This window comes from Eleutherodactylus coqui, chromosome 11 (genome assembly GCF_035609145.1).
Source record: "Eleutherodactylus coqui strain aEleCoq1 chromosome 11, aEleCoq1.hap1, whole genome shotgun sequence".
Classification (NCBI taxonomy): domain Eukaryota; kingdom Metazoa; phylum Chordata; class Amphibia; order Anura; family Eleutherodactylidae; genus Eleutherodactylus; species Eleutherodactylus coqui.
Window position 1 is genome coordinate 115,508,429 of NC_089847.1, and position 71,493 is coordinate 115,579,921.

Consider the following 71,493-nt stretch of genomic DNA (forward strand, 5'->3'; position numbering starts at 1 on the left):
GAGCTAAGGCAGGAAAAGCAGAGGGAGGGGGAGCGGAAGAAGAAGAAGACCAGAAGACGGGAGACACGTGGAGAGGAAAGAAGTCTGGAGCAGAAAAGAAGCCCACCCACCCTCCCGGAAGGCCTGGGCAAGGGAGGAGAAAGAACAGTGTTAGGAGTTAGTTGAGTACACCTTTTTAATTTTAATTTTTCTTTTTAGTTTTTCTTTCCGGAAGTTGTCACAGCTAGTGGTTGGCCCGGAATTGTCCATGCTGGTTAGGGATGATTGAGGAGGGTTTGCAAGCCAGAGGATCGTGGGCTTACGAACGTCCTCTGGGACGGTTTATGGACTGAAAAAGTAAAACTGCATACAGCATGAATAGGTTTCGTGAAAGTTCAGGATTAACGTTACTAACAGGTTATTTAATAAAGCTGTGGCCTACCCCACATTTGTTCAGCAAGAAGTAGTCGGAGTATGTTATTTACTAGGTAAGTGAGCTGTTAAGAATTAAGTTATTGTCCCTAGTCTCAATTAGCTGAGGCTGTCGAGGAACAGAAAAAGGCCACCTGAATAAACGCAGGTCTGCGAGCAACATTGATAAAAGCAAATAAAAAAGGCCGCATGTGAGCCTATAACCGGATCAAGTAACAATATATAGTACTGTACACTGGCGTACGGTGAGGGGAAGGAGAGAGACGGGAGGCAGCGCCGCAGGTCAGCAAGACCAGAGGGGAGTGCTGTTATACGTGGAGTCGGCAGCCAATTACAGGCTGCAGACTCCCACGGTGCACCGCCCTCCCACTGATAGGCTGCAGCTGTGAGTGGTCACAGCTGCAGTCTATCAGTCTCTGCCGGCCAGCGATTACCGGAGGAGGGGCTAGTGCGGCTCTACTCACCTCCGGAGCAATCCATGCAGAGCCGGTACAAGAGATTGCAGGAGGACCTGTGGCTGCAGATCACATGACTAGGCTAATTATATATGTACAGCTGGTATAACCTGGGTATATACTGTATATAATTATATATGTACAGCTGGTATAACCTGGGTATATACTGTATATAATTATATATGTACAGCTGGTATAGCTTGGGTATATACTGTATATAATTATATATGTACAGTTGGTATGATCTGTGTATATACTGTATATAATTATATATGTACAGCTGGTGTAACATGGGTATATACTGTATATAATTATATATGTACAACTGGTATAGCCTGGGTAATACTGTATATAATTATATATGTACAGCTGGTATAGGTTATACCTCTCCTGTATATAATTATATATGTACAGCTGGTATAACCTGGGTATATACTGTATATAATTATATGTACAGCTGGTGTAACCTGGGTATATACTGTATATTTGAACACTTTACACACAACTGAAAATCACATCAGAAACCTGCATGCAGTTTAAAACCCGCCTGTACTGGTTGAACCCCCGTGCGGTTTATAATTGTGCATGCGGTTTCTGGATGTGATTTTAATTGTGGTTCAAAAATGCAACAAAATCCATGCACAGTGTAAGGCCGGCTGCACACAACTGGGTCGGATTCTGCATGCGTGAGCCCGCAGCGGAATCCCACCCTGTGCCCCGCTGGCATCCGTGCGTACCTGTAATTTCTTTCTTTTTCCTGTACTGCGGATGGTCTACATGGCGAGCCGTCGGACCCGCGCAGTACTGTTTTTTTCCTTTTAATCACTGACTTTCCAGCGCCGTTGCTAGTTGATGACACGGCTGCCCGCGACTTTTCCGCAATGTCAGGACGGTGGGTCGCACGGCTTGCATTGAGTTCAATGGAGGCCGTCCGTGCAGAATCTGCACTAGAATACAGCATGCCGTGATTTTTCCTCCGTGAGCGGAAAACCACAATTGATTTCTGCTCGTGTAAAGGGAAAAACGCTTTTCCATAGCATGCTGCGGGCGGTACATGCTGCGGAATCTGTAGGCGGATGCCAGCGCCATATTCCGCTATGCAAATCCAGCCGTGTGCAGCCGGCCTTAGGCTAATTTCACACGGGTGATTCTGAAACTATGCCCCCTATCACACTCGCCAACGTGTGCTGTGCCCACGGATGTGAGGGGTTGTTGTGTTATATCCAGCTCCCATCACATCATCATATTCTCGTGTGATGCACAGGAAAAAAAACATCGCTCCCGTGTATGATCGCATGCAAAACAATGGGGTCATATTCATGTGCGTCTTGCAACGCACAAATCTCGCACAATTTTGAAAGCGGCCTAAGACATTACCAACAGGTCTTTATGTAGTCAAGGAAAGGAGTCCTGATGAGAAGGCTTACGCCAAGGGGCTGCATCATGTTTGTAAATTAGCACAGTTTACGTATAGATATGGGTACAGATGGAGGGGGGGCCCAGCTGGGCTTTTGCACCCGGGCCCCTTAGCCTTTAGGTACGCCCCTGGAACTGTACACAAGTTCTAGGAACACTTGCACACAGTTTTTGAAGGAACTCAGCAGGGGGGTTGTTTCAAACACCTTGGAGAACTAAGCCCAGATCTGTTGTGGATGAAGGTTTGCGCAAATCCTTCTGTGTCTGGATGTTTGGGGTCATTGTCCTGCAGACACCTGGAGTTTAAAAAAAAAATTCTTGCTTTGCAGCATTTTTCCCACTTCTGCCTAAATCCTTTACAGTTCTGTATAAATCCACATTAACACATTTTTGTGGCTATTTGGCCACTTTCACAGGGCAACAAAATTCCGCGTTTTTCTTGTGATGCGACAGCGCTACAAACCGCATGTATGTGAAGCCCATGCCTTCCAATGGGTTCCTTCACATTAGTGATGTTTTGTAGGCGGCTACATTGCTGAATATTGCCCTGATTTGCGATGTTTTGTGGCCCATGTTTCCCGGAGGAGCCTTCCTTTCTGTCGCTTCGCATCGCACAAAAACGCGGATCACATCGGAGGATCATTTGTAATAACCCTAAATGTTTGTGACATTGTTAGCAAGATATGGATTCCGGCAGCAGTAGACTTATTCATGGTGGCAGAGGAGCCTTCATCTCCAACAGATATCTATGAGGGCCGCCTCACATGTATCATCAGGGTCCATCAGAAGGTCCTCTGATCCGTCAGCACTCCAGTAACGGTAACTACCGGCCCCCATGATGGCCATGTTCTAGCAGGAATCCTCTGACACAAGACTGGTCATAGTAGGAAGATACAGAGATGGATGCTTCATGTTTACTGCTTGTTGTGACATCACACATACGTGTACACGGCTGCATGTGAGGCTTCTATGAGGTCACTATGGTCTTTGGTTCCAATCTGTGATGTCACAGACGCTGCAGGTATATAAAGTGATGTTACAGTGAGATGAGCTCATTCTGTATAGAAAGTGAGAGAGAGAAGAGAAAATGTTTGTGAAAATGATATTAGTGACCCTGCTGCTATTACCATCAGTGCATGCAGTTCGAATCTTCAACGCAAAATATGAAGGTAAGTACATTACTGCACAAGGAGTTAATCCTAGCATGGGCAGGTGATATGAGCGGAGGGATCTAAGAGTTCAGCCTAATAACATATAGATTAGCTATATATACCCTGTTTCCCAAAAAATAAGACAGGGTCTTATATTAATATTTGCTCCAAAATATTTTTCTTTTTTACATGTATGGCTGCCGGGACACTGTTTACATTGACTTTTGTTTTTTAATTAACTGTTTTTAGGGCTAATTTTTGGAGTAGGGCTTATATTTACAGCATCCTCACAAATCCTGAAAAATTATGCTAGGGCTTATTTTCTGGGAAACAGGGTAGTTAATAGCATTCTCTCCGTGCTGCAGACACTCACTACTAGATGTAGAAGAAGGGGGTTCACTAGAGATAGAGGGGTTACCGGCTGCTTCGCATTTTGTCAGTAGAGTTGTTCCTTATTGGATGTGTGTGCGTCGCTTATTATGGGAAGAGATGGCATTGGGAAGTCTATGGGACTCTGGGTGATGTTCTGCTGGGGAGCCTTGGGTTCTGGCATTCAGGCTAATGTTACTTTAAGGGCTTATTCACACGGCCAAGAATCTTGCAGGAGTTTTGTACAATGCAAGACACGCAAATCCCACACAAATGTGAAATCCATGCTTTTGAACGGTCTATTCACATGAGAGATTTTTCACTCACAGCGATACTGAGGGGAACTAAGATCGCAGCATGTCCTATTATTGGATGTTCCCGCAGAAGGAATCCCCCATTGTTTCCTATGGAAGCACAAAAAAAAATTGCATGCAATTAATTTCCATTGCAGCCCATGGGAAGCTCCTGGGATCTTTTCTCAGATGTGAAAATCACAATCTCACAGAAGTGATGGAATCTTTAAGCAAAAACTCATCGGCTCGTCGTGAAAGTGGCAAGTTGCCAAGTTTGATATTAGGCGGAGTCTCTTGGCCTGATATGGGGCACCCGTGTGAATGTAGCCTCACACATACCGCTGTTGGTGCGCCTACACATTGTCTGCATACATTGCAGGTGGGAACTATTATCCATATCCCCAATGTATCAGCCGAACACATTGTAAATATTCCCTTGTACTGAATAGCTTTCACTAAAACTGGCCTAGATGGTCGCTGGCAATGTGTAAGAGGCTGGCATGGCACCTGTATAAGTTAGTGGCCCCTGTGAGCCCCTGGACTGTGGCAGGGCAAGATGTGGTGCCCAACGGGGGGCTGCAGGCGGCTGAGGAGGGCGTCAATAATGTGCTGAATAAACTGCTCATTGGGGGTGGGGGTTATAGGAATTCCTGGTGCCTTATTGTACATGCCGGGGTACAAGGATCGGTAGGAGCCGCCCATCCTTACATCCCAAATAACAACTCATTTTGGAATCCGCAGTTGTAATACTAACGACCTAATGAATAAAAGGCAGATTATTAATAACTTCTATTGTTTCTTCTTTTCTAGATGTACCAAGAAAGAATATAGAAGAGAAGCCCACCATTATAGATCGAATAGAATATAACATCAGGTTCATTCTACCAGCTCTGGCCCCCTACATCTTGGTACTCGTATATGGGGTGGGCAAGTGTCTCTACGAAAGACACAAGTAAGTATTGTGAATAATACTTTTATCAGCTACACTGCAGTCTACATAGGAAATAGCGCATCCTCACATTATCACATGACATATTAACCCCTTAGCGCTCCAGTATGTACTGTTATGTCACGGAAGTTCAGGGATTGTATGGAAAGGGGTCCGGGGAAGAAACAGACGGCACCCGTCCACAACAGCTCCAATGAGCAACGCCGCTGAACAGAGCTGTTAATACTTTAATTGCCACGGTTTATGTTTAGGAGTCCCGAATAGTTCCCTGTGATGAGATATGAGAGTGCCGTGTATTTGCCATGGCAGCCGGGAGCCTGTGGTGTGGCTTGATAGATTTCCTGTCAGATTGCAATATAATGTAATACTATGGTATTACATCATACTGCAGGAGCGATCAAACCATCGCAAGTTCTTGTTCCCCATGGGGAGGAAAAAAATGTAAAAATCAGTTTTGAAAAAGTTGTATTATTTTAATAAAAAAATAAAACGTAATAAAAGTAAAAATAAAACATTTTCCCATATTTAGAATAAAAGAATCTAAATTGAAAAAAAAAAATTTCGCTGTAGATTATAAACCGTAGACACAAAAACCCCAAATATGGCAGAATTTCTTTTTTTTTTTCATGGCACTCCATTTTTTTAAAGTGGAGAAAAAATTCTAAAAATACAAAAAAAAACAGAGCACGTCAAGAAGGGGTTAACGGGTATATTTTATTGTGCTGTACATTTCTTGTGGCTTGTTTTACTGCTCGGACTCACAAGGTGACTTCTAATTTTACTACTTTAAAGGAAAAAGAGGACGGATGAAGCCCCAGATGACATCGAGAGTGGAGGATCATCCAATTCCACAGAGAATAGCGACGAATCCGATGGTAAATGCAACATAAATAATCTAATCTATCTATCCATCCATCCATCCATCCATCCATCCATCCATCCATCCATCCATCCATCCATCCATCCATCTATCTATCTATCCATCCATCCATCCATCCATCCATCCATCTATCTATCTATCTATCTATCTATCTATCTATCTATCTATCTATCTATCTATCTATCTATCTATCTATCTATCTATCTATCTATCTATCTATCTATCCTAATGGATAGAAAATTATGGCATAACCGCAGGATAAATGTCTGATAGATGTGATTCTCACCTCGGGGACCCACATGGATTTCTAAACTTCAGGGTAATACAGCTGATGGCTGATGCATCCAGGCAGAGAATGAATGGAGAGAAGACCACCCATGAGCAAGAGTCTGTCCATTCACTTCTATGGGAGTCACAGAGCTAAAAACAGTCAGTCCCATAGAGGTGAATGGAGAGCGCCGCGCACATCCATGACCTCTCTTCTATTCCCTCTCTGCATGTATACGGTAGTCATCAATTACTTTACCGGGTGCGAGACCCCAATCAGGAGATAGGCGAGGGTCCCAGAGTTAGGACGCACATCTCTCAGACATGGTAAAAAGTTTGCTTATAGCTTGATGAAAAGATTGATCCCCACCGTGAGATTTTAACGGTACCAAACTTTCTCATTTTCCCCAATATACATTGTTGGGATAAAATGAGCAGCTGCCGTTTTACTAATATATTAGGGAATTGTGCTTTATGTCATTATCTAGTATTTTATGGGGTCTCCAACTCCAGGCCGGCAGTGGAGGGGATCAATGTGCATTATATGAACATCTAATCTTATAGGCCGTGTCTATTTTACAGGACAAAATGGACAACAGGAGAAAACATCAGATACATTTACTGTTGAGAATGAAGTCATAAGACCAGAGGAAGAGTAAGTTCTTGTAGTTCTTGTTGAGGTAGCAGTCACTACCGGGCCCTGAAGTCTAATAAAAAAAATACCAATTTTATTAGCGCCGCTTGTGCCGGTCACACACACTGATGTCAGTGTGCGCACCTGGGATCATACTTCCCTGACCTCTTCTCATTGTTTCCTTAGGAGGAGGGGAGAAGAAAAGAACCTCCATCAGCTCGAGCGACCTGCAGCAGCGCCGAGAAGACTAAGAGTGTTCATAAGACTACAAAGAGGAGGTAAGTATATGGGTCTCAGGGGGGAAGGGCTACTACTACTGGGGCTATTGTGGGGTTAATATTATTACTGAGACCAATATAGTGGACACTATTAGTAATATATTGGCCCCAGTAATAATAGTAGTACTACCGAGGCCACTGTGGGGGTCACTATTACTACTGGGACAACTGTAGGGGTCACTGTTACTACCTGGGCCAATAAAGGGGACATTATTACTACTGAGGCCACTGTGAGGGACAATTTTACTACTAAGGCCACTGGGGGGGTCACATATACTATCGGGGCTACTCTGCACATGGCAGAATACCTAAAGCTGACTTAGGGTATGTTTACACTTGGTAGAAATGCTGTGGAATGTCCGTTGCTAAAATTTACGTGGCATATCCACAGCTGATTTCATAGTATGCGGTGTGTCCCCGCATGCCAAGGCTTCCCACTGTCAGCACTTCCTGGCTTTCTGTTCCCAGCGGCCTGTTCAGATGTGGTTCACTGTTCAGGTGGGAAAGCCTACAAAGGAGGTGAGGGGGAGCGCCGCAAAGTATAAAATCAGCTGCAGATATGCGGCCCTGTCCTTTTTATAATGACGGAGGTAAAATCATACGTGGTGATAAGCCCCGCCCCCTGGTGTGTTGGCACTTTGTGATAAATAAGTGGGTTTTGGGTTGCACTTTGGGCACTCGGTCTCTAAAAGGTTCGCCATCACTAGTATCGACTGATCTGGAGTCTACAATGGGCGTTTATACTAGTGGTGTAATATTATCTAGAGCCCCCAAATGGATGCATGAACTTCCCCGACTGTCCTGCTCGGTATAATCTGTCTCCATGTACATATACGAGTCCTCCTCCCTGATGGCACCAACTTCACACGATAACAAGATCTTTGGGAATTATTCTTACACTGGATTTTGTAATTTTTCAGGTCTGAAAACCAACAGGACAAGAAGGAAGAGGAGACGGAGATAGTCTCAGGGACCGGCAATAAGACCGCAATAAGACCGCGACGAGGTAACATATAGCGCTAATGATGTGTCTTACAGCAGCTACACTACTCGCACAACTTTGTATCGCTCTTTTGCCGGCATTTTCGGGGCAGCTTGAAACAAAAGTTGTACTCCTAAAATAGGCCCTAGCTGCATTTAAAAACAAACAATACATTACCTAACAGGCGCTCTCCTCCCCATACTCCAGCACACTTGTTTGCAGTCTTCAGGGGGGTCATAAATCCCACCTACAGGAAGCGCTCGCTCTGATTGGTTCTTAAAAGCCACAGCTCAGCCAATCAATGCAGAGCTCAATGAACCAATTACAGCCATTGGTTTACATCCTTTATAGTAGTATCTCCACCCTTCCCTTCTTTTGGATTTTATAATAGGTGGCACTGCCAAAGTATTGTAACATCTCCCGTTTGTATATTGAGGTATATAGTCACATTACAAACAGAAAACTCTCCCAGTGTGAACATCCACATGAGCTGACCGGCTTTCTAATAACAGGCGATGTCTGATTTGAAACACCTGAGATCATGGCATCTAATGCTAGACAGTATAACAATGGGCGACCCATCACAGTCATTATATATAGTGGCATCTTGGGGTTATTGAGTTTGGGGGTTGTCGCACTTCAGTAGCCCATGTCCAGCCAATTTTGGGCTTACTGGTCCTTTAAATCTCTGCAACTCCATCAGCAGACTTTATCACATACAGTATTCCATCTTCAGCCATACTGGCTCTATACTGCTATATATCATGTGCATCAGTGGAAATCAACACTTGTCCACTCATCACTGGACTTCCAGACGCTCAGGACACCTCAGCAGGGCTGTACAGCATTTTCCTTATCCGCATCCTCCCTGCCATACCCACACAAGGGTTTTCTGTAATTTACTAGCAGAATGACTGCTCTACTGCCCTCTGCAGGCCATCTATGCTACCACACTGCCTATTCCTTAAAAGAAGGTTTAACTAAATTGTCTTTATGTTTTCTTTCTGCAGGAAGTGACATTCCCCATAACATCAGGGGAGATGTCAAACAGCAGCAAATGCCATCTGTTGCCATCAACCAACATCAAAAACCACCTGCTGCCAAGAACAGCTAATACCACCTGCAGCCACCAACCAACAACAGATACCACCTGCTGCCAAAAACACCTAATACCAGCTGCAGCCACCAACCAACAATAGATACCACCTGCTGCCAAGAACACCTAATACCACCTGCAGCCACCAATCAACAATAGATACCACCTGCTGCCAAGAATACCTAATACCACCTGCAGCCACCAATCAACAATAGATACCACCTGCTGCCAAGAACACCCAATACCAGCTGCAGCCACCGACCTACAATAGATACCATCTGCTGCCATGAACACCTAATACCAGCTGCAGCCACCAACCAACAATAGATACCACCTGCTGCCAAGAACACCTAATACCAGCTGCAGCCACCAACCAGCAATAGATACTACTTGCTGCCAAGTACACCTAATACCAGCTGCAGCCACCAACCAACAATAGATACTACTTGCTGCCAAGTACACCTAATACATTCTGCAGCCACCAACCAACAATAGATACCACCTGCTGGCACCAACCAACAATAGATACCACCTGCTGCTAAGAACACCTAATACCAGCTGCAGCCACCAACCAACAGTAGATACCACCTGCTGCTAAGAACACCTAATACCAGCTGCAGCCACCAACCAACAATAGATACCACCTGCTGCCAAGAACACCTAATACCAGCTGCACCCACCAACCAACAATAGATACCACCTGCTGCCAAGAACATCTAATACCAGCTGCTGCTAAGAACACTTAATACCATCTGGTGCTAAGAACACTTATTACCATCTGGTGCTAAGAACACCTAATACCATCTGCTGCTAAGAACACTTATTACCATCTGGTGCCAAGAACACCTAATACCATCTGGTGCTAAGAACACCTAATACCATCTGGTGCTAAGAACACCTAATACCATCTGGTGCTAAGAACACCTAATACCATCTGGTGCTAAGAACACCTAATACCATCTGGTGCTAAGAACACCTAATACCATCTGGTGCTAAGAACACCTAATACCATCTGGTGCTAAGAACACCTAATACCATCTGGTGCCAGCAACCAACATTGTTGTTTTTTAAAATTAATTTTTTGATTTGTATATATTTTTATATTTATAATCCAACATCCTAAATTAAAGATATATTCTTTAAGTCCTGGAGTGGCTTCATTTTAATATTATTCCTTTATAGTGCTTATTTGTAGCAAGAGATTAATGTGGATGGACCCCGCACCTCAATAAAATGAAAGAAAGGAAGTAAGGGGGAGGAAGAAGGGCACTCTTCTTGGTTTCGCATTATAAGGGCCCATTCACACGGGAGCATTTACCATCTGGCTGCTCTTCGTGCATTTTACGGGCATCACACAGACCCATTATAGCCAATTTGGCTATGAACACAAACATTTTTTCACAAGGACTGATTTTCTTTTAGTGTAATCACTTAACTTAGCTGATACTAGAAAGGTATTTCAGGCTTATCAATCAGGTATGCCTAATTATCATTTGATGCATTGGAGAAGAAAACAATGAGACATACTTAAGTGATGTTTCCAAGCTCTTCTGTGTTTATTGTTCCAATGTGAGAGGTTATATAGTGTGGCAACCCCCACGAGGTTAACAATTCAGAGTCTACAGCATGTGTTATACTGCTCTCTTAGTAAAACATTACAAAGGTTAATTATAACAAAGCTGCATGCTCAGTATATGATACCCTGTTAGTAAAATTTCACTACAATGTGTGTCCTTTGCACTTGTACATCTTGCCATGCACACAGCACAAATATTATGCACACAACACTGCTTCATGAAATATAATTCAATAATTTCACAAGCACATGTGAAAAATTGCAGCATGTCTTATTTTGGTCTATATCACAGGCCAGAGTTGGACATGCAATGTCCTCTACCTGTGGGGCTCTGACAGTTCACAGATGTGTGTCTGTGTGCTCTCTGGTGCATTTTGTACCTGAGAATCTCAGGCACAGTTAACATACAACCATCGCCAGGAGTGGTGTAGTGGCCAGAGTTAATAGGGCCTCTCTATATTATTCTATGCTTATCTCATGTCAATGTCTTGCTTGTGGAATGCATTTGATTTATGTGTATTGGATGGCTGCAGGACTGAGAGGGTTAATGTCTGGTATGTTCTGTCCTATCTGAGAAATGTAACGTTTTGTGTGTGTCACGTGGTGTTGGTTTATATATGTGTTGGTAAGGAGACAAGGAGAGTGCCAGTAAAAGTGAGAAGAATGAGGTCCGACCGTAAGTGAGCAACACAGACATCAGACATCGGGCTGAGTGTGCAGAGAATGGAGGAAGTCGAGTGATGGCCTGATGCTCAGCCTGGGCTTCTCCTAGCCAGGAATCCTTGGCGTTTCTGATGAGCGCTGCGAGTGAAACCAACCGCTCCTTAGAGAGAAGATGAAGATACAGCAGAGTGAGTGTTAACCGGTTGAGAGAGAGAGAGAGAGTTTGCCGGGAGTGGGAATCATACAGATAACTTGGACTGTGGATTGCCCGAATGCCCTGAGAATTCTTCCTGCTTCACCACTTTGGCTTGTTGTATCTGTACCAGGACTGTTTGTTGGAATTTAAGTTTGAGAGTTTGCAGTAAACGGATGGAGCCGACCGTTCAGAAAATTACCCTGTGTGTGGACTATTTTATTACATCTGGAAGATCCACTGCAGAGGATGGAACAATGACATCACGAGTGACAATTGGACTTGGTTACTTTTCACTTGATCGCCCCCAGCAGCGCTTTGGTTGGGTCCCGAGCTACCCCCAGGGGAAGAGATGGTAGAGCCCCGTGACAAGGACTTTCTCTACCCCCCTGTCTTCTTGGCTATGTGCCCGCTCCTCGAACACTGCAGGGCAGAGCTTTAGCGTCACGAACAGGATGATTCCTCTGCGCCTTTGCAGTGGCAAAAACTGAAATGAGGCCAGGGTTGCACCAGCAGGTGGGGATTTTAAATCCTCGGCTACTGATAGCTGAGATCTACAGAGCCGGGGACAGCCAGGAGAAAACGCGGCTGAGCCCGGCAGCCGAAGGGAGGTGAGTATGTATTTTTGGGGGGTTTTTTTAACACTTTTCTTTGTTTTTCAGAGAAGGGCTTATATTTAAAGCCCTCTCCTGAAAAACATTTCAGGGGTGTCGGCAGCAGGATCCTCCACTGCAGCTGTCATGTGTGACAGCTGCAATAGGGAATCCTTTATTCCCCGCACGGATTTAGAAGTCCTCTGCTGCATCTGTCACAGATGTGACAGGTGCAGCAGGGAATTATTTTTCCTTGCGGGGAAGCAGGAAACATGTGCTACATGCGGCAGATGTGTTCTGAATCCCCGTGGGACATGACAGCGGCGGAGAGGTACACTTTTTTTGCCTTTTTTGTTTTATACTAAAATGTTTCTTTTTCACGGAAGGGCTTATATGTAAAGCCCTTCCCTGAAAAGGAATGCAGGGTTGCCGGCAGAGCATTATTTTTAATGGAGCCGCCGGCAGCAGCCGCGACCCAATTGACAACAAGCACGCAGCTGTGTTCACGCGTGTTTTTGCTCGTACCTAGGTGCGCGCGTATGTACGCACCTAAGTACGCACAAAAACACGCTCGTGTGAACCCACCCTAAGGGCCTATTTACACAGCTATGGGCGTTTTATGTGCACCCGCTGGCGCCGTAAAGACGCCTGCACGGCAAACGGGACAGTGCATATACACTGAGGCTGCAATGCCATGGGGCCTGGGAAGACAGTCCCCCTTCCCTTCTCCTCACCAGCTCACCTCCTCTCTCCTCCCTTCCGGCCATTTGCAATAAGAGGGGGCCAGGGCGGGGCAGAGCTTAGCTCCACCCCTCTCATTGCAAACATCAGAAAGCCGAGCATGAAAACCTGTCCGATATACGCCCGTGTAAATAAGCCCTAAATTTGGTTTGTTCTCATCTAATTAAAGGTGACATGCTTGGTAGGGACATATACCTGGGGCGTTAACATACGGTAATCATAGAGTCATTACATGCTAAGCCAATCATGAGCTGTACCGTTATGATGTGAATAAAGCAGAAGTGTACTGGAGAATGACCAACATGGAGTCAGACTCAGATACATTTGCATGCATGCAACTTCTCATTATAACCAATTTGGAGCAGGCAGTGAAGTACATGGAATATGATATTTATTCCTACAACATACTGGAACCAAAGACCAAGGCCCGGTAACATGAAGATGGGGACAATCAAAAGTGAATTTCATATACTGAATAGTGATTAATGGATTAATTGAAGCAATGGAAGGTATTTATCATCTCATTATAGTAAACTCATTGATTTATCTTTGATTTCTCTAGTCTCACCTGAGTTCTTCAGGTCTGTCTTTACCGCTGACGACCAATCTAATGTCTCACGGTGATTGTAGCGGCACCTTCACAAGGCACATACATGTTGTGTGAAGAGCTGGAAGCATTGGATGACCAACTGTCTGTAAATAGAGACTTGAACAGTTTATAAGCAAGTGAATAAAGGTGATTTTCATCCTGTGCATTGAATGGTTTGCAGTGTAATTTACACTTATTTCACCTATTCTTCTGTGAATATCACTGATGGATATGAAGATCTTCAGTTAAAACAGAACACAACCCTCAACCCTTCCCGCTGCAGACCCTTTTTTCTACTTTTTTAAATTTTCATTTTTCTTCCCCACTTTAAAAAAAAATCATAACTTTTCCATATTCTGGAGTAGAGAGAGAAAGCATAGGGGCACATGGGGGCACCTTCAGCCCTCATGGGTTGAAGATGGAAGAGGGGGAGAGGTTTCCCGAGTGCAAGAGTCCACATAAATTGTAAGTGAGCCCTCAAGAGAAAGAGTGAGCAACCAGTGAGTAAGACTTTCTCAAGGCCCAGTGCAGAGGTACTCCTTCTTCTTCTTCTTCTTCTTCAACTGTTCACACGCAAGCGTCTGAAGTCTGCAAGCAAATTAACTGTTGACTCACCTTAGAATCGAGGTTACAATACCTTCAGGTGACAAGTGGACAACCTGTAGCACATCTGCAGAGCTGCTGACTAGACTGGGGGGACTTAACACTTACTTTAGCTCCCCAACTAAATAAAGAATAAGTACAACATCTGCTGGCTTGTTGTGGGTAGGCCACAGCCTTTATTTAACCATATAAACTTTATTTCAAAACGTAAATTAACTTTCTCTTTACCTTCCATGCCAATTAAATGTCCATTTTTATTGAAACTTGTTGCGGCGTAAGAAGGCCCTTACCGGCCTGTAAAGCCCTACCCTTCCTAGCTGGCATGGAAGTCCTAACTACCGCCAACCGGCTGTGACAACTTCCTATCTACTTTAACATTAATCCACTGTTTTTCTTCACCCCCCCCCCCCCCCCTTAGCTCAAAGGGCGGGCGGGCGGGCGGGCGTCTTCACTCTTCTTTCTCCTGGTCCCGACTGAAATCCTTTACTTCCTTCTTCTTTACTCCCAGTTAACCCCTCCCTTTCCTGTGGTCGCTTCCTCTCTCTCTCTCTCCTCCCCCTCTCCCCCCCCCCCCAGTCATCAGCATCTTCCCTATACGTTTGCTGCTATCTAGACTGGGGGGACTTAACACTTACTTTAGCTCCCCAACTAAATAAAGAATAAGTACAACATCTGCTGGCTTGTTGTGGGTAGGCCACAGCCTTTATTTAACCATATAAACTTTATTTCAAAACGTAAATGAACTTTCTCTTTACCTTCCATGCCAATTAAATGTCCATTTTCATTGAAACTTGTGGCGGCGTAAGAAGGCCCTTACCGGCCTGTAAAGCCCTACCCTTCCTAGCTGGCATGGAAGTCCTAACTACCGCCACGAAGGATGCAGCATATTTCTATGCTGCACTCCGCCCCCCACATGCCAGCAATAACGCCGACTCCACCCCATCCTGCAATCTAGACAGGAAAATATCTAGCCCTATCTCGCTGAGATGAACCCCGTCACCCCGCATCATCCCGCGCTCTCTTCTCTCCAGCTCCCAGTGACGGATGGCTATTCCGCCCAAAGCTTGCACGTGCTTCGATATCCTGAAGTTAACCGTTCTCCGTACTCGCTCGATTGCCTCGTTATCTCGCGCTTCCCTCCAGATTCTTCTGGCCACTATGTCTGACCAGACAATTACCATCCGCTTAAAGAACAGTTTAAAACGATAAATGTCCTCTTTCATTAAGGAAATGAGCTCCGCTACTTTTATTTTTCCGAGGTCATTTCCACCTGCATGAATGACTAGTATCACTTTATCATTCTCCCAACTGCTGATTCTCATTACCTCCTGGAGCAGCCTGGGCCATTGCAAACCTCTAATCCCTCTCCAATGTACTGGAACATTGAGGCCTAAATTGCCTCCGATAGGCCTACTTCTGGCTCTCCTCTCGGCCCAGTATATATATGAGTGGCCTATCACCCATACCGACCAATCCGTAACTGTAAATAAATAAAGAAAACATACACCGAAAAGAACATCACAACCAACGTATAAATCATATGAAAACTCTAAGGTCCGGTCGCACATAAGACCTGTAAGCATCCGATCTCCAGCGACCCACTCTTTTAATACCCTCGATACCCATGCCGCACGAAAAAGCGGACGTCGCAGCTCCTATCCTAAATGAGTGTGATCCGAAATCCTTTGGGTTGAGTCCCAATTTATTTAGGCTACCGCGCATGACTGCTGTGAACTGGTATTTGGTTAAAGGGAGGCCCGACGCATGCTTCAAAAACGGGCCCGTTCCGCAGTGGCGTTCCAAAAAACCCGTTATCAAAATTACCGGACACCATTTTGTTCCCAATTTGCCTATCCTGAGCCATTCTCCAACCCCGTAAACGTCTGTTTTTGATCTCCGAACGCCAATTTTAATGCAGTCTTCGTCAACTAATACGTCTCCGTACATCAGTCCCCCAGGTCTACTTTTACTTGCTGACACTAATTCCCCAATCCGCATTGCTGCGAAAAAGGCAATTGCAAAGGCCACTCGGAAAAGCTCCGCCTCGGAGCCCTCCTCGCAAACCTCTCCCAGCACTTCTAATATAGCATTTAGTAACTCAAACGTGATCGGTCTCCTTCCATCCTTTATCACCTTGTCCTTCTTCCACCCTTTAATAATTTGTCCGAAAACGAAATCTTTAGTCACATCCCTCGACCCGTGTAACCGAATTAAAAAGGCCACCGCCGTCAAATGTTTCTTGGCCGCGTCCGCCGACGCCCCCTTTTTACGCATTGCCGCTAATGTGTCTAAAGTTACCGCCTTCACTCTTTCTTCCGAAGGAAACCGTCCACCCGCTGCCGCTATCCACTCTTTCCATACGTTATTATACCGTCTCCATGTGGTACTTGAAACTGACATCTTTACGAGAGCTAACAGCTCTCTTCTATCATTTCCCACAAGAAAGCAGGGCAACATACCCCCTCGACCTCCGCCGTCGGGTGCAGCTCCCTGAATGTTGACATCTGAAAGCGAGAAAGAGCATCAGCAGTAGCATTCAAATAACCCGGTACATATCGAGCTTTAAATCTTACGTTGTGCTGTAAACACCGTAGAACCAAATGGCGTAATGCCGCCAGCACCAACGTTGATGATGACGATTGTCTGTTTACCACCTGTACCACCGACTGGTTATCGGACCAGAAACAGATATTTTTATTGGCCAACCTCTGGCCCCAAATCTCCATTGCCACCATTAACGGGAATATCTCCAAAAGTGCCACATTTTTTACCCATTGCTTCTGCTTCCAAGAACTTGGCCAAGCAGCGCAACACCACCGGTTACCATATAGAACTCCAAAACCATGTGATCCAGCTGCATCCGACACCAAACCGATCTCCTCGTTTTGACTCTCATCCTCCGGGCATATGACCTGGCCGTTGAAAGAACCGAGGAACACTCTCCATACGTGCAAGTCCAATTTCATTCCTTTCGACACTCTAATAAAATGATGGGGCTCTCTTGCCCCTCTTGTTGCCAATGACAACCGCCGAGCGAAAGCTCGCCCCATCGGAATGACCTTGCACGCGAAATTAAGTAAGCCTACCAAAACTTGTAGCTGGTGAAGTGTAACCTTCCTCGAACTACACACCAAATCTACCGCTTGTCGCAAACGCGCCACTTTATCGTCGGGCAAGCGGAAAATCATCTCCGCTGTGTCAATTTCGATACCCAAAAAACTCAACCTTGACACTGGACCCACTGTTTTCTCGACCGACAAAGGCACGCCTGCCTTACGCATTAAAGAACGAAAAGACGAAAGTAAAAACTCGCAAACCGTCGAGTTAGCTTGTCCAACAAAAAGGAAATCGTCTAGATAGTGCAATACCGATGCGCTGCCCGTCTCAACCTTTAACATCCACTCTAAAAAGGAGCTGAAAACCTCGAAATAATAACAAGAGATCGAGCAGCCCATTGGCAGGCACATATCGACAAAAAACTGATCCTCAATTCTGCACCCCAGTAGATGGAAACACTGCGGGTGCACCGGCAAGAGGCGGAAAGCCGATTCTATATCGGCTTTCGCTAACCATGCACCTCTGCCCGCTTTTCTAACCAACTCAACTGCCCCGTCAAATGACGCATATGACACCGCCGCTTGCTCCTTTGCTATCCCGTCGTTAACGGATTCCCCGGACGGGTATGATAAATGGTGTATGAGTCTGAACTTGCCTGTTTCTTTCTTTGGTACTAAACCCAAAGGAGAAACCCGCAAGTTGCCGAAAGGCGGCTCCAAAAATGGCCCCGCCATTTGTCCCAACTCTACTTCCTTTAACAACTTTTCAAGTACTAACTCTTCGTTGTCGCGAGCTGATTTTAAATTTTGGCAAAAGGACGCTGCAGACACGTTAGAATGTGGGATGAAGAAACCTTCAGCAAAACCCGCCCTAAGCAGGCTTGCTTCCGGTCTCCGTGGGTACCGGTCGAGCCACGGCTCCAGGTACTGAACGCTCACCGGCGTTCGCCCCTGTGCCGGGAACTCCCGCCGCTCGTTGACGCCGGAAACATCGCATCGCTGTATGCGACCCGCCGCAAATAGAGCATTCGTGTCTAAATTTGCACGACGCCTGGAAACGGCAGTGGCCCTCGTTGAAGGCCCAGCATGATCCAGATGGCTTAGGGGCCACAGGAGTCTGCTGTCCGCCGGCGCCTGTGGCCGTTCCATGAAAGCTAGGTCTCGTCGGTTTCTGGGCCAGTATCAGCTGGATCCACATGTCTGTCGCCTTCGTTGCCCAGCTGATACTGTCAGAGCCCGCTATCCTGCGACGAAAATCTTCGTCGTATCTCCACCAAGCCGACCCCCCGTGCAACTTATATGCACTGTGGATCGTGTTGATGTAGACAAGCATCTCGGGTCCTTTCTGAGGGTACTGACGACACACGACGTGCGCCAGCATCAAAAAGGCCTGTAGCCAGTTCCCAAAAGTTTTAGCCACCTTGGGTTTTTTTGCACTTCCACGCTCTGAAAAACGTTCCTTGTCGACTGATACATGTTCAGCCGACAACAGTGACCAAATGTCCACGTAACCACCATTTATTATTTTACTCACCACTTCGTCCTCCAGCCCGGCATCCAGCGGGGCTACACCACAAAACAGCGAATCCGCTAATTTAAAACCATCACTCACTCCTGCCCCCGTAGGCAGACTCTTCCGTCCTTGTACAGGACCACCAACCTCGGGCAAGGCCGACCTCCCCGGTTGCTTATGGGACACTGGTAGTCCCTTCTCCTTCTCGTAATTATCACACAGAGCTCTCAAAGCTGACATAAACTCATCCTTCCGGCCTGCGCCGGGCACATTATCCCAAACTCTATTTAAATGTACCGACTCACCCGCCTCGTTGTCCTCCGGCATCGCCAAGGGAAAGCTGGGTGCGGGCAGTGATGATAGGCTGTAGGGTCGGTGCGCCGTGTGTCGTTCTCCGCTGGTAACACCCCGGCCACTCGGAGTCCTTATTTTTGCAGCCCCGTAGGCCGAAACTCCATCCCCCGATCTGCTCAATCTCTCTCCTTCACCACTACCTGCGGAAAAAGCCGGTGAGCGTAAGAAAGGGTATTGTGCAATTTGTGCGGCCGCCCCTCGGCCGCCATGTCTTACTTTCTGCGACACCGCTTCTGAGCGACTGAACTGCGCCACCGCCTGCGTGACTCTGCTCCTCCTCCTCCTCGTTCCTGCTACCGGTGATGACGCGCTGCTAAACTCCTCCATCTCACTCGCTGATTGACTCTCATCCGTTGCATCCTGCTGCCTGCTATGCTCCTGCCTCCTGCCAGGAGCGAAGCGCTCGCGCTGACCGATGGCATGCGCTGTGGACCTGTGTCTGGCCGCCGGCTCATAACTACTGCCGGCAGCCTGCATGCGCCTATCGCGCCTATGATATGGGGCTACTTGGTGGCCTATGGCTTCTGGGGTTCCGGAGCGGTCATTTGCCGCCCCGTAATGGCCGCTGCTGGGCCCCCCCCTCCCCCTCCCGCACCCCGAGCATGTGGCGCTGTGATTTCAGCCCCCCCCCTGCTCCCCAACTGTGCAGCGCTCGCCCCCTCCCTCCCCCTGCTCTCCCCCCCGCTGCTGCTTGAACGTGATGAGGGAGATGCACTTACCCGCATCTCCCCCCTAACGGCTGCCGCCGTTCCGCGGCCGGGACTACATCTCCCCGGCGTATCCCTACGCGCGCCTGCCGCGCCACGTGGGGAGCGCTCCGATGTCGCCATCCTTGCTCTGCCGACAGCCGCGGGAACACCTCCTCCCGCGCCGGACTTACCCGATCCTGGCCTCGCCGACACACCGAAGGTAGGTCCATCTCTCCCTTCAACCTCACCGTCGCTGACCCGGATGCGTCCTATTGGCTCTGCTTCCTCCATGCCGCGCTGCGACCGCGCGGTACCGCTCCTCCTCGCTCCTTCTGTTCTGGGGCTCCTCACCGGCACAGCTCTCTTCACCACCGGGCTGGGGCTCAAACGGGCGGGTGGATTCCTCCTCCGGACGGGTCTTCCCCTGGGCTCATCGCTGCTGGGCACCACTGGATTGCTTCGGGCATGTCTTCCCCTGGGCTCCTCGCTGCTGGGCAGAACGGGTCGTCTTCGGGCATGTCTTCCCCTGGGCTCCTCGCTGCTGGGCAAAACGAGTTGATTGCTGCTTTCCCCGGCCTCCGCTGCAGTCGGTCTCGATAATTCTTCGGCCATCTTCACGAGCCAGCTAGTGCCCTGCCTGGCCACCACATCTTTAATCCGCTCCATTAGGTCCTCCATGCTGCAGCTCGTCTGGGTCCACGTCTTCACTCTTCTTTCTCCTGGTCCCGACTGAAATCCTTTACTTCCTTCTTCTTTACTCCCAGTTAACCCCTCCCTTTCCTGTGGTTGCTTCCTCTCTCTCTCTCTCCTCCCCCTCTCCCCCCCCCCCCAGTCATCAGCATCTTCCCTATACGTTTGCTGCTATCTAGGAACTGCATCAGAATCTTATGCATGAAGGAGACTGGGGGCATCAACCTGACTGACGCTCCCTTAACTAATAACAAAAACTTACCCGGAGACTTCTTGTGTGTAAATGTGGGGTAGGCCACAGCTTTTATTAAATATTTAACCTCTACTATTTTAATTTAACTATTTTAACTCCATAAACCCTTCCCATGCTACAACCCGCTTAATTTAAACTGATTTTAGCTTTAACTATTCCACAGGACGTTTGTAAGCCCGCTTTCCTTGGGCTTGTAAACCCTCCTCTTCTCCAGCATGGAAAGTTCAAGGCCAACCACAGCTGTGACAACTTCCGAACGTATAAAAGTCCCATAAAGTCTTTCCTCACCCATCTCACGGGCGGGTAGGTGGGCGTCTTCCTCGGCTCCGTCCTCTTTCCTCCACGCTTCTTCTCTCTTGGTCTTCTTCCTGTCTTCTCCTTCTTCTTCCGTACCTAGCTCCTCCCCCCTATCTAGCTCGCTATTCCCTTTAAGCTCCGCCCCCAGTCCCATGCAGCCTCGTTATTCACTGTGCTGCATAAGAGACAATTCTGCACCTGTAGCATGAACATTTTTTTCTAAATCCCCTGCTAGTTTCGGTATATAATCGTATCTTGACGCCACTGTAAGCTAGGGGTTTGACATGGCTCCCATGGAGGAATGCCCCTGTCACACCCCTAGCTCCAGATTGGCTGAATAGCTGCAGGTCCTGGAAGGTGCTTGGTAGGATGTGATTTCCAATCCTGGCTTGTTTCACTGAGCCCTTTCTGGGACGCTTGCCTTGGCCTTGGTCCCCTGGCTGCTGTCCTGCTGTGAGTAGTGTGCTACTACTTCCACACCCCACCTGCCTGTGCTCACCTACAGCCCAGCGGCTGTTCTCCCTTTTGCCCCGCTCCGTCACTCATGGGATCCACTGCCCTCGCCTGATCCGCCGCCTCTGCTGGCGGTGCCATTTCCGCTGGTTGCCAGCGCCTCTGCTGCTGGTGCCGCTCCTGCTGTTTGCCCATGCCTCTACTGGCGATGCGGCTCCCACTGGTTGCCGGCGCCTCTGTCGGCGGTGCTACTCCTGCTGCTTGTCGGCACCCCAGGTGGCGGTGCTGCTCCTGCTCTTTGGTCGGTCCTGCTGCCATTTCCTAAAAGCAATTGGGGGATTGTAGAGGGCAGCACTGTAAGGCTCGCCACTGTCCTTCGGCACCTGTGCTTCTGGCGCTGCCGCTCCCGCGGTGTGGCTGCCTAGCTGCCGACCACACTCTGTGCTTTAGCACAGAGTGGGGTGCCACCTTCTGGGGCGCCGGCAGGGGAAGCCCCTTGCACCTGTGGCTGCAGCGGGGGGCCGCTGTCTGCTATTAAAATCTATTGAGCTGGAGGCTAACCTTAATGGGCTGCCAGGACCTACAGCCCAGCCTGCTCTCCAGCCAATCACATACAGTTGGCGTCACCCCCTTGTCAGTTTTGACTCCACCAGTACTTCCCGGTGGTGTCAAGATACAATAATACCGCTAGTTTCACTGTCTGTTATTATAATTGCTTCTCAAATTTGTTGTCTGAACATGCTTTTACTCTGCAGGTACGTTACCATTACAAATACCATACTTTTTTTCACTTCTACTACAACCGCACTTGCCCGCAGCCAGCAATGGGAGGGGGCAGAGCGGGGTGAAATTAGCTCCGTCCTGCCCCCTCCCATTGCAAACAGCCAAAGGGGAGGAGAGAGGAAGAGAAAAGGGGAAGGGAGTTTAGCAATCATGCTGCTAAACTCCCTCCTACCTCCCTTCTCCGGCCGCTGTCATTGGCTCCCATAGGAGCTCATGCAGCGGCCAACCTATTCCGAGCACAAAGATAGTTCCAGGCGCTATTATGGCCGGCTGGGCGCTTTTACACCATGGGAATATGCCTGTGTGATTTGATGCACTGGAATTCAATGCATCAGATAAAAGCGTATATCGGCTGGCTGTGAAAACGGTGGCTGATATACGCTCTTGTGAATAAGCTCTTACACTGAAGGGTGGTCGTTTAAAAATTAGCGGCCAACCTATTCCGAGCACAAAGCTATTTCAGCACTGCTACATACTTCAGATATTGGCAAGATATTAGAGAGCAGACAGAATCTGCTGTATACTGTCCGCTGCACTTTTCACCTGAGAATCTCAGGCACGGCTCCCCTACAACCATCTGAATGGGCCCTAAAACCAGCTGATGGAGTCCAGTGGTGAACACCTATATATGTGCCATCACCGGCTGCTGGTGGGCATGATGGGCACAACCCCATGTGAGGCAGAAGATAAATGTGATGCCACTAAACTGAAGCCGATCAGCTGCCAGCTAAATGGTCGACACAACAACCCTCTACAAGGTTCATCTTATGCTGCGAACCGTGGTAGGGAAACAGCATGGGACTAGGGACAGGCAGGGTAAGGGTTAAGTGTAGCGAACGCAGCAGGGGGTGGGGGGAGGAGCTAAGGCAGGAAAAGCAGAGGGAGGGGGAGCGGAAGAAGAAGAAGACCAGAAGACGGGAGACACGTGGAGAGGAAAGAAGTCTGGAGCAGAAAAGAAGAACGAAAGCAGGAAAAGGAGCCATAGAGAGTGGAAAGAAGAAGAACAAGAGCAGCAGAAGTGACAGCAGCACAGCAAGTCCAAGCGGTGTACAGAAGAGTCGGTTGAAGAGAGAAGCCCCAAGAAAGATGGAGGACTTACAGCGGCAGATACGGCAAGCGATCCAGCTCGATGGCGCGGAGTGGCTGCAGGACTTCATCGTCGGCTGCAGGTCAGAATCCGAATCCGGGAGGCCGGCGGAGGAGCCATCACGAAGACAGGAGCAGCGGAAGAAGCGGCACAGGAGGGGGATGCCGGGCGAGGACGTCCGAAGCGCAGGAAGAATCCACCGGCGAGACTCAGCCCGAGTCCAGCAACAAAGCGAGGCGGCCAGAAGTCCAGTCGTGGCGCCGAGAAGAGGTCGGGAGCGGGGCGCACAGCCACAAATTTGGCGCCAAATTTAAACCGCGCGGCGGGAAGAGCGCCCGCGGAAGAGACCCGGGCATCACCAGCTGGCAGTCCGCCAGCAAAGAGGGGGCAAGCGGCAGCGTTGAGGGCACGCTCCGGTGCGAAGGACCAGCGCGCGACAGGGCGCACGGAAGCCGAACCTGCCAGGAGAGAAGAGCCACGCAGAAGGTTGGAGGCGCGCGGAGGCGCGAGACAACGGCACAGGCTACAACAAGATGGCGGCGCAGGCGAAGAGCACGCACAGGTAGGCTCTGCAGGGCCAGGCAATAGAGCGCGAGCTAGGCGGGGGGAGGCAGGCCGTGGGGGCGCAGAGCAGACCCATACCAGGGGGGGGAGAGGGGGAGGGAGAGAAACAGCCCAGCAGTTAGTTTAGCGAGCAGCACAGATAGCAGGAGGGGAAGCAGGCAGAGCAGCGGGGACAGGGCTACTTCTACAAGGGGGAGCACGAGCCCGTTGTCGGGCAGCTCGTTTGAAAGGCCCCTTCCAAGTTACTACCCGGATCAAGCCCCCATAAGGGGTCAGGGCACTCGAGCCCGGCAACCACCACCACCTTCTCGTGCATACAGACACGATACCCGCGAGCACTACTTACGCGGTGCACGCAGTAGATCACCCGCTCAGCAGCAATTGTACGCGCCCCCAGCTCCGCGCAGGCTCTGCTACGTTAATCCACGCTTCGTGGGTCCCCCTTCCTCGGGGGGTGGCGAGTCTTCCTATAGTTACGCTAGTCGCGCCAGTAACAACAGACAAGGCAAGGGCGCTAAGCAAAGGCAGAGGGAGAAGGCTAGGAGAGAGCGTTACCAGCGCAAGCGTGACAGAGAGCACGCTAGGCTAGCGGCAGAGGCAGATAGAGAGCCAAGGAGTGCCAGTGTAGGGAACGTGGGCGACAACGCCAGTGGCACGGAGCATCGGCACCAAAAGGAAAGTTACCGCCATGCGACCGCATCAACAACAGCAGCGGCATACAAGGACTATTTACGCCATGGGAGGCGGGATGTCTCGGAAGAGCGGCCGGAGCGGGGCCACCTTGGAGCAGAACACGAAAGGCGGGCACTAGAGGCTCCGCAAACAAGTACGCGGCAGCAGTCGCCCAGCTGGGGCAGAAGCCCAGGAGGAAGACCGGTAAGGACCACGACCTTGGCAGAGCCGGAGGACGGTCAAGCCGGTGAGTTGGCGTGTTTAAATGCTTGGAAAAAAGTGATGGATCCTGCCGCGGGGGCGGACAAAAATGATTTGGTTGTGGTTTTAAAGTCACTGTTGAGCAAGGTTGATCAAGGTGATGTTTTTTCGGTGTCCGGTGGACCCCCAAGGGGTGTAGTACCACTTGTGGGGCAGGAGGTTGGAAGCTCAACAGTCGGTGGTGACCCTATGGAAGGGTTGCGATACGCTGACTCGTTATTTTGTGGTGTTGCCCCGCTAGGGGTCGGTTTGTCAGATGAGGTGGTTGAGAAGATTCGTAAAGGTATATATGTGGATATATGGTCCTTGCTGTCGGCGGACCACGTAATTGTGGATAAAGAGCGAGTGTCGGAGCGCGGCGCGGATAGGAAGCCGAAAGTCGCTAAGACTTTTGGCAATTGGCTGCAAGCGTATATGGTACTGGCATATATTGCATGCCAGCACCAGCCCAAAAAGGGTCTTGAGCTCATGGTTTACCTTAATACGATTTATAGCGCTTATAAATTGCATGGCGGCGCCGCGTGGTGGCGATATGATGAGGACTTCCGACGACGGGTCTCGGGTATTAGTCACATCAGCTGGGCGTCAAAGGCAACCGACGTCTGGTTACAACTTATTTTAGCACAGCGCCCACAAAAACCGACATTTCAGGGGGGAGCCGTGGGGGGGCGGGCAACAGCCCCCTGCGGCCTCCCCAAGACCGAATGGATCCTGCTGGCTCTACAACGAGGGCCATTGCAGGTTTTATTCAACCTGCAAGTTCAGACATGAGTGCTCTGTCTGCGGGGGTCAACACGCGGCGGTTCGTTGCTTTAGGAAGCAGCGAGCTACAGCCGGGGGGGGCGGTGCCAGTGGAGCACCAAACCCCAGTGAAAAGCCGATACCTCTTCCTGTGGCTCGACAAGTACCACAGGAGGGAGGAAGCAAAAATACTTAGAGTAGGTTTTACCGTCGGTTTCGTTATTCCGTTTACTTTTCAGCCCGCTTTCATGTCTTGTCCAAACCTAAAGTCAGCGACGGACAACATAGAGTTAGTTAAAGAAAAAGTTCAAAAGGAGGTTGCAGCGGGCCGCATGGCGGGCCCGTTTGATGAACCACCGTTCGCCAATCTGCGAGTTTCCCCGTTGGGGTTAGTCCCCAAAAAGGAGGCTGGCAAGTTCCGCCTTATACATCATTTATCATTTCCAAAAGGGGAATCAGTAAATGACGGTATTTCTAAGGAGCAAGCTTCGGTGGTTTACGCTTCGTTTGATCAGGCAGTGTCTCTAGTCAGAGCGGCGGGAAAACGCGCGCAATTAGCGAAGACTGATATTGAGTCAGCTTTCCGGCTGTTGCCAATACACCCGGAGTGCTTCCACCTTCTTGGTTGCAAGGTGGACAATCAATTCTATTATGACATGTGTTTGCCTATGGGTTGCTCCATTTCATGTTACTATTTTGAGCTTTTCAGCTCCTTCCTGGAGTGGATGGTAAAATATGAGACGGGCATCGCATCAGTAACGCATTATCTAGACGATTTTCTGTTCATTGGAACGGAAGCATCGGGCGCGTGCGGGGTTTTGCTAAATACATTTTGGAATCTTATGCGGCTGGCGGGGGTTCCGTTGGCAGAGGACAAGACGTTGGGTCCGGTTAGTAGGCTGGTTTTCCTTGGAATCGAAATCGATACTGAGGAAATGGTCTTCAGGTTGCCAATAGATAAGATAGCCCGCCTGCGGCAGACGGTAAAAGAAATTGCGAGCGGTAAAAAGGCCACGCTGCACCAGGTGCAGGTCCTGTCGGGTTTATTGAACTTTGCCTGCAAAGTTATACCCATGGGCCGTGTTTTTGCCAGAAGGCTGTCGCTCGCGACAGTGGGAGTAAAAGAGCCTCACCACTTTATAAGGATCACACAAGGTATCAAAAGTGATTTACATGTGTGGAGAATTTTCTTGGAGACTTTCAACGGGCAAGTGGTATGCCCTAAGGAAGAGTGGGCAGGACCCGAGCTCAGCTTGTTTGCTGATGCAGCCGGGTCGGCCGGCTTTGGTGTGATTTTCCGGAACCACTGGTGCAGAGAAAACTGGCCAGTATCCTGGATGGAAAGAAGGTGGAATAAGGACATAACGCTTCTGGAATTTTTCCCGCTGGTGGTAGCATTGGAGCTATGGGGCGATGAGCTCCGGGACCATAAGTTATGTTTCTGGTCCGACAATGTGTCGGTGGTTCAGATCATTAACAGACAGTCTTCGGCTTCATTGCCGGTGTTGGCACTGCTGAGGCACACGGTTTTACGATGTCTGCAACTGAATATATACTTGCGTGCAAAGCATGTGCCGGGTTATAAGAACTTAGCAGCTGATGCACTCTCTCGTTCGCAGATGGAGCGTTTCAGGGAGCGGCACCCGCTGGCGGACGCCGAGGGGGTCCGCTGTCCGATTTTCTTGTGGAGTCTGGTCGAGCGGAGCTGCTGAAGCTGGTCGAGACATCAGTAGCGGTCGGGACATGGAACAGTTATAAAGCGGTCTGGCAGACGTGGTTGAGTTTCGCCGGAGGTTGTGTGGCAGGGGGCGATAGGGCCCGCTCGGCAACTCTGGACATGCTTGTTTTTTTGCGTAAAAAAGGGTCTTCGGCTGATGCGGTTAAAAAACATCTGGCGGGAGTTGCGTTTTTATTAAAGTTACACGGGTTAGTCGATGTCACAAAACAGTTCGTTTTCCGGCAGATCGTGCGGGGCTGGAGGAAGGACAAAGTTCGGACGGACACGCGTCATCCCATAACGTATTTTGTGTTGTGTAAGTTGTTAGAGGCCTTGGAAGTTTCCTGCAAAAATGGGTCGGAAGTATTGTTGTTTAGGGCGGCTTTTTCAATCGCGTTTTTCGCCGCGTTGAGGATTGGTGAGCTGGTTCCTGCAAGTAAGTGTAAGGCGGGCGGGCTACAATGGAACGATGTTATTATAGTCGATACGTCGTTGCGCGTCAGGATCAGGAAGTCCAAGACCGATGTGTACGGCAGAGGTGAGTGGGTGACTATCAGTCGTCTCGGATCACGATGGTGCCCAGTTGACACTGTGATACAATACATGGACGTCAGGACATCGGGAGAGCAATTTTTCGTACATTCGTCGGGCCTCCCTCTCACGCGTTTCCAATTTTCGGCAGTTTTGCGTTCGGCTTTAAAAGTAGCGGGGTTCAACTCAGCGGAGTTTGGAACGCATTCTTTTAGAATCGGCGCGGCCACATCGGCAGATGCGGGTGGTATGAATGAGGACGGTTTAATGAAGCTAGGCAGATGGAAGTCGCAGGCATATAAATCTTATGTCAGACCGGATTTGGCGGTGGGCGACTTTAGCAAAACGGCGGCAGTATAGAGGAGTTTTTGTGTTTGGTGGAGTTAAATAGCCTTGGTTCCTGTATTTTCTTTTCTTTGTTTTCTTTTGTTCTCAACAACAGAGAAATGGAAGGCGTGCATTGTGGGACATTCTTACGTCTATTGGGCCCAGAGGAGGGCAGCAGTGCGGCCATTGGGATCGGACCTCGGCTTACCCGGAACACCCGTAACCTGGCACGGAGTCCGGGGGCTAAGATGGCCCGACATGCTAAAACTGATCACGGACATAAGCAGGTCCAACCCTCGGAGAGTGATTTTGGTAATTCACGCTGGAGGAAACGACCTCGGTAAAATGAAGACAAGGGACCTTTTGGCTATCATGAAGCAGGACATTTTACGGTTTCGCTCAGGTTTTCAAGAAGTGATAATCGTCTGGTCCGATATAGTCGCACGAAGGTATTGGAGAGGTGCAAGAAACGTGGAGGCGATAGAGAAAGTGCGAAAATTAGTGAACATGAAAATGTCGCAGTTCGTGCAGTCCATTGGAGGGGTGGCGGTTCGCCACTGGGAGCTGGAAGGTAAAGAGAGGGGGTCATTGAGGGAGGACGGGGTCCACCTCAATGATCTGGGACTTGACACATTTTTATCTGGCTTGCAGGATGGTGTAGAGGCAGCTCTAGCCAGGGTAGGTGGGGTGGGACGGAATGCAGCGCAGTAATACGGCACATCCCGTGTGGCCCGGAATTATCCATGCTGGTTAGGGATGATTGAGGAGGGTTTGCAAGCCAGAGGATCGTGGGCTTACGAACGTCCTCTGGGACGGTTTATGGACTGAAAAAGTAAAACTGCATACAGCATGGATAGGTTTCGTGAAAGTTCAGGATTAACGTTACTAACAGGTTATTTAATAAAGCTGTGGCCTACCCCACATTTGTTCAGCAAGAAGTAGTCGGAGTATGTTATTTACTAGGTAAGTGAGCTGTTAAGAATTAAGTTATTGTCCCTAGTCTCAATTAGCTGAGGCTGTCGAGGAACAGAAAAAGGCCACCTGAATAAACGCAGGTCTGCGAGCAACATTGATAAAAGCAAATAAAAAAGGCCGCATGTGAGCCTATAACCGGATCAAGTAACAATATATAGTACTGTACACTGGCGTACGGTGAGGGGAAGGAGAGAGACGGGAGGCAGCGCCGCAGGTCAGCAAGACCAGAGGGGAGTGCTGTTATACGTGGAGTCGGCAGCCAATTACAGGCTGCAGACTCCCACGGTGCACCGCCCTCCCACTGATAGGCTGCAGCTGTGAGTGGTCACAGCTGCAGTCTATCAGTCTCTGCCGGCCAGCGATTACCGGAGGAGGGGCTAGTGCGGCTCTACTCACCTCCGGAGCAATCCATGCAGAGCCGGTACAAGAGATTGCAGGAGGACCTGTGGCTGCAGATCACATGACTAGGCTAATTATATATGTACAGCTGGTATAACCTGGGTATATACTGTATATAATTATATATGTACAGCTGGTATAACCTGGGTATATACTGTATATAATTATATATGTACAGCTGGTATAGCTTGGGTATATACTGTATATAATTATATATGTACAGTTGGTATGATCTGTGTATATACTGTATATAATTATATATGTACAGCTGGTGTAACATGGGTATATACTGTATATAATTATATATGTACAACTGGTATAGCCTGGGTAATACTGTATATAATTATATATGTACAGCTGGTATAGGTTATACCTCTCCTGTATATAATTATATATGTACAGCTGGTATAACCTGGGTATATACTGTATATAATTATATGTACAGCTGGTGTAACCTGGGTATATACTGTATATTTGAACACTTTACACACAACTGAAAATCACATCAGAAACCTGCATGCAGTTTAAAACCCGCCTGTACTGGTTGAACCCCCGTGCGGTTTATAATTGTGCATGCGGTTTCTGGATGTGATTTTAATTGTGGTTCAAAAATGCAACAAAATCCATGCACAGTGTAAGGCCGGCTGCACACAACTGGGTCGGATTCTGCATGCGTGAGCCCGCAGCGGAATCCCACCCTGTGCCCCGCTGGCATCCGTGCGTACCTGTAATTTCTTTCTTTTTCCTGTACTGCGGATGGTCTACATGGCGAGCCGTCGGACCCGCGCAGTACTGTTTTTTTCCTTTTAATCACTGACTTTCCAGCGCCGTTGCTAGTTGATGACACGGCTGCCCGCGACTTTTCCGCAATGTCAGGACGGTGGGTCGCACGGCTTGCATTGAGTTCAATGGAGGCCGTCCGTGCAGAATCTGCACTAGAATACAGCATGCCGTGATTTTTCCTCCGTGAGCGGAAAACCACAATTGATTTCTGCTCGTGTAAAGGGAAAAACGCTTTTCCATAGCATGCTGCGGGCGGTACATGCTGCGGAATCTGTAGGCGGATGCCAGCGCCATATTCCGCTATGCAAATCCAGCCGTGTGCAGCCGGCCTTAGGCTAATTTCACACGGGTGATTCTGAAACTATGCCCCCTATCACACTCGCCAACGTGTGCTGTGCCCACGGATGTGAGGGGTTGTTGTGTTATATCCAGCTCCCATCACATCATCATATTCTCGTGTGATGCACAGGAAAAAAAACATCGCTCCCGTGTATGATCGCATGCAAAACAATGGGGTCATATTCATGTGCGTCTTGCAACGCACAAATCTCGCACAATTTTGAAAGCGGCCTAAGACATTACCAACAGGTCTTTATGTAGTCAAGGAAAGGAGTCCTGATGAGAAGGCTTACGCCAAGGGGCTGCATCATGTTTGTAAATTAGCACAGTTTAGGTATAGATATGGGTACAGATGGAGGGGGGCCCAGCTGGACTTTTGCACCCGGGCCCCTTAGCCTTTAGGTACGCCCCTGGAACTGTACACAAGTTCTAGGAACACTTGCACACAGTTTTTGAAGGAACTCAGCAGGGGTTGTTTCAAACACCTTGGAGAACTAAGCCCAGATCTGTTGTGGATGAAGGTTTGCGCAAATCCTTCTGTGTCTGGATGTTTGGGGTCATTGTCCTGCAGACACCTGGAGTTTAAAAAAAAAATTCTTGCTTTGCAGCATTTTTCCCACTTCTGCCTAAATCCTTTACAGTTCTGTATAAATCCACATTAACACATTTTTGTGGCTATTTGGCCACTTTCACAGGGCAACAAAATTCCGCGTTTTTCTTGTGATGCGACAGCACTACAAACCGCATGTATGTGAAGCCCATGCCTTCCAATGGGTTCCTTCACATTAGTGATGTTTTGTAGGCGGCTACATTGCTGAATATTGCCCTGATTTGCGATGTTTTGTGGCCCATGTTTCCCGGAGGAGCCTTCCTTTCTGTCGCTTCGCATCGCACAAAAACGCGGATCACATCGGAGGATCATTTGTAATAACCCTAAATGTTTGTGACATTGTTAGCAAGATATGGATTCCGGCAGCAGTAGACTTATTCATGGTGGCAGAGGAGCCTTCATCTCCAACAGATATCTATGAGGGCCGCCTCACATGTATCATCAGGGTCCATCAGAAGGTCCTCTGATCCGTCAGCACTCCAGTAACGGTAACTACCGGCCCCCATGATGGCCATGTTCTAGCAGGAATCCTCTGACACAAGACTGGTCATAGTAGGAAGATACAGAGATGGATGCTTCATGTTTACTGCTTGTTGTGACATCACACATACGTGTACACGGCTGCATGTGAGGCTTCTATGAGGTCACTATGGTCTTTGGTTCCAATCTGTGATGTCACAGACGCTGCAGGTATATAAAGTGATGTTACAGTGAGATGAGCTCATTCTGTATAGAAAGTGAGAGAGAGAAGAGAGAATGTTTGTGAAAATGATATTAGTGACCCTGCTGCTATTACCATCAGTGCATGCAGTTCGAATCTTCAACGCAAAATATGAAGGTAAGTACATTACTGCACAAGGAGTTAATCCTAGCATGGGCAGGTGATATGAGCGGAGGGATCTAAGAGTTCAGCCTAATAACATATAGATTAGCTATATATACCCTGTTTCCCAAAAAATAAGACAGGGTCTTATATTAATATTTGCTCCAAAATATTTTTCTTTTTTACATGTATGGCTGCCGGGACACTGTTTACATTGACTTTTGTTTTTTAATTAACTGTTTTTAGGGCTAATTTTTGGAGTAGGGCTTATATTTACAGCATCCTCACAAATCCTGAAAAATTATGCTAGGGCTTATTTTCTGGGAAACAGGGTAGTTAATAGCATTCTCTCCGTACTGCAGACACTCACTACTAGATGTAGAAGGGGGTTCACTAGAGATAGAGGGGTTACCGGCTGCTTCTCATTTTGTCAGTAGAGTTGTTCCTTATTGGATGTGTGTGCGTCGCTTATTATGGGAAGAGATGGCATTGGGAAGTCTATGGGACTCTGGGTGATGTTCTGCTGGGGAGCCTTGGGTTCTGGCATTCAGGCTAATGTTACTTTAAGGGCTTATTCACACGGCCAAGAATCTTGCAGGAGTTTTGTACAATGCAAGACACGCAAATCCCACACAAATGTGAAATCCATTCTTTTGAACGGTCTATTCACATGAGAGATTTTTCACTCACAGCGATACTGAGGGGAACTAAGATCGCAGCATGTCCTATTATTGGATGTTCCCGCAGAAGGAATCCCCCATTGTTTCCTATGGAAGCACAAAAAAAAATTGCATGCAATTAATTTCCATTGCAGCCCATGGGAAGCTCCTGGGATCTTTTCTCAGATGTGAAAATCACAATCTCACAGAAGTGATGGAATCTTTAAGCAAAAACTCATCGGCTCGTCGTGAAAGTGGCAAGTTGCCAAGTTTGATATTAGGCGGAGTCTCTTGGCCTGATATGGGGCACCCGTGTGAATGTAGCCTCACACATACCGCTGTTGGTGCGCCTACACATTGTCTGCATACATTGCAGGTGGGAACTATTATCCATATCCCCAATGTATCAGCCGAACACATTGTAAATATTCCCTTGTACTGAATAGCTTTCACTAAAACTGGCCTAGATGGTCGCTGGCAATGTGTAAGAGGCTGGCATGGCACCTGTATAAGTTAGTGGCCCCTGTGAGCCCCTGGACTGTGGCAGGGCAAGATGTGGTGCCCAACGGGGGGCTGCAGGCGGCTGAGGAGGGCGTCAATAATGTGCTGAATAAACTGCTCATTGGGGGTGGGGGTTATAGGAATTCCTGGTGCCTTATTGTACATGCCGGGGTACAAGGATCGGTAGGAGCCGCCCATCCTTACATCCCAAATAACAACTCATTTTGGAATCCGCAGTTGTAATACTAACGACCTAATGAATAAAAGGCAGATTATTAATAACTTCTATTGTTTCTTCTTTTCTAGATGTACCAAGAAAGAATATAGAAGAGAAGCCCACCATTATAGATCGAATAGAATATAACATCAGGTTCATTCTACCAGCTCTGGCCCCCTACATCTTGGTACTCGTATATGGGGTGGGCAAGTGTCTCTACGAAAGACACAAGTAAGTATTGTGAATAATACTTTTATCAGCTACACTGCAGTCTACATAGGAAATAGCGCATCCTCACATTATCACATGACATATTAACCCCTTAGCGCTCCAGTATGTACTGTTATGTCACGGAAGTTCAGGGATTGTATGGAAAGGGGTCCGGGGAAGAAACAGACGGCACCCGTCCACAACAGCTCCAATGAGCAACGCCGCTGAACAGAGCTGTTAATACTTTAATTGCCACGGTTTATGTTTAGGAGTCCCGAATAGTTCCCTGTGATGAGATATGAGAGTGCCGTGTATTTGCCATGGCAGCCGGGAGCCTGTGGTGTGGCTTGATAGATTTCCTGTCAGATTGCAATATAATGTAATACTATGGTATTACATCATACTGCAGGAGCGATCAAACCATCGCAAGTTCTTGTTCCCCATGGGGAGGAAAAAAATGTAAAAATCAGTTTTGAAAAAGTTGTATTATTTTAATAAAAAAATAAAACGTAATAAAAGTAAAAATAAAACATTTTCCCATATTTAGAATAAAAGAATCTAAATTGAAAAAAAAAAATTTCGCTGTAGATTATAAACCGTAGACACAAAAACCCCAAATATGGCAGAATTTCTTTTTTTTTTTCATGGCACTCCATTTTTTTAAAGTGGAGAAAAAATTCTAAAAATACAAAAAAAAACAGAGCACGTCAAGAAGGGGTTAACGGGTATATTTTATTGTGCTGTACATTTCTTGTGGCTTGTTTTACTGCTCGGACTCACAAGGTGACTTCTAATTTTACTACTTTAAAGGAAAAAGAGGACGGATGAAGCCCCAGATGACATCGAGAGTGGAGGATCATCCAATTCCACAGAGAATAGCGACGAATCCGATGGTAAATGCAACATAAATAATCTAATCTATCTATCTATCCATCCATCCATCCATCCATCCATCCATCTATCTATCTATCTATCTATCTATCTATCTATCTATCTATCTATCTATCTATCTATCTATCTATCTATCTATCTATCCTAATGGATAGAAAATTATGGCATAACCGCAGGATAAATGTCTGATAGATGTGATTCTCACCTCGGGGACCCACATGGATTTCTAAACTTCAGGGTAATACAGCTGATGGCTGATGCATCCAGGCAGAGAATGAATGGAGAGAAGACCACCCATGAGCAAGAGTCTGTCCATTCACTTCTATGGGAGTCACAGAGCTAAAAACAGTCAGTCCCATAGAGGTGAATGGAGAGCGCCGCGCACATCCATGACCTCTCTTCTATTCCCTCTCTGCATGTATACGGTAGTCATCAATTACTTTACCGGGTGCGAGACCCCAATCAGGAGATAGGCGAGGGTCCCAGAGTTAGGACGCACATCTCTCAGACATGGTAAAAAGTTTGCTTATAGCTTGATGAAAAGATTGATCCCCACCGTGAGATTTTAACGGTACCAAACTTTCTCATTTTCCCCAATATACATTGTTGGGATAAAATGAGCAGCTGCCGTTTTACTAATATATTAGGGAATTGTGCTTTATGTCATTATCTAGTATTTTATGGGGTCTCCAACTCCAGGCCGGCAGTGGAGGGGATCAATGTGCATTATATGAACATCTAATCTTATAGGCCGTGTCTATTTTACAGGACAAAATGGACAACAGGAGAAAACATCAGATACATTTACTGTTGAGAATGAAGTCATAAGACCAGAGGAAGAGTAAGTTCTTGTAGTTCTTGTTGAGGTAGCAGTCACTACCGGGCCCTGAAGTCTAATAAAAAAAATACCAATTTTATTAGCGCCGCTTGTGCCGGTCACACACACTGATGTCAGTGTGCGCACCTGGGATCATACTTCCCTGACCTCTTCTCATTGTTTCCTTAGGAGGAGGGGAGAAGAAAAGAACCTCCATCAGCTCGAGCGACCTGCAGCAGCGCCGAGAAGACTAAGAGTGTTCATAAGACTACAAAGAGGAGGTAAGTATATGGGTCTCAGGGGGGAAGGGCTACTACTACTGGGGCTATTGTGGGGTTAATATTATTACTGAGACCAATATAGTGGACACTATTAGTAATATATTGGCCCCAGTAATAATAGTAGTACTACCGAGGCCACTGTGGGGGTCACTATTACTACTGGGACAACTGTAGGGGTCACTGTTACTACCTGGGCCAATAAAGGGGACATTATTACTACTGAGGCCACTGTGAGGGACAATTTTACTACTAAGGCCACTGGGGGGGTCACATATACTATCGGGGCTACTCTGCACATGGCAGAATACCTAAAGCTGACTTAGGGTATGTTTACACTTGGTAGAAATGCTGTGGAATGTCCGTTGCTAAAATTTACGTGGCATATCCACAGCTGATTTCATAGTATGCGGTGTGTCCCCGCATGCCAAGGCTTCCCACTGTCAGCACTTCCTGGCTTTCTGTTCCCAGCGGCCTGTTCAGATGTGGTTCACTGTTCAGGTGGGAAAGCCTACAAAGGAGGTGAGGGGGAGCGCCGCAAAGTATAAAATCAGCTGCAGATATGCGGCCCTGTCCTTTTTATAATGACGGAGGTAAAATCATACGTGGTGATAAGCCCCGCCCCCTGGTGTGTTGGCACTTTGTGATAAATAAGTGGGTTTTGGGTTGCACTTTGGGCACTCGGTCTCTAAAAGGTTCGCCATCACTAGTATCGACTGATCTGGAGTCTACAATGGGCGTTTATACTAGTGGTGTAATATTATCTAGAGCCCCCAAATGGATGCATGAACTTCCCCGACTGTCCTGCTCGGTATAATCTGTCTCCATGTACATATACGAGTCCTCCTCCCTGATGGCACCAACTTCACACGATAACAAGATCTTTGGGAATTATTCTTACACTGGATTTTGTAATTTTTCAGGTCTGAAAACCAACAGGACAAGAAGGAAGAGGAGACGGAGATAGTCTCAGGGACCGGCAATAAGACCGCAATAAGACCGCGACGAGGTAACATATAGCGCTAATGATGTGTCTTACAGCAGCTACACTACTCGCACAACTTTGTATCGCTCTTTTGCCGGCATTTTCGGGGCAGCTTGAAACAAAAGTTGTACTCCTAAAATAGGCCCTAGCTGCATTTAAAAACAAACAATACATTACCTAACAGGCGCTCTCCTCCCCATACTCCAGCACACTTGTTTGCAGTCTTCAGGGGGGTCATAAATCCCACCTACAGGAAGCGCTCGCTCTGATTGGTTCTTAAAAGCCACAGCTCAGCCAATCAATGCAGAGCTCAATGAACCAATTACAGCCATTGGTTTACATCCTTTATAGTAGTATCTCCACCCTTCCCTTCTTTTGGATTTTATAATAGGTGGCACTGCCAAAGTATTGTAACATCTCCCGTTTGTATATTGAGGTATATAGTCACATTACAAACAGAAACCTCTCCCAGTGTGAACATCCACATGAGCTGACCGGCTTTCTAATAACAGGCGATGTCTGATTTGAAACACCTGAGATCATGGCATCTAATGCTAGACAGTATAACAATGGGCGACCCATCACAGTCATTATATATAGTGGCATCTTGGGGTTATTGAGTTTGGGGGTTGTCGCACTTCAGTAGCCCATGTCCAGCCAATTTTGGGCTTACTGGTCCTTTAAATCTCTGCAACTCCATCAGCAGACTTTATCACATACAGTATTCCATCTTCAGCCATACTGGCTCTATACTGCTATATATCATGTGCATCAGTGGAAATCAACACTTGTCCACTCATCACTGGACTTCCAGACGCTCAGGACACCTCAGCAGGGCTGTACAGCATTTTCCTTATCCGCATCCTCCCTGCCATACCCACACAAGGGTTTTCTGTAATTTACTAGCAGAATGACTGCTCTACTGCCCTCTGCAGGCCATCTATGCTACCACACTGCCTATTCCTTAAAAGAAGGTTTAACTAAATTGTCTTTATGTTTTCTTTCTGCAGGAAGTGACATTCCCCATAACATCAGGGGAGATGTCAAACAGCAGCAAATGCCATCTGTTGCCATCAACCAACATCAAAAACCACCTGCTGCCAAGAACAGCTAATACCACCTGCAGCCACCAACCAACAACAGATACCACCTGCTGCCAAAAACACCTAATACCAGCTGCAGCCACCAACCAACAATAGATACCACCTGCTGCCAAGAACACCTAATACCACCTGCAGCCACCAATCAACAATAGATACCACCTGCTGCCAAGAATACCTAATACCACCTGCAGCCACCAATCAACAATAGATACCACCTGCTGCCAAGAACACCCAATACCAGCTGCAGCCACCGACCTACAATAGATACCATCTGCTGCCATGAACACCTAATACCAGCTGCAGCCACCAACCAACAATAGATACCACCTGCTGCCAAGAACACCTAATACCAGCTGCAGCCACCAACCAGCAATAGATACTACTTGCTGCCAAGTACACCTAATACCAGCTGCAGCCACCAACCAACAATAGATACTACTTGCTGCCAAGTACACCTAATACATTCTGCAGCCACCAACCAACAATAGATACCACCTGCTGGCACCAACCAACAATAGATACCACCTGCTGCTAAGAACACCTAATACCAGCTGCAGCCACCAACCAACAGTAGATACCACCTGCTGCTAAGAACACCTAATACCAGCTGCAGCCACCAACCAACAATAGATACCACCTGCTGCCAAGAACACCTAATACCAGCTGCACCCACCAACCAACAATAGATACCACCTGCTGCCAAGAACATCTAATACCAGCTGCTGCTAAGAACACTTAATACCATCTGGTGCTAAGAACACTTATTACCATCTGGTGCTAAGAACACCTAATACCATCTGCTGCTAAGAACACTTATTACCATCTGGTGCCAAGAACACCTAATACCATCTGGTGCTAAGAACACCTAATACCATCTGGTGCTAAGAACACCTAATACCATCTGGTGCTAAGAACACCTAATACCATCTGGTGCTAAGAACACCTAATACCATCTGGTGCTAAGAACACCTAATACCATCTGGTGCTAAGAACACCTAATACCATCTGGTGCTAAGAACACCTAATACCATCTGGTGCCAGCAACCAACATTGTTGTTTTTTAAAATTAATTTTTTGATTTGTATATATTTTTATATTTATAATCCAACATCCTAAATTAAAGATATATTCTTTAAGTCCTGGAGTGGCTTCATTTTAATATTATTCCTTTATAGTGCTTATTTGTAGCAAGAGATTAATGTGGATGGACCCCGCACCTCAATAAAATGAAAGAAAGGAAGTAAGGGGGAGGAAGAAGGGCACTCTTCTTGGTTTCGCATTATAAGGGCCCATTCACACGGGAGCATTTACCATCTGGCTGCTCTTCGTGCATTTTACGGGCATCACACAGACCCATTATAGCCAATTTGGCTATGAACACAAACATTTTTTCACAAGGACTGATTTTCTTTTAGTGTAATCACTTAACTTAGCTGATACTAGAAAGGTATTTCAGGCTTATCAATCAGGTATGCCTAATTATCATTTGATGCATTGGAGAAGAAAACAATGAGACATACTTAAGTGATGTTTCCAAGCTCTTCTGTGTTTATTGTTCCAATGTGAGAGGTTATATAGTGTGGCAACCCCCACGAGGTTAACAATTCAGAGTCTACAGCATGTGTTATACTGCTCTCTTAGTAAAACATTACAAAGGTTAATTATAACAAAGCTGCATGCTCAGTATATGATACCCTGTTAGTAAAATTTCACTACAATGTGTGTCCTTTGCACTTGTACATCTTGCCATGCACACAGCACAAATATTATGCACACAACACTGCTTCATGAAATATAATTCAATAATTTCACAAGCACATGTGAAAAATTGCAGCATGTCTTATTTTGGTCTATATCACAGGCCAGAGTTGGACATGCAATGTCCTCTACCTGTGGGGCTCTGACAGTTCACAGATGTGTGTCTGTGTGCTCTCTGGTGCATTTTGTACCTGAGAATCTCAGGCACAGTTAACATACAACCATCGCCAGGAGTGGTGTAGTGGCCAGAGTTAATAGGGCCTCTCTATATTATTCTATGCTTATCTCATGTCAATGTCTTGCTTGTGGAATGCATTTGATTTATGTGTATTGGATGGCTGCAGGACTGAGAGGGTTAATGTCTGGTATGTTCTGTCCTATCTGAGAAATGTAACGTTTTGTGTGTGTCACGTGGTGTTGGTTTATATATGTGTTGGTAAGGAGACAAGGAGAGTGCCAGTAAAAGTGAGAAGAATGAGGTCCGACCGTAAGTGAGCAACACAGACATCAGACATCGGGCTGAGTGTGCAGAGAATGGAGGAAGTCGAGTGATGGCCTGATGCTCAGCCTGGGCTTCTCCTAGCCAGGAATCCTTGGCGTTTCTGATGAGCGCTGCGAGTGAAACCAACCGCTCCTTAGAGAGAAGATGAAGATACAGCAGAGTGAGTGTTAACCGGTTGAGAGAGAGAGAGAGAGTTTGCCGGGAGTGGGAATCATACAGATAACTTGGACTGTGGATTGCCCGAATGCCCTGAGAATTCTTCCTGCTTCACCACTTTGGCTTGTTGTATCTGTACCAGGACTGTTTGTTGGAATTTAAGTTTGAGAGTTTGCAGTAAACGGATGGAGCCGACCGTTCAGAAAATTACCCTGTGTGTGGACTATTTTATTACATCTGGAAGATCCACTGCAGAGGATGGAACAATGACATCACGAGTGACAATTGGACTTGGTTACTTTTCACTTGATCGCCCCCAGCAGCGCTTTGGTTGGGTCCCGAGCTACCCCCAGGGGAAGAGATGGTAGAGCCCCGTGACAAGGACTTTCTCTACCCCCCTGTCTTCTTGGCTATGTGCCCGCTCCTCGAACACTGCAGGGCAGAGCTTTAGCGTCACGAACAGGATGATTCCTCTGCGCCTTTGCAGTGGCAAAAACTGAAATGAGGCCAGGGTTGCACCAGCAGGTGGGGATTTTAAATCCTCGGCTACTGATAGCTGAGATCTACAGAGCCGGGGACAGCCAGGAGAAAACGCGGCTGAGCCCGGCAGCCGAAGGGAGGTGAGTATGTATTTTTGGGGGGTTTTTTTAACACTTTTCTTTGTTTTTCAGAGAAGGGCTTATATTTAAAGCCCTCTCCTGAAAAACATTTCAGGGGTGTCGGCAGCAGGATCCTCCACTGCAGCTGTCATGTGTGACAGCTGCAATAGGGAATCCTTTATTCCCCGCACGGATTTAGAAGTCCTCTGCTGCATCTGTCACAGATGTGACAGGTGCAGCAGGGAATTATTTTTCCTTGCGGGGAAGCAGGAAACATGTGCTACATGCGGCAGATGTGTTCTGCATCCCCGTGGGACATGACAGCGGCGGAGAGGTACACTTTTTTTGCCTTTTTTGTTTTATACTAAAATGTTTCTTTTTCACGGAAGGGCTTATATGTAAAGCCCTTCCCTGAAAAGGAATGCAGGGTTGCCGGCAGAGCATTATTTTTAATGGAGCCGCCGGCAGCAGCCGCGACCCAATTGACAACAAGCACGCAGCTGTGTTCACGCGTGTTTTTGCTCGTACCTAGGTGCGCGCGTATGTACGCACCTAAGTACGCACAAAAACACGCTCGTGTGAACCCACCCTAAGGGCCTATTTACACAGCTATGGGCGTTTTATGTGCACCCGCTGGCGCCGTAAAGACGCCTGCACGGCAAACGGGACAGTGCATATACACTGAGGCTGCAATGCCATGGGGCCTGGGAAGACAGTCCCCCTTCCCTTCTCCTCACCAGCTCACCTCCTCTCTCCTCCCTTCCGGCCATTTGCAATAAGAGGGGGCCAGGGCGGGGCAGAGCTTAGCTCCACCCCTCTCATTGCAAACATCAGAAAGCCGAGCATGAAAACCTGTCCGATATACGCCCGTGTAAATAAGCCCTAAATTTGGTTTGTTCTCATCTAATTAAAGGTGACATGCTTGGTAGGGACATATACCTGGGGCGTTAACATACGGTAATCATAGAGTCATTACATGCTAAGCCAATCATGAGCTGTACCGTTATGATGTGAATAAAGCAGAAGTGTACTGGAGAATGACCAACATGGAGTCAGACTCAGATACATTTGCATGCATGCAACTTCTCATTATAACCAATTTGGAGCAGGCAGTGAAGTACATGGAATATGATATTTATTCCTACAACATACTGGAACCAAAGACCAAGGCCCGGTAACATGAAGATGGGGACAATCAAAAGTGAATTTCATATACTGAATAGTGATTAATGGATTAATTGAAGCAATGGAAGGTATTTATCATCTCATTATAGTAAACTCATTGATTTATCTTTGATTTCTCTAGTCTCACCTGAGTTCTTCAGGTCTGTCTTTACCGCTGACGACCAATCTAATGTCTCACGGTGATTGTAGCGGCACCTTCACAAGGCACATACATGTTGTGTGAAGAGCTGGAAGCATTGGATGACCAACTGTCTGTAAATAGAGACTTGAACAGTTTATAAGCAAGTGAATAAAGGTGATTTTCATCCTGTGCATTGAATGGTTTGCAGTGTAATTTACACTTATTTCACCTATTCTTCTGTGAATATCACTGATGGATATGAAGATCTTCAGTTAAAACAGAACACAACCCTCAACCCTTCCCGCTGCAGACCCTTTTTTCTACTTTTTTAAATTTTCATTTTTCTTCCCCACTTTAAAAAAAAATCATAACTTTTCCATATTCTGGAGTAGAGAGAGAAAGCATAGGGGCACATGGGGGCACCTTCAGCCCTCATGGGTTGAAGATGGAAGAGGGGGAGAGGTTTCCCGAGTGCAAGAGTCCACATAAATTGTAAGTGAGCCCTCAAGAGAAAGAGTGAGCAACCAGTGAGTAAGACTTTCTCAAGGCCCAGTGCAGAGGTACTCCTTCTTCTTCTTCTTCTTCTTCAACTGTTCACACGCAAGCGTCTGAAGTCTGCAAGCAAATTAACTGTTGACTCACCTTAGAATCGAGGTTACAATACCTTCAGGTGACAAGTGGACAACCTGTAGCACATCTGCAGAGCTGCTGACTAGACTGGGGGGACTTAACACTTACTTTAGCTCCCCAACTAAATAAAGAATAAGTACAACATCTGCTGGCTTGTTGTGGGTAGGCCACAGCCTTTATTTAACCATATAAACTTTATTTCAAAACGTAAATTAACTTTCTCTTTACCTTCCATGCCAATTAAATGTCCATTTTTATTGAAACTTGTTGCGGCGTAAGAAGGCCCTTACCGGCCTGTAAAGCCCTACCCTTCCTAGCTGGCATGGAAGTCCTAACTACCGCCAACCGGCTGTGACAACTTCCTATCTACTTTAACATTAATCCACTGTTTTTCTTCACCCCCCCCCCCCCCCCTTAGCTCAAAGGGCGGGCGGGCGGGCGGGCGTCTTCACTCTTCTTTCTCCTGGTCCCGACTGAAATCCTTTACTTCCTTCTTCTTTACTCCCAGTTAACCCCTCCCTTTCCTGTGGTCGCTTCCTCTCTCTCTCTCTCCTCCCCCTCTCCCCCCCCCCCCAGTCATCAGCATCTTCCCTATACGTTTGCTGCTATCTAGACTGGGGGGACTTAACACTTACTTTAGCTCCCCAACTAAATAAAGAATAAGTACAACATCTGCTGGCTTGTTGTGGGTAGGCCACAGCCTTTATTTAACCATATAAACTTTATTTCAAAACGTAAATGAACTTTCTCTTTACCTTCCATGCCAATTAAATGTCCATTTTCATTGAAACTTGTGGCGGCGTAAGAAGGCCCTTACCGGCCTGTAAAGCCCTACCCTTCCTAGCTGGCATGGAAGTCCTAACTACCGCCACGAAGGATGCAGCATATTTCTATGCTGCACTCCGCCCCCCACATGCCAGCAATAACGCCGACTCCACCCCATCCTGCAATCTAGACAGGAAAATATCTAGCCCTATCTCGCTGAGATGAACCCCGTCACCCCGCATCATCCCGCGCTCTCTTCTCTCCAGCTCCCAGTGACGGATGGCTATTCCGCCCAAAGCTTGCACGTGCTTCGATATCCTGAAGTTAACCGTTCTCCGTACTCGCTCGATTGCCTCGTTATCTCGCGCTTCCCTCCAGATTCTTCTGGCCACTATGTCTGACCAGACAATTACCATCCGCTTAAAGAACAGTTTAAAACGATAAATGTCCTCTTTCATTAAGGAAATGAGCTCCGCTACTTTTATTTTTCCGAGGTCATTTCCACCTGCATGAATGACTAGTATCACTTTATCATTCTCCCAACTGCTGATTCTCATTACCTCCTGGAGCAGCCTGGGCCATTGCAAACCTCTAATCCCTCTCCAATGTACTGGAACATTGAGGCCTAAATTGCCTCCGATAGGCCTACTTCTGGCTCTCCTCTCGGCCCAGTATATATATGAGTGGCCTATCACCCATACCGACCAATCCGTAACTGTAAATAAATAAAGAAAACATACACCGAAAAGAACATCACAACCAACGTATAAATCATATGAAAACTCTAAGGTCCGGTCGCACATAAGACCTGTAAGCATCCGATCTCCAGCGACCCACTCTTTTAATACCCTCGATACCCATGCCGCACGAAAAAGCGGACGTCGCAGCTCCTATCCTAAATGAGTGTGATCCGAAATCCTTTGGGTTGAGTCCCAATTTATTTAGGCTACCGCGCATGACTGCTGTGAACTGGTATTTGGTTAAAGGGAGGCCCGACGCATGCTTCAAAAACGGGCCCGTTCCGCAGTGGCGTTCCAAAAAACCCGTTATCAAAATTACCGGACACCATTTTGTTCCCAATTTGCCTATCCTGAGCCATTCTCCAACCCCGTAAACGTCTGTTTTTGATCTCCGAACGCCAATTTTAATGCAGTCTTCGTCAACTAATACGTCTCCGTACATCAGTCCCCCAGGTCTACTTTTACTTGCTGACACTAATTCCCCAATCCGCATTGCTGCGAAAAAGGCAATTGCAAAGGCCACTCGGAAAAGCTCCGCCTCGGAGCCCTCCTCGCAAACCTCTCCCAGCACTTCTAATATAGCATTTAGTAACTCAAACGTGATCGGTCTCCTTCCATCCTTTATCACCTTGTCCTTCTTCCACCCTTTAATAATTTGTCCGAAAACGAAATCTTTAGTCACATCCCTCGACCCGTGTAACCGAATTAAAAAGGCCACCGCCGTCAAATGTTTCTTGGCCGCGTCCGCCGACGCCCCCTTTTTACGCATTGCCGCTAATGTGTCTAAAGTTACCGCCTTCACTCTTTCTTCCGAAGGAAACCGTCCACCCGCTGCCGCTATCCACTCTTTCCATACGTTATTATACCGTCTCCATGTGGTACTTGAAACTGACATCTTTACGAGAGCTAACAGCTCTCTTCTATCATTTCCCACAAGAAAGCAGGGCAACATACCCCCTCGACCTCCGCCGTCGGGTGCAGCTCCCTGAATGTTGACATCTGAAAGCGAGAAAGAGCATCAGCAGTAGCATTCAAATAACCCGGTACATATCGAGCTTTAAATCTTACGTTGTGCTGTAAACACCGTAGAACCAAATGGCGTAATGCCGCCAGCACCAACGTTGATGATGACGATTGTCTGTTTACCACCTGTACCACCGACTGGTTATCGGACCAGAAACAGATATTTTTATTGGCCAACCTCTGGCCCCAAATCTCCATTGCCACCATTAACGGGAATATCTCCAAAAGTGCCACATTTTTTACCCATTGCTTCTGCTTCCAAGAACTTGGCCAAGCAGCGCAACACCACCGGTTACCATATAGAACTCCAAAACCATGTGATCCAGCTGCATCCGACACCAAACCGATCTCCTCGTTTTGACTCTCATCCTCCGGGCATATGACCTGGCCGTTGAAAGAACCGAGGAACACTCTCCATACGTGCAAGTCCAATTTCATTCCTTTCGACACTCTAATAAAATGATGGGGCTCTCTTGCCCCTCTTGTTGCCAATGACAACCGCCGAGCGAAAGCTCGCCCCATCGGAATGACCTTGCACGCGAAATTAAGTAAGCCTACCAAAACTTGTAGCTGGTGAAGTGTAACCTTCCTCGAACTACACACCAAATCTACCGCTTGTCGCAAACGCGCCACTTTATCGTCGGGCAAGCGGAAAATCATCTCCGCTGTGTCAATTTCGATACCCAAAAAACTCAACCTTGACACTGGACCCACTGTTTTCTCGACCGACAAAGGCACGCCTGCCTTACGCATTAAAGAACGAAAAGACGAAAGTAAAAACTCGCAAACCGTCGAGTTAGCTTGTCCAACAAAAAGGAAATCGTCTAGATAGTGCAATACCGATGCGCTGCCCGTCTCAACCTTTAACATCCACTCTAAAAAGGAGCTGAAAACCTCGAAATAATAACAAGAGATCGAGCAGCCCATTGGCAGGCACATATCGACAAAAAACTGATCCTCAATTCTGCACCCCAGTAGATGGAAACACTGCGGGTGCACCGGCAAGAGGCGGAAAGCCGATTCTATATCGGCTTTCGCTAACCATGCACCTCTGCCCGCTTTTCTAACCAACTCAACTGCCCCGTCAAATGACGCATATGACACCGCCGCTTGCTCCTTTGCTATCCCGTCGTTAACGGATTCCCCGGACGGGTATGATAAATGGTGTATGAGTCTGAACTTGCCTGTTTCTTTCTTTGGTACTAAACCCAAAGGAGAAACCCGCAAGTTGCCGAAAGGCGGCTCCAAAAATGGCCCCGCCATTTGTCCCAACTCTACTTCCTTTAACAACTTTTCAAGTACTAACTCTTCGTTGTCGCGAGCTGATTTTAAATTTTGGCAAAAGGACGCTGCAGACACGTTAGAATGTGGGATGAAGAAACCTTCAGCAAAACCCGCCCTAAGCAGGCTTGCTTCCGGTCTCCGTGGGTACCGGTCGAGCCACGGCTCCAGGTACTGAACGCTCACCGGCGTTCGCCCCTGTGCCGGGAACTCCCGCCGCTCGTTGACGCCGGAAACATCGCATCGCTGTATGCGACCCGCCGCAAATAGAGCATTCGTGTCTAAATTTGCACGACGCCTGGAAACGGCAGTGGCCCTCGTTGAAGGCCCAGCATGATCCAGATGGCTTAGGGGCCACAGGAGTCTGCTGTCCGCCGGCGCCTGTGGCCGTTCCATGAAAGCTAGGTCTCGTCGGTTTCTGGGCCAGTATCAGCTGGATCCACATGTCTGTCGCCTTCGTTGCCCAGCTGATACTGTCAGAGCCCGCTATCCTGCGACGAAAATCTTCGTCGTATCTCCACCAAGCCGACCCCCCGTGCAACTTATATGCACTGTGGATCGTGTTGATGTAGACAAGCATCTCGGGTCCTTTCTGAGGGTACTGACGACACACGACGTGCGCCAGCATCAAAAAGGCCTGTAGCCAGTTCCCAAAAGTTTTAGCCACCTTGGGTTTTTTTGCACTTCCACGCTCTGAAAAACGTTCCTTGTCGACTGATACATGTTCAGCCGACAACAGTGACCAAATGTCCACGTAACCACCATTTATTATTTTACTCACCACTTCGTCCTCCAGCCCGGCATCCAGCGGGGCTACACCACAAAACAGCGAATCCGCTAATTTAAAACCATCACTCACTCCTGCCCCCGTAGGCAGACTCTTCCGTCCTTGTACAGGACCACCAACCTCGGGCAAGGCCGACCTCCCCGGTTGCTTATGGGACACTGGTAGTCCCTTCTCCTTCTCGTAATTATCACACAGAGCTCTCAAAGCTGACATAAACTCATCCTTCCGGCCTGCGCCGGGCACATTATCCCAAACTCTATTTAAATGTACCGACTCACCCGCCTCGTTGTCCTCCGGCATCGCCAAGGGAAAGCTGGGTGCGGGCAGTGATGATAGGCTGTAGGGTCGGTGCGCCGTGTGTCGTTCTCCGCTGGTAACACCCCGGCCACTCGGAGTCCTTATTTTTGCAGCCCCGTAGGCCGAAACTCCATCCCCCGATCTGCTCAATCTCTCTCCTTCACCACTACCTGCGGAAAAAGCCGGTGAGCGTAAGAAAGGGTATTGTGCAATTTGTGCGGCCGCCCCTCGGCCGCCATGTCTTACTTTCTGCGACACCGCTTCTGAGCGACTGAACTGCGCCACCGCCTGCGTGACTCTGCTCCTCCTCCTCCTCGTTCCTGCTACCGGTGATGACGCGCTGCTAAACTCCTCCATCTCACTCGCTGATTGACTCTCATCCGTTGCATCCTGCTGCCTGCTATGCTCCTGCCTCCTGCCAGGAGCGAAGCGCTCGCGCTGACCGATGGCATGCGCTGTGGACCTGTGTCTGGCCGCCGGCTCATAACTACTGCCGGCAGCCTGCATGCGCCTATCGCGCCTATGATATGGGGCTACTTGGTGGCCTATGGCTTCTGGGGTTCCGGAGCGGTCATTTGCCGCCCCGTAATGGCCGCTGCTGGGCCCCCCCCTCCCCCTCCCGCACCCCGAGCATGTGGCGCTGTGATTTCAGCCCCCCCCCTGCTCCCCAACTGTGCAGCGCTCGCCCCCTCCCTCCCCCTGCTCTCCCCCCCGCTGCTGCTTGAACGTGATGAGGGAGATGCACTTACCCGCATCTCCCCCCTAACGGCTGCCGCCGTTCCGCGGCCGGGACTACATCTCCCCGGCGTATCCCTACGCGCGCCTGCCGCGCCACGTGGGGAGCGCTCCGATGTCGCCATCCTTGCTCTGCCGACAGCCGCGGGAACACCTCCTCCCGCGCCGGACTTACCCGATCCTGGCCTCGCCGACACACCGAAGGTAGGTCCATCTCTCCCTTCAACCTCACCGTCGCTGACCCGGATGCGTCCTATTGGCTCTGCTTCCTCCATGCCGCGCTGCGACCGCGCGGTACCGCTCCTCCTCGCTCCTTCTGTTCTGGGGCTCCTCACCGGCACAGCTCTCTTCACCACCGGGCTGGGGCTCAAACGGGCGGGTGGATTCCTCCTCCGGACGGGTCTTCCCCTGGGCTCATCGCTGCTGGGCACCACTGGATTGCTTCGGGCATGTCTTCCCCTGGGCTCCTCGCTGCTGGGCAGAACGGGTCGTCTTCGGGCATGTCTTCCCCTGGGCTCCTCGCTGCTGGGCAAAACGAGTTGATTGCTGCTTTCCCCGGCCTCCGCTGCAGTCGGTCTCGATAATTCTTCGGCCATCTTCACGAGCCAGCTAGTGCCCTGCCTGGCCACCACATCTTTAATCCGCTCCATTAGGTCCTCCATGCTGCAGCTCGTCTGGGTCCACGTCTTCACTCTTCTTTCTCCTGGTCCCGACTGAAATCCTTTACTTCCTTCTTCTTTACTCCCAGTTAACCCCTCCCTTTCCTGTGGTTGCTTCCTCTCTCTCTCTCTCCTCCCCCTCTCCCCCCCCCCCCAGTCATCAGCATCTTCCCTATACGTTTGCTGCTATCTAGGAACTGCATCAGAATCTTATGCATGAAGGAGACTGGGGGCATCAACCTGACTGACGCTCCCTTAACTAATAACAAAAACTTACCCGGAGACTTCTTGTGTGTAAATGTGGGGTAGGCCACAGCTTTTATTAAATATTTAACCTCTACTATTTTAATTTAACTATTTTAACTCCATAAACCCTTCCCATGCTACAACCCGCTTAATTTAAACTGATTTTAGCTTTAACTATTCCACAGGACGTTTGTAAGCCCGCTTTCCTTGGGCTTGTAAACCCTCCTCTTCTCCAGCATGGAAAGTTCAAGGCCAACCACAGCTGTGACAACTTCCGAACGTATAAAAGTCCCATAAAGTCTTTCCTCACCCATCTCACGGGCGGGTAGGTGGGCGTCTTCCTCGGCTCCGTCCTCTTTCCTCCACGCTTCTTCTCTCTTGGTCTTCTTCCTGTCTTCTCCTTCTTCTTCCGTACCTAGCTCCTCCCCCCTATCTAGCTCGCTATTCCCTTTAAGCTCCGCCCCCAGTCCCATGCAGCCTCGTTATTCACTGTGCTGCATAAGAGACAATTCTGCACCTGTAGCATGAACATTTTTTTCTAAATCCCCTGCTAGTTTCGGTATATAATCGTATCTTGACGCCACTGTAAGCTAGGGGTTTGACATGGCTCCCATGGAGGAATGCCCCTGTCACACCCCTAGCTCCAGATTGGCTGAATAGCTGCAGGTCCTGGAAGGTGCTTGGTAGGATGTGATTTCCAATCCTGGCTTGTTTCACTGAGCCCTTTCTGGGACGCTTGCCTTGGCCTTGGTCCCCTGGCTGCTGTCCTGCTGTGAGTAGTGTGCTACTACTTCCACACCCCACCTGCCTGTGCTCACCTACAGCCCAGCGGCTGTTCTCCCTTTTGCCCCGCTCCGTCACTCATGGGATCCACTGCCCTCGCCTGATCCGCCGCCTCTGCTGGCGGTGCCATTTCCGCTGGTTGCCAGCGCCTCTGCTGCTGGTGCCGCTCCTGCTGTTTGCCCATGCCTCTACTGGCGATGCGGCTCCCACTGGTTGCCGGCGCCTCTGTCGGCGGTGCTACTCCTGCTGCTTGTCGGCACCCCAGGTGGCGGTGCTGCTCCTGCTCTTTGGTCGGTCCTGCTGCCATTTCCTAAAAGCAATTGGGGGATTGTAGAGGGCAGCACTGTAAGGCTCGCCACTGTCCTTCGGCACCTGTGCTTCTGGCGCTGCCGCTCCCGCGGTGTGGCTGCCTAGCTGCCGACCACACTCTGTGCTTTAGCACAGAGTGGGGTGCCACCTTCTGGGGCGCCGGCAGGGGAAGCCCCTTGCACCTGTGGCTGCAGCGGGGGGCCGCTGTCTGCTATTAAAATCTATTGAGCTGGAGGCTAACCTTAATGGGCTGCCAGGACCTACAGCCCAGCCTGCTCTCCAGCCAATCACATACAGTTGGCGTCACCCCCTTGTCAGTTTTGACTCCACCAGTACTTCCCGGTGGTGTCAAGATACAATAATACCGCTAGTTTCACTGTCTGTTATTATAATTGCTTCTCAAATTTGTTGTCTGAACATGCTTTTACTCTGCAGGTACGTTACCATTACAAATACCATACTTTTTTTCACTTCTACTACAACCGCACTTGCCCGCAGCCAGCAATGGGAGGGGGCAGAGCGGGGTGAAATTAGCTCCGTCCTGCCCCCTCCCATTGCAAACAGCCAAAGGGGAGGAGAGAGGAAGAGAAAAGGGGAAGGGAGTTTAGCAATCATGCTGCTAAACTCCCTCCTACCTCCCTTCTCCGGCCGCTGTCATTGGCTCCCATAGGAGCTCATGCAGCGGCCAACCTATTCCGAGCACAAAGATAGTTCCAGGCGCTATTATGGCCGGCTGGGCGCTTTTACACCATGGGAATATGCCTGTGTGATTTGATGCACTGGAATTCAATGCATCAGATAAAAGCGTATATCGGCTGGCTGTGAAAACGGTGGCTGATATACGCTCTTGTGAATAAGCTCTTACACTGAAGGGTGGTCGTTTAAAAATTAGCGGCCAACCTATTCCGAGCACAAAGCTATTTCAGCACTGCTACATACTTCAGATATTGGCAAGATATTAGAGAGCAGACAGAATCTGCTGTATACTGTCCGCTGCACTTTTCACCTGAGAATCTCAGGCACGGCTCCCCTACAACCATCTGAATGGGCCCTAAAACCAGCTGATGGAGTCCAGTGGTGAACACCTATATATGTGCCATCACCGGCTGCTGGTGGGCATGATGGGCACAACCCCATGTGAGGCAGAAGATAAATGTGATGCCACTAAACTGAAGCCGATCAGCTGCCAGCTAAATGGTCGACACAACAACCCTCTACAAGGTTCATCTTATGCTGCGAACCGTGGTAGGGAAACAGCATGGGACTAGGGACAGGCAGGGTAAGGGTTAAGTGTAGCGAACGCAGCAGGGGGTGGGGGGAGGAGCTAAGGCAGGAAAAGCAGAGGGAGGGGGAGCGGAAGAAGAAGAAGACCAGAAGACGGGAGACACGTGGAGAGGAAAGAAGTCTGGAGCAGAAAAGAAGAACGAAAGCAGGAAAAGGAGCCATAGAGAGTGGAAAGAAGAAGAACAAGAGCAGCAGAAGTGACAGCAGCACAGCAAGTCCAAGCGGTGTACAGAAGAGTCGGTTGAAGAGAGAAGCCCCAAGAAAGATGGAGGACTTACAGCGGCAGATACGGCAAGCGATCCAGCTCGATGGCGCGGAGTGGCTGCAGGACTTCATCGTCGGCTGCAGGTCAGAATCCGAATCCGGGAGGCCGGCGGAGGAGCCATCACGAAGACAGGAGCAGCGGAAGAAGCGGCACAGGAGGGGGATGCCGGGCGAGGACGTCCGAAGCGCAGGAAGAATCCACCGGCGAGACTCAGCCCGAGTCCAGCAACAAAGCGAGGCGGCCAGAAGTCCAGTCGTGGCGCCGAGAAGAGGTCGGGAGCGGGGCGCACAGCCACAAATTTGGCGCCAAATTTAAACCGCGCGGCGGGAAGAGCGCCCGCGGAAGAGACCCGGGCATCACCAGCTGGCAGTCCGCCAGCAAAGAGGGGGCAAGCGGCAGCGTTGAGGGCACGCTCCGGTGCGAAGGACCAGCGCGCGACAGGGCGCACGGAAGCCGAACCTGCCAGGAGAGAAGAGCCACGCAGAAGGTTGGAGGCGCGCGGAGGCGCGAGACAACGGCACAGGCTACAACAAGATGGCGGCGCAGGCGAAGAGCACGCACAGGTAGGCTCTGCAGGGCCAGGCAATAGAGCGCGAGCTAGGCGGGGGGAGGCAGGCCGTGGGGGCGCAGAGCAGACCCATACCAGGGGGGGGAGAGGGGGAGGGAGAGAAACAGCCCAGCAGTTAGTTTAGCGAGCAGCACAGATAGCAGGAGGGGAAGCAGGCAGAGCAGCGGGGACAGGGCTACTTCTACAAGGGGGAGCACGAGCCCGTTGTCGGGCAGCTCGTTTGAAAGGCCCCTTCCAAGTTACTACCCGGATCAAGCCCCCATAAGGGGTCAGGGCACTCGAGCCCGGCAACCACCACCACCTTCTCGTGCATACAGACACGATACCCGCGAGCACTACTTACGCGGTGCACGCAGTAGATCACCCGCTCAGCAGCAATTGTACGCGCCCCCAGCTCCGCGCAGGCTCTGCTACGTTAATCCACGCTTCGTGGGTCCCCCTTCCTCGGGGGGTGGCGAGTCTTCCTATAGTTACGCTAGTCGCGCCAGTAACAACAGACAAGGCAAGGGCGCTAAGCAAAGGCAGAGGGAGAAGGCTAGGAGAGAGCGTTACCAGCGCAAGCGTGACAGAGAGCACGCTAGGCTAGCGGCAGAGGCAGATAGAGAGCCAAGGAGTGCCAGTGTAGGGAACGTGGGCGACAACGCCAGTGGCACGGAGCATCGGCACCAAAAGGAAAGTTACCGCCATGCGACCGCATCAACAACAGCAGCGGCATACAAGGACTATTTACGCCATGGGAGGCGGGATGTCTCGGAAGAGCGGCCGGAGCGGGGCCACCTTGGAGCAGAACACGAAAGGCGGGCACTAGAGGCTCCGCAAACAAGTACGCGGCAGCAGTCGCCCAGCTGGGGCAGAAGCCCAGGAGGAAGACCGGTAAGGACCACGACCTTGGCAGAGCCGGAGGACGGTCAAGCCGGTGAGTTGGCGTGTTTAAATGCTTGGAAAAAAGTGATGGATCCTGCCGCGGGGGCGGACAAAAATGATTTGGTTGTGGTTTTAAAGTCACTGTTGAGCAAGGTTGATCAAGGTGATGTTTTTTCGGTGTCCGGTGGACCCCCAAGGGGTGTAGTACCACTTGTGGGGCAGGAGGTTGGAAGCTCAACAGTCGGTGGTGACCCTATGGAAGGGTTGCGATACGCTGACTCGTTATTTTGTGGTGTTGCCCCGCTAGGGGTCGGTTTGTCAGATGAGGTGGTTGAGAAGATTCGTAAAGGTATATATGTGGATATATGGTCCTTGCTGTCGGCGGACCACGTAATTGTGGATAAAGAGCGAGTGTCGGAGCGCGGCGCGGATAGGAAGCCGAAAGTCGCTAAGACTTTTGGCAATTGGCTGCAAGCGTATATGGTACTGGCATATATTGCATGCCAGCACCAGCCCAAAAAGGGTCTTGAGCTCATGGTTTACCTTAATACGATTTATAGCGCTTATAAATTGCATGGCGGCGCCGCGTGGTGGCGATATGATGAGGACTTCCGACGACGGGTCTCGGGTATTAGTCACATCAGCTGGGCGTCAAAGGCAACCGACGTCTGGTTACAACTTATTTTAGCACAGCGCCCACAAAAACCGACATTTCAGGGGGGAGCCGTGGGGGGGCGGGCAACAGCCCCCTGCGGCCTCCCCAAGACCGAATGGATCCTGCTGGCTCTACAACGAGGGCCATTGCAGGTTTTATTCAACCTGCAAGTTCAGACATGAGTGCTCTGTCTGCGGGGGTCAACACGCGGCGGTTCGTTGCTTTAGGAAGCAGCGAGCTACAGCCGGGGGGGGCGGTGCCAGTGGAGCACCAAACCCCAGTGAAAAGCCGATACCTCTTCCTGTGGCTCGACAAGTACCACAGGAGGGAGGAAGCAAAAATACTTAGAGTAGGTTTTACCGTCGGTTTCGTTATTCCGTTTACTTTTCAGCCCGCTTTCATGTCTTGTCCAAACCTAAAGTCAGCGACGGACAACATAGAGTTAGTTAAAGAAAAAGTTCAAAAGGAGGTTGCAGCGGGCCGCATGGCGGGCCCGTTTGATGAACCACCGTTCGCCAATCTGCGAGTTTCCCCGTTGGGGTTAGTCCCCAAAAAGGAGGCTGGCAAGTTCCGCCTTATACATCATTTATCATTTCCAAAAGGGGAATCAGTAAATGACGGTATTTCTAAGGAGCAAGCTTCGGTGGTTTACGCTTCGTTTGATCAGGCAGTGTCTCTAGTCAGAGCGGCGGGAAAACGCGCGCAATTAGCGAAGACTGATATTGAGTCAGCTTTCCGGCTGTTGCCAATACACCCGGAGTGCTTCCACCTTCTTGGTTGCAAGGTGGACAATCAATTCTATTATGACATGTGTTTGCCTATGGGTTGCTCCATTTCATGTTACTATTTTGAGCTTTTCAGCTCCTTCCTGGAGTGGATGGTAAAATATGAGACGGGCATCGCATCAGTAACGCATTATCTAGACGATTTTCTGTTCATTGGAACGGAAGCATCGGGCGCGTGCGGGGTTTTGCTAAATACATTTTGGAATCTTATGCGGCTGGCGGGGGTTCCGTTGGCAGAGGACAAGACGTTGGGTCCGGTTAGTAGGCTGGTTTTCCTTGGAATCGAAATCGATACTGAGGAAATGGTCTTCAGGTTGCCAATAGATAAGATAGCCCGCCTGCGGCAGACGGTAAAAGAAATTGCGAGCGGTAAAAAGGCCACGCTGCACCAGGTGCAGGTCCTGTCGGGTTTATTGAACTTTGCCTGCAAAGTTATACCCATGGGCCGTGTTTTTGCCAGAAGGCTGTCGCTCGCGACAGTGGGAGTAAAAGAGCCTCACCACTTTATAAGGATCACACAAGGTATCAAAAGTGATTTACATGTGTGGAGAATTTTCTTGGAGACTTTCAACGGGCAAGTGGTATGCCCTAAGGAAGAGTGGGCAGGACCCGAGCTCAGCTTGTTTGCTGATGCAGCCGGGTCGGCCGGCTTTGGTGTGATTTTCCGGAACCACTGGTGCAGAGAAAACTGGCCAGTATCCTGGATGGAAAGAAGGTGGAATAAGGACATAACGCTTCTGGAATTTTTCCCGCTGGTGGTAGCATTGGAGCTATGGGGCGATGAGCTCCGGGACCATAAGTTATGTTTCTGGTCCGACAATGTGTCGGTGGTTCAGATCATTAACAGACAGTCTTCGGCTTCATTGCCGGTGTTGGCACTGCTGAGGCACACGGTTTTACGATGTCTGCAACTGAATATATACTTGCGTGCAAAGCATGTGCCGGGTTATAAGAACTTAGCAGCTGATGCACTCTCTCGTTCGCAGATGGAGCGTTTCAGGGAGCGGCACCCGCTGGCGGACGCCGAGGGGGTCCGCTGTCCGATTTTCTTGTGGAGTCTGGTCGAGCGGAGCTGCTGAAGCTGGTCGAGACATCAGTAGCGGTCGGGACATGGAACAGTTATAAAGCGGTCTGGCAGACGTGGTTGAGTTTCGCCGGAGGTTGTGTGGCAGGGGGCGATAGGGCCCGCTCGGCAACTCTGGACATGCTTGTTTTTTTGCGTAAAAAAGGGTCTTCGGCTGATGCGGTTAAAAAACATCTGGCGGGAGTTGCGTTTTTATTAAAGTTACACGGGTTAGTCGATGTCACAAAACAGTTCGTTTTCCGGCAGATCGTGCGGGGCTGGAGGAAGGACAAAGTTCGGACGGACACGCGTCATCCCATAACGTATTTTGTGTTGTGTAAGTTGTTAGAGGCCTTGGAAGTTTCCTGCAAAAATGGGTCGGAAGTATTGTTGTTTAGGGCGGCTTTTTCAATCGCGTTTTTCGCCGCGTTGAGGATTGGTGAGCTGGTTCCTGCAAGTAAGTGTAAGGCGGGCGGGCTACAATGGAACGATGTTATTATAGTCGATACGTCGTTGCGCGTCAGGATCAGGAAGTCCAAGACCGATGTGTACGGCAGAGGTGAGTGGGTGACTATCAGTCGTCTCGGATCACGATGGTGCCCAGTTGACACTGTGATACAATACATGGACGTCAGGACATCGGGAGAGCAATTTTTCGTACATTCGTCGGGCCTCCCTCTCACGCGTTTCCAATTTTCGGCAGTTTTGCGTTCGGCTTTAAAAGTAGCGGGGTTCAACTCAGCGGAGTTTGGAACGCATTCTTTTAGAATCGGCGCGGCCACATCGGCAGATGCGGGTGGTATGAATGAGGACGGGTTAATGAAACTAGGCAGATGGAAGTCGCAGGCATATAAATCTTATGTCAGACCGGATTTGGCGGTGGGCGACTTTAGCAAAACGGCGGCAGTATAGAGGAGTTTTTGTGTTTGGTGGAGTTAAATAGCCTTGGTTCCTGTATTTTCTTTTCTTTGTTTTCTTTTGTTCTCAACAACAGAGAAATGGAAGGCGTGCATTGTGGGACATTCTTACGTCTATTGGGCCCAGAGGAGGGCAGCAGTGCGGCCATTGGGATCGGACCTCGGCTTACCCGGAACACCCGTAACCTGGCACGGAGTCCGGGGGCTAAGATGGCCCGACATGCTAAAACTGATCACGGACATAAGCAGGTCCAACCCTCGGAGAGTGATTTTGGTAATTCACGCTGGAGGAAACGACCTCGGTAAAATGAAGACAAGGGACCTTTTGGCTATCATGAAGCAGGACATTTTACGGTTTCGCTCAGGTTTTCAAGAAGTGATAATCGTCTGGTCCGATATAGTCGCACGAAGGTATTGGAGAGGTGCAAGAAACGTGGAGGCGATAGAGAAAGTGCGAAAATTAGTGAACATGAAAATGTCGCAGTTCGTGCAGTCCATTGGAGGGGTGGCGGTTCGCCACTGGGAGCTGGAAGGTAAAGAGAGGGGGTCATTGAGGGAGGACGGGGTCCACCTCAATGATCTGGGACTTGACACATTTTTATCTGGCTTGCAGGATGGTGTAGAGGCAGCTCTAGCCAGGGTAGGTGGGGTGGGACGGAATGCAGCGCAGTAATACGGCACATCCCGTGTGGCCCGGAATTATCCATGCTGGTTAGGGATGATTGAGGAGGGTTTGCAAGCCAGAGGATCGTGGGCTTACGAACGTCCTCTGGGACGGTTTATGGACTGAAAAAGTAAAACTGCATACAGCATGGATAGGTTTCGTGAAAGTTCAGGATTAACGTTACTAACAGGTTATTTAATAAAGCTGTGGCCTACCCCACATTTGTTCAGCAAGAAGTAGTCGGAGTATGTTATTTACTAGGTAAGTGAGCTGTTAAGAATTAAGTTATTGTCCCTAGTCTCAATTAGCTGAGGCTGTCGAGGAACAGAAAAAGGCCACCTGAATAAACGCAGGTCTGCGAGCAACATTGATAAAAGCAAATAAAAAAGGCCGCATGTGAGCCTATAACCGGATCAAGTAACAATATATAGTACTGTACACTGGCGTACGGTGAGGGGAAGGAGAGAGACGGGAGGCAGCGCCGCAGGTCAGCAAGACCAGAGGGGAGTACTGTTATACGTGGAGTCGGCAGCCAATTACAGGCTGCAGACTCCCACGGCGCGCGGCCCTCCCACTGATAGGCTGCAGCTGTGAGTGGTCACAGCTGCAGTCTATCAGTCTCTGCCGGCCAGCGATTACCGGAGGAGGGGCTAGTGCGGCTCTACTCACCTCCGGAGCAATCCATGCAGAGCCGGTACAAGAGATTGCAGGAGGACCTGTGGCTGCAGATCACATGACTAGGCTAATTATATATGTACAGCTGGTATAACCTGGGTATATACTGTATATAATTATATATGTACAGCTGGTATAACCTGGGTATATACTGTATATAATTATATATGTACAGCTGGTATAGCTTGGGTATATACTGTATATAATTATATATGTACAGTTGGTATGATCTGTGTATATACTGTATATAATTATATATGTACAGCTGGTGTAACATGGGTATATACTGTATATAATTATATATGTACAACTGGTATAGCCTGGGTAATACTGTATATAATTATATATGTACAGCTGGTATAGGTTATACCTCTCCTGTATATAATTATATATGTACAGCTGGTATAACCTGGGTATATACTGTATATAATTATATGTACAGCTGGTGTAACCTGGGTATATACTGTATATTTGAACACTTTACACACAACTGAAAATCACATCAGAAACCTGCATGCAGTTTAAAACCCGCCTGTACTGTTTGAACCCCCGTGCGGTTTATAATTGTGCATGCGGTTTCTGGATGTGATTTTAATTGTGGTTCAAAAATGCAACAAAATCCATGCACAGTGTAAGGCCGGCTGCACACAACTGGGTCGGATTCTGCATGCGTGAGCCCGCAGCGGAATCCCACCCTGTGCCCCGCTGGCATCCATGCGTACCTGTAATTTCTTTCTTTTTCCTGTACTGCGGATGGTCTACATGGCGAGCCGTCGGACCCGCGCAGTACTGTTTTTTTCCTTTTAATCACTGACTTTCCAGCGCCGTTGCTAGTTGATGACACGGCTGCCCGCGACTTTTCCGCAATGTCAGGACGGTGGGTCGCACGGCTTGCATTGAGTTCAATGGAGGCCGTCCGTGCAGAATCTGCACTAGAATACAGCATGCCGTGATTTTTCCTCCGTGAGCGGAAAACCACAATTGATTTCTGCTCGTGTAAAGGGAAAAACGCTTTTCCATAGCATGCTGCGGGCGGTACATGCTGCGGAATCTGTAGGCGGATGCCAGCGCCATATTCCGCTATGCAAATCCAGCCGTGTGCAGCCGGCCTTAGGCTAATTTCACACGAGTGATTCTGAAACTATGCCCCCTATCACACTCGCCAACGTGTGCTGTGCCCACGGATGTGAGGGGTTGTTGTGTTATATCCAGCTCCCATCACATCATCATATTCTCGTGTGATGCACAGGAAAAAAAACATCGCTCCCGTGTATGATCGCATGCAAAACAATGGGGTCATATTCATGTGCGTCTTGCAACGCACAAATCTCGCACAATTTTGAAAGCGGCCTAAGACATTACCAACAGGTCTTTATGTAGTCAAGGAAAGGAGTCCTGATGAGAAGGCTTACGCCAAGGGGCTGCATCATGTTTGTAAATTAGCACAGTTTAGGTATAGATATGGGTACAGATGGAGGGGGGCCCAGCTGGGCTTTTGCACCCGGGCCCCTTAGCCTTTAGGTACGCCCCTGGAACTGTACACAAGTTCTAGGGACACTTGCACACAGTTTTTGAAGGAACTCAGCAGGGGGGTTGTTTCAAACACCTTGGAGAACTAAGCCCAGATCTGTTGTGGATGAAGGTTTGCGCAAATCCTTCTGTGTCTGGATGTTTGGGGTCATTGTCCTGCAGACACCTGGAGTTTAAAAAAAAAATTCTTGCTTTGCAGCATTTTTCCCACTTCTGCCTAAATCCTTTACAGTTCTGTATAAATCCACATTAACACATTTTTGTGGCTATTTGGCCACTTTCACAGGGCAACAAAATTCCGCGTTTTTCTTGTGATGCGACAGCGCTACAAACCGCATGTATGTGAAGCCCATGCCTTCCAATGGGTTCCTTCACATTAGTGATGTTTTGTAGGCGGCTACATTGCTGAATATTGCCCTGATTTGCGATGTTTTGTGGCCCATGTTTCCCGGAGGAGCCTTCCTTTCTGTCGCTTCGCATCGCACAAAAACGCGGATCACATCGGAGGATCATTTGTAATAACCCTAAATGTTTGTGACATTGTTAGCAAGATATGGATTCCGGCAGCAGTAGACTTATTCATGGTGGCAGAGGAGCCTTCATCTCCAACAGATATCTATGAGGGCCGCCTCACATGTATCATCAGGGTCCATCAGAAGGTCCTCTGATCCGTCAGCACTCCAGTAACGGTAACTACCGGCCCCCATGATGGCCATGTTCTAGCAGGAATCCTCTGACACAAGACTGGTCATAGTAGGAAGATACAGAGATGGATGCTTCATGTTTACTGCTTGTTGTGACATCACACATACGTGTACACGGCTGCATGTGAGGCTTCTATGAGGTCACTATGGTCTTTGGTTCCAATCTGTGATGTCACAGACGCTGCAGGTATATAAAGTGATGTTACAGTGAGATGAGCTCATTCTGTATAGAAAGTGAGAGAGAGAAGAGAAAATGTTTGTGAAAATGATATTAGTGACCCTGCTGCTATTACCATCAGTGCATGCAGTTCGAATCTTCAACGCAAAATATGAAGGTAAGTACATTACTGCACAAGGAGTTAATCCTAGCATGGGCAGGTGATATGAGCGGAGGGATCTAAGAGTTCAGCCTAATAACATATAGATTAGCTATATATACCCTGTTTCCCAAAAAATAAGACAGGGTCTTATATTAATATTTGCTCCAAAATATTTTTCTTTTTTACATGTATGGCTGCTGGGACACTGTTTACATTGACTTTTGTTTTTTAATTAACTGTTTTTAAGGCTAATTTTTGGAGTAGGGCTTATATTTACAGCATCCTCACAAATCCTGAAAAATTATGCTAGGGCTTATTTTCTGGGAAACAGGGTAGTTAATAGCATTCTCTCCGTACTGCAGACACTCACTACTAGATGTAGAAGAAGGGGGTTCACTAGAGATAGAGGGGTTACCGGCTGCTTCTCATTTTGTCAGTAGAGTTGTTCCTTATTGGATGTGTGTGCGTCGCTTATTATGGGAAGAGATGGCATTGGGAAGTCTATGTGACTCTGGGTGATGTTCTGCTGGGGAGCCTTGGGTCCTGGCATTCAGGCTAATGTTACTTTAAGGGCTTGTACACACGGCCAAGAATCTTGCAGGAGTTTTGTACAATGCAAGACACGCAAATCCCACACAAATGTGAAATCCATTCTTTTGAACGGTCTATTCACATGAGAGATTTTTCACTCACAGCGATACTGAGGGGAACTAAGATCTCAGCATGTCCTATTATTGGATGTTCCCGCAGAAGGAATCCCCCATTGTTTCCTATGGAAGCACAAAAAAAAATCGTATGCAATTAATTTCCATTGCAGCCCATGGGAAGCTCTTGGGATCTTTTCTCAGATGTGAAAATCGCAATCTCACAGAAGTGATGGAATCTTTAAGCAAAAACTCATCGGCTCGTCGTGAAAGTCGCAAGTTGCCAAGTTTGATATTAGGCGGAGTCTCTTGGCCTGATATGGGGCACCCGTGTGAATGTAGCCTCACACATACCGCTGTTGGTGCGCCTACACATTGTCTGCATACATTGCAGGTGGGAACTATTCTCCATATCCCCAATGTATCAGCCGAACACATTGTAAATATTCCCTTGTACTGAATAGCTTTCACTAAAACTGGCCTAGATGGTCGCCGGCAATGTGTAAGAGGCTGGCATGGCACCTGTATAAGTTAGTGCCCCCTGTGAGCCCCTGGACTGTGGCAGGGCAAGATGTGGTGCCCAACGGGGGCCGCAGGCGGCTGAGGAGAGCGTCAATAATGTGCTGAATAAACTGCTCATTGGGGGTGGGGGTTATAGGAATGCCTGGTGCCTTATTGTACATGCTGGGGTACAAGGATCGGTAGGAGCCGCCCATCCTTACATCCCAAATAACAACTCATTTTGGAATCCGCAGTTGTAATACTAACGACCTAATGAATAAAAGGCAGATTATTAATAACTTCTATTGTTTCTTCTTTTCTAGATGTACCAAGAAAGAAGATAGAAGAGAAGCCCACCATTATAGATCGAATAGAATATAACATCAGGTTCATTCTACCAGCTCTGGCCCCCTACATCTTGGTACTCGTATATGGGGTGGGCAAGTGTCTCTACGAAAGACACAAGTAAGTATTGTAAATAATACTTTTATCAGCTACACTGCGGTCTACATAGGAAATAGCGCATCCTCACATTATCACATGACATATTAACCCCTTAGCGCTCCAGTATGTACTGTTATGTCACGGAAGTTCAGGGATTGTATGGAAAGGGGTCCGGGGAAGAAACAGACGGCACCCGTCCACAACAGCTCCAATGAGCAACGCCGCTGAACAGAGCTGTTAATACTTTAATTGCCACGTTTTATGTTTAGGAGTCCCGAATAGTTCCCTGTGATGAGATATGGGAGTGCCGTGTATTTGCCATGGCAGCCGGGAGCCTGTGGTGTGGCTTGATAGATTTCCTGTCAGATTGCAATATAATGTAATACTATGGTATTACATCATACTGCAGGAGCGATCAAACCATCGCAAGTTCTTGTTCCCCATGGGGAGGAAAAAAATGTAAAAATCAGTTTTGAAAAAGTTGTATTATTTTAATAAAAAAATAAAACGTAATAAAAGTAAAAATAAAACATTTTCCCATATTTAGAATAAAAGAATCTGAATTGAAAAAAAAAAATTTCGCTGTAGATTATAAACCGTAGACAAAAAAACCCCAAATATGGCAGAATTTCTTTTTTTTTTTCATGGCACTCCATTTTTTTAAAGTGGAGAAAAAATTCTAAAAATACAAAAAAAAACAGAGCACGTCAAGAAGGGGTTAACGGGTATATTTTATTGTGCTGTACATTTCTTGTGGCTTGTTTTACTGCTCGGACTCACAAGGTGACTTCTAATTTTACTACTTTAAAGGAAAAAGAGGACGGATGAAGCCCCAGATGACATCGAGAGTGGAGGATCATCCAATTCCACAGAGAATAGCGACGAATCCGATGGTAAATGCAACATAAATAATCTAATCTATCTATCTATCTATCCATCCATCCATCCATCCATCCATCCATCTATCTATCTATCTATCTATCTATCTATCCATCCATCCATCCATCCATCTATCTATACATCTATCTATCTATCTATCTATCTATCTATCTATCTATCTATCTATCTATCCATCCATCCATCCATCCATCCATCCATCCATCCATCTATCTATACATCTATCTATCTATCTATCTATCTATCTATCTATCTATCTATCTATCTATCTATCTATCTATCCTAATGGATAGAAAATCATGGCATAACCGCAGGATAAATGTCTGATAGATGTGATTCTCACCTCGGGGACCCACATGGATTTCTAAACTTCAGGGTAATACAGCTGATGGCTGATGCATCCAGGCAGAGAATGAATGGAGAGAAGACCACCCATGAGCAAGAGTCTGTCCATTCACTTCTATGGGAGTCACAGAGCTAAAAACAGTCAGTCCCATAGAGGTGAATGGAGAGCGCCGCGCACATCCATGACCTCTCTTCTATTCCCTCTCTGCATGCATGCGGTAGTCATCAATTACTTTACCAGGTGCGAGACCCCAATCAGGAGATAGGCGAGGGTCCCAGAGTTAGGACACACATCTCTCAGACATGGTAAAAAGTTTGCTTATAGCTTGATGAAAAGATTGATCCCCACCGTGAGATTTTAACGGTACCAAACTTTCTCATTTTTCCCAATATACATTGTTGGGATAAAATGAGCAGCTGCCATTCTACTAACATATTAGGGAATTGTGCTTTATGTCATTATCTAGTATTTTATGGGGTCTCCAACTCCAGGCCGGCAGCGGAGGGGATCAATGTGCATTATATGAACATCTAATCTTATAGGCCGTGTCTATTTTACAGGACAAAATGGACAACAGGAGAAAACATCCGATACATTTACTGTTGAGAATGAAGTCATAAGACCAGAGGAAGAGTAAGTTCTTGTAGTTCTTGTTGAAGTAGCAGTCACTACCGGGCCCTGAAGTCTAATAAAAAAAATACCAATTTTATTAGCGCCGCTTGTGCCGGTCACACACACTGATGTCAGTGTGCGCAACTGGGATCATACTTCCCTGACCTCTTCTCATTGTTTCCTTAGGAGGAGGGGAGAAGAAAAGAACCTCCATCAGCTCGAGCGACCTGCAGCAGCGCCGAGAAGACTAAGGGTGTTCATAAGACTACAAAGAGGAGGTAAGTATATGGGTCTCAGGGGGGGAAGGGCTACTACTACTGGGGCTATTGTGGGGTTAATATTATTACTGGGGCCAATATAGTGGACACTATTAGTAATATATTGGCCCCAGTAATAATAGTAGTACTACCGAGGCCACTGTGGGGGTCACTATTACTACTGGGACAACTGTAGGGGTCACTGTTACTACCTGGGCCAATAAAGGGGACATTATTACTACTGAGGCCACTGTGAGGGACAATTTTACTACTAAGGCCACTGGGGGGGTCACATATACTATCGGGGCTACTCTGCACATGGCAGAATACCTAAAGCTGACTTAGGGTATGTTTACACTTGGTAGAAATGCTGTGGAATGTCCGTTGCTAAAATTTACGTGGCATATCCACAGCTGATTTCATAGTATGCGGTGTGTCCCCGCATGCCAAGGCTTCCCACTGTCAGCACTTCCTGGCTTTCTGTTCCCAGCGGCCTGTTCAGATGTGGTTCACTGTTCAGGTGGGAAAGCCTACAAAGGAGGTGAGGGGGAGCGCCGCAAAGTATAAAATCAGCTGCAGATATGCGGCCCTGTCCTTTTTATAATGACGGAGGTAAAATCATACGTGGTGATAAGCCCCGCCCCCTGGTGTGTTGGCACTTTGTGATAAATAAGTGGGTTTTGGGTTGCACTTTGGACACTCGGTCTCTAAAAGGTTCGCCATCACTAGTATCGACTGATCTGGAGTCTGCAATGGATGTTTATACTAGTGGTGTAATATTATCTAGAGCCCCCAAATGGATGCATGAACTTCCCCGACTGTCCTGCTTGGTATAATCTGTCTCCATGTACATATACGAGTCCTCCTCCCTGATGGCACCAACTTCACACGATAACAAGATCTTTGGGAATTATTCTTACACTGGATTTTGTAATTTTTCAGGTCTGAAAACCAACAGGACAAGAAGGAAGAGGAGACGGAGATAGTCTCAGGGACCGGCAATAAGACCGCAATAAGACCGCGACGAGGTAACATATAGCGCTAATGATATGTCTTACAGCAGCTACACTACTCCAGTCTATGAAAAGCCTTATGTGTATATATTTGTAAAGTTCTCCTAGTCTTCAGGTCCTTCCATATCATTCCTCTTCACTTCTGGGAAAAGTTGTTTTAACCCCTCAAGGACCAGGATGTTTTGTCCCTAAAGGACCAGACATTTTGGGGGGGATTTTGCCCATGTGGTGGTTTTACTGCCCTATTTGTTTTTTTCCATCAGCTGTCAAAATTAATTTTGCTGCATTTTTTTTCTGTGACATATAGGTCAGTTTTTAAAATATCCATCACTGATTTTTTTTGCTGTTTTTGAATTTTGTTAGGGGTAAAAAAAAAAAAAAAGAAACCCAATTTTTGTAAAATATATAGTTTATTTTTGAGCCCTTTGTAGCCTGTACAAAGGAGAATGTAGAAAATCACAGCGATATAATAGTAGTGTTCCCGCGATATTGCTGCGTTTTCTTGCGGCAATATCACCATTTTGTCGTGCTACAAAGTCGCACAACTTTGTATCGCTCTTTTGCCGGCATTTTCGGGGAAGCTTGAAACAAAAGTTCTACTCCTAAAATAGGCCCTAGCTGCATTTAAAAACAAACAATACATTACCTAACAGGCGCTCTCCTCCCCATACTCCAGCACACTTGTTTGCAGTCTTCAGGGGGGTCATAAATCCCACCTACAGGAAGCGCTCGCTCTGATTGGTTCTTAAAAGCCACAGCTCAGCCAATCAATGCAGAGCTCAATGAACCAATTACAGCCATTGGTTTACATCCTTTATAGTAGTATCTCCACCCTTCCCTTCTTTTGGATTTTATAATAGGTGGCACTGCCAAAGTATTGTAACATCTCCCGTTTGTATATTGAGGTATATAGTCACATTACAAACAGAAAACTCTCCCAGTGTGAACATCCACATGAGCTGACCGGCTTTCTAATAACAGGCGATGTCTGATTTGAAACACATGAGATCATGGCATCTAATGCTAGACAGTATAACAATGGGCGACCCATCACAGTGATTATATATAGTGGCATCTTGGGGTTATTGAGTTTGGGGGTTGTCGCACTTCAGTAGCCCATGTCCAGCCAATTTTGGGCTTACTGGTCCTTTAAATCTCTGCAACTCCATCAGCAGACTTTATCACATACAGTATTCCATCTTCAGCCATACTGGCTCTATACTGCAATATATCACTTGCATCAGTGGAAATCAACACTTGTCCACTCACCACTGGACTTCCAGACGCTCAGGACACCTCAGCAGGGCTGTACAGCATTTTCCTTATCCGCATCCTCCCTGTCATACCCACACAAGGGTTTTCTGTAATTTACTAGCAGAATGACTGCTCTACTGCCCTCTGCAGGCCATCTATGCTACCACACTGCCTATTCCTTAAAAGAAGGTTTAACTAAATTGTCTTTATGTTTTCTTTCTGCAGGAAGTGACATTCCCCATAACATCAGGGGAGATGTCAAACAGCAGCAAATACCATCTGTTGCCATCAACCAACATCAAAAACCACCTGCTGCCAAGAACAGCTAATACCACCTGCAGCCACCAACCAACAACAGATACCACCTGCTGCCAAAAACACCTAATACCAGCTGCAGCCACCAACCAACAATAGATACCATCTGCTGCCAAGAGCACCTAATACCACCTGCAGCCACCAATCAACAATAGATACCACCTGCTGCCAAGAACACCTAATACCAGCTGCAGCCACCAACCAACAATAGATACTACTTGCTGCCAAGTACACCTAATACATTCTGCAGCCACCAACCAACAATAGATACCACCTGCTGGCACCAACCAACAATAGATACCACCTGCTGCTAAGAACACCTAATACCAGCTGCAGCCACCAACCAACAGTAGATACCACCTGCTGCTAAGAACACCTAATACCAGCTGCAGCCACCAACCAACAATAGATACCACCTGCTGCCAAGAACATCTAATACCAGCTGCTGCTAAGAACACTTAATACCATCTGGTGCTAAGAACACTTATTACCATCTGGTGCTAAGAACACCTAATACCATCTGCTGCTAAGAACACTTATTACCATCTGGTGCTAAGAACACCTAATACCATCTGGTGCTAAGAACACCTAATACCATCTGGTGCTAAGAACACCTAATACCATCTGGTGCTAAGAACACCTAATACCATCTGGTGCTAAGAACACCTAATACCATCTGGTGCTAAGAACACCTAATACCATCTGCTGCTAAGAACACCTAATACCATCTGGTGCTAAGAACACCTAATACCACCTGCTGCCAAGAACACCTAATACCATCTGCTGCTAAGAACACTTATTACCATCTGGTGCTAAGAACACCTAATACCATCTGGTGCTAAGAACACCTAATACCATCTGGTGCTAAGAACACCTAATACCATCTGGTGCTAAGAACACCTAATACCATCTGGTGCTAAGAACACCTAATACCATCTGGTGCTAAGAACACCTAATACCATCTGGTGCTAAGAACACCTAATACCATCTGCTGCTAAGAACACCTAATACCATCTGGTGCTAAGAACACCTAATACCATCTGGTGCTAAGAACACCTAATACCATCTGGTGCTAAGAACACCTAATACCATCTGGTGCTAAGAACACCTAATACCATCTGGTGCTAAGAACACCTAATACCATCTGGTGCTAAGAACACCTAATACCATCTGGTGCTAAGAACACCTAATACCATCTGGTGCTAAGAACACCTAATACCATCTGGTGCTAAGAACACCTAATACCATCTGGTGCTAAGAACACCTAATACCATCTGGTGCTAAGAACACCTAATACCATCTGGTGCTAAGAACACCTAATACCATCTGGTGCTAAGAACACCTAATACCATCTGGTGCTAAGAACACCTAATACCATCTGGTGCTAAGAACACCTAATACCATCTGGTGCTAAGAACACCTAATACCATCTGGTGCTAAGAACACCTAATACCATCTGGTGCTAAGAACACCTAATACCATCTGGTGCTAAGAACACCTAATACCATCTGGTGCTAAGAACACCTAATACCATCTGGTGCTAAGAACACCTAATACCATCTGGTGCCAGCAACCAACATTGTTGTTTTTTAAAATTAATTTTTTGATTTGTATATATTTTTATATTTATAATCCAACATCCTAAATTAAAGATATATTCTTTAAGTCCTGGAGCGGCTTCATTTTAATATTATTCCTTTATAGTGCTTATTTGTAGCAAGAGATTAATGTGGATGGACCCCGCACCTCAATAAAATGAAAGAAAGGAAGTAAGGGGGAGGAAGAAGGGCACTCTTCTTGGTTTCGCATTATAAGGGCCCATTCACACGGGAGCATTTACCATCTGGCTGCTCTTCGTGCATTTTACGGGCATCACACAGACCCATTATAGCCAATTTGGCTATGAACACAAACATTTTTTCACAAGGACTGATTTTCTTTTAGTGTAATCACTTAACTTAGCTGATACTAGAAAGGTATTTCAGGCTTATCAATCAGGTATGCCTAATTATCATTTGATGCATTGGAGAAGAAAACAATGAGACATACTTAAGTGATGTTTCCAAGCTCTTCTGTGTTTATTGTTCCAATGTGAGAGGTTATATAGTGTGGCAACCCCCACAAGGTTAACAATTCAGAGTCTACAGCATGTGTTATACTGCTCTCTTAGTAAAACATTACAAAGGTTAATTATGACAAAGCTGCATGCTCAGTATATGATACCCTGTTAGTAAAATTTCACTACAATGTGTGTCTTTTGCACTTGTACATCTTGCCATGCACACAGCACAAATATTATGCACACAACACTACTGCATGAAATATAATTCAATAATTTCACAAGCACATGTGAAAAATTGCAGCATGTCTTATTTTGGTCTATATCACAGGCCAGAGTTGGACATGCAATGTCCTCTACCTGTGGGGCTCTGACAGTTCACAGATGTGTGTCTGTGTGCTCTCTGGTGCATTTTGTACCTGAGAATCTCAGGCACAGTTCACATACAACCATCGCCAGGAGTGGTGTAGTGGCCAGAGTTAATAGGGCCTCTCTATATTATTCTATGCTTATCTCATGTCAATGTCTTGCTTGTGGAATGCATTTGATTTATGTGTATTGGATGGCTGCAGGACTGAGAGGGTTAATGTCTGGTATGTTCTGTCCTGTCTGAGAAATGTAACGTTTTGTGTGTGTCACGTGGTGTTGGTTTATATATGTGTTGGTAAGGAGACAAGGAGAGTGCCAGTAAAAGTGAGAAGAATGAGGTCCGACCGTAAGTGAGCAACACAGACATCAGACATCGGGCTGAGTGTGCAGAGAATGGAGGAAGTCGAGTGATGGCCTGATGCTCAGCCTGGGCTTCTCCTAGCCAGGAATCCTTGGCGTTTCTGATGAGCGCTGCGAGTGAAACCAACCGCTCCTTAGAGAGAAGATGAAGATACAGCAGAGTGAGTGTTGACAGGTTGAGAGAGAGAGAGAGAGAGAGAGAGAGAGAGAGAGAGAGTTTGCCGGGAGTGGGAATCATACAGATAACTTGGACTGTGGATTGCCCGAATGCCCTGAGAATTCTTCCTGCTTCACCACTTTGGCTTGTTGTATCTGTACCAGGACTGTTTGTTGGAATTTAAGTTTGAGAGTTTGCAGTAAACGGATGGAGCCGACCGTTCAGAAAATTACCCTGTGTGTGGACTATTTTATTACATCTGGAAGATCCACTGCAGAGGATGGAACAATGACATCACGAGTGACAATTGGACTTGGTTACTTTTCACTTGATCGTCCCCCAGCAGCGCTTTGGTTGGGTCCCGAGCTACCCCCAGGGGAAGAGATGGTAGAGCCCCGTGACAAGGACTTTCTCTACCCCCCTGTCTTCTTGGCTATGTGCCCGCTTCTCGAACACTGCAGGGCAGAGCTTTAGTGTCACGAACAGGATGATTCCTCTGCGCCTTTGCAGTGGCAAAAACTGAAATGAGGCCAGGGTTGCACCAGCAGGTGGGGATTTTAAATCCTCGGCTACTGATAGCTGAGATCTACAGAGCCGGGGACAGCCAGGAGAAAACGCGGCTGAGCCCGGCAGCCGAAGGGAGGTGAGTATGTATTTTTGGGGGGGGGGGTTTAACACTTTTCTTTGTTTTTCAGAGAAGGGCTTATATTTAAAGCCCTCTCCTGAAAAACATTTCAGGGGTGTCAGCAGCAGGATCCTCCACTGCAGCTGTCATGTGTGACAGCTGCAATAGGGAATCCTTTATTCCCCGCACGGATTTAGAAGTCCTCTGCTGCATCTGTCACAGATGTGACAGGTGCAGCAGGGAATTCTTTTTCCTTGCGGGGAAGCAGGAAACATGTGCTACATGCGGCAGATGTGTTCTGCATCCCCGCGGGACATGACAGCGGCGGAGAGGTACACTTTTTTTGCCTTTTTTTTTTTTATACTAAAATGTTTCTTTTTCACGGAAGGGCTTATATGTAAAGCCCTTCCCTGAAAAGGAATGCAGGGTTGCCGGCAGAGCATTATTTTTAATGGAGCCGCCGGCAGCAGCCGCGACCCAATTGACAACAAGCACGCAGCTGTGTTCACGCGTGTTTTTGCTCGTACCTAGGTGCGCGCGTATGTACGCACCTAAGTACGCACAAAAACACGCTCGTGTGAACCCACCCTAAGGGCCTATTTACACAGCTATGGGCGTTTTATGTGCACCCGCTGGCGCCGTAAAGACGCCTGCACGGCAAACGGGATGGTGCATATACACTGAGGCTGCAATGCCATGGGGCCTGGGAAGACAGTCCCCCTTCCCTTCTCCTCACCAGCTCACCTCCTCTCTCCTCCCTTCCGGCCATTTGCAATAAGAGGGGGCCAGGGCGGGGCAGAGCTTAGCTCCACCCCTCTCATTGCAAACATCAGAAAGCCGAGCATGAAAACCCGTCCGATATACGCCCGTGTGAATAAGCCCTAAATTTGGTTTGTTCTCATCTAATTAGAGGTGACATGCTTGGTAGGGACATATACCTGGGGCGTTAACATACGGTAATCATAGAGTCATTACATACTAAGCCAATCATGAGCTGTACCGTTATGATGTGAATAAAGCAGAAGTGTACTGGAGAATGACCAACATGGAGTC

General features: G+C 47.9%; 3 protein-coding genes across 5 annotated transcripts; 1 reads left to right on the plus strand and 2 right to left on the minus strand.

Moving 5' to 3' along the window:
• Positions 1-13,548: 13,548 nt before the first annotated feature.
• On the minus strand, positions 13,549-20,499 carry LOC136582343 (uncharacterized). 2 transcript variants are annotated; one of them, XM_066583288.1, is made up of 5 exons: positions 19,943-20,499; positions 19,014-19,202; positions 16,599-16,643; positions 15,465-15,619; positions 13,549-13,640 (listed from the first exon to the last, which is right to left on the minus strand). In XM_066583288.1, exons 1-5 carry the CDS (start codon positions 20,427-20,429, stop codon positions 13,563-13,565), a joined length of 954 nt encoding a protein of 317 aa, XP_066439385.1. In that variant the 5' UTR covers positions 20,430-20,499; the 3' UTR covers positions 13,549-13,562. The 2 variants fall into 2 exon arrangements, with proteins under 2 accessions (XP_066439385.1, XP_066439384.1); XM_066583287.1 differs by having other exon boundaries at positions 13,549-13,653.
• A 2,814-nt stretch (positions 20,500-23,313) lies between these two features.
• LOC136581774 (zinc finger CCCH domain-containing protein 13-like) lies at positions 23,314-37,728 on the plus strand. Its single transcript, XM_066582397.1, has 8 exons — positions 23,314-23,584; positions 23,949-24,797; positions 33,523-33,664; positions 34,454-34,536; positions 35,303-35,375; positions 35,541-35,632; positions 36,101-36,151; positions 37,625-37,728. Exons 1-8 carry the CDS (start codon positions 23,314-23,316, stop codon positions 37,726-37,728), a joined length of 1,665 nt encoding a protein of 554 aa, XP_066438494.1.
• Positions 37,729-42,077: 4,349 nt separating this feature from the next.
• On the minus strand, positions 42,078-49,028 carry LOC136582344 (uncharacterized). Of its 2 annotated transcripts, none has more exons than XM_066583290.1 (5): positions 48,472-49,028; positions 47,543-47,731; positions 45,128-45,172; positions 43,994-44,148; positions 42,078-42,169 (listed from the first exon to the last, which is right to left on the minus strand). In XM_066583290.1, exons 1-5 carry the CDS (start codon positions 48,956-48,958, stop codon positions 42,092-42,094), a joined length of 954 nt encoding a protein of 317 aa, XP_066439387.1. In that variant the 5' UTR covers positions 48,959-49,028; the 3' UTR covers positions 42,078-42,091. The 2 variants fall into 2 exon arrangements, with proteins under 2 accessions (XP_066439387.1, XP_066439386.1); XM_066583289.1 differs by having other exon boundaries at positions 42,078-42,182.
• Positions 49,029-71,493: the final 22,465 nt, after the last annotated feature.

Bases quoted from the DNA above. Each gene is read 5' to 3' on its own strand.
- LOC136581774 (XM_066582397.1), top strand. From the start codon at position 23,314: ATGGAGGACTTACAGCGGCAGATACGGCAAGCGATCCAGCTCGATGGC. The intron at 23,585-23,948 runs GTCGGGAGCGGG...GGCGCAGAGCAG, and splicing joins AGTCGTGGCGCCGAGAAGAG to ACCCATACCAGGGGGGGGAG. The intron at 34,537-35,302 runs GTAAATGCAACA...TCTATTTTACAG, and splicing joins GAATAGCGACGAATCCGATG to GACAAAATGGACAACAGGAG.
- LOC136582343 (XM_066583287.1), bottom strand. From the start codon at position 20,429: ATGGAGGACCTAATGGAGCGGATTAAAGATGTGGTGGCCAGGCAGGGC. The intron at 19,203-19,942 runs GTAAGTCCGGCG...CTTTTTCCGCAG, and splicing joins GTCGGCGAGGCCAGGATCGG to GTAGTGGTGAAGGAGAGAGA. The intron at 16,644-19,013 runs GTGAGTCGGTAC...TCTCGCTTTCAG, and splicing joins GCCGGAGGACAACGAGGCGG to ATGTCAACATTCAGGGAGCT.
- LOC136582344 (XM_066583289.1), bottom strand. From the start codon at position 48,958: ATGGAGGACCTAATGGAGCGGATTAAAGATGTGGTGGCCAGGCAGGGC. The intron at 47,732-48,471 runs GTAAGTCCGGCG...CTTTTTCCGCAG, and splicing joins GTCGGCGAGGCCAGGATCGG to GTAGTGGTGAAGGAGAGAGA. The intron at 42,183-43,993 runs GTAATGAGAATC...AAACTGTTCAAG, and splicing joins GGCCCAGGCTGCTCCAGGAG to TCTCTATTTACAGACAGTTG.